This window comes from Oncorhynchus masou, chromosome 13 (genome assembly GCF_036934945.1).
Source record: "Oncorhynchus masou masou isolate Uvic2021 chromosome 13, UVic_Omas_1.1, whole genome shotgun sequence".
NCBI lineage: Eukaryota > Metazoa > Chordata > Actinopteri > Salmoniformes > Salmonidae > Oncorhynchus > Oncorhynchus masou.
Window position 1 is genome coordinate 7,297,818 of NC_088224.1, and position 72,089 is coordinate 7,369,906.

The 72,089-nt window shown below is 46.0% G+C and overlaps 1 protein-coding gene across 1 annotated transcript; it reads left to right on the forward strand.

Moving 5' to 3' along the window:
• Positions 1-9,210: 9,210 nt before the first annotated feature.
• Positions 9,211-31,604, forward strand: khdrbs1b (KH domain containing, RNA binding, signal transduction associated 1b). The gene is made up of 9 exons (XM_064982818.1): positions 9,211-9,531; positions 11,742-11,866; positions 13,107-13,223; positions 17,295-17,441; positions 25,578-25,729; positions 25,949-26,153; positions 29,013-29,125; positions 29,726-29,784; positions 30,082-31,604. The coding sequence occupies exons 1-9, from the start codon at positions 9,435-9,437 to the stop codon at positions 30,186-30,188; spliced, it is 1,122 nt and encodes a 373-aa protein (XP_064838890.1). The 5' UTR covers positions 9,211-9,434; the 3' UTR covers positions 30,189-31,604.
• Positions 31,605-72,089: the final 40,485 nt, after the last annotated feature.

Consider the following 72,089-nt stretch of genomic DNA (forward strand, 5'->3'; position numbering starts at 1 on the left):
ATAAATACTATTATCTAATTTTGATAAGACTGGTCTCTGTCTATTTTATGCAAATAGGAATCTTAGAATTCTTATAAAATAGACTGAGTGATTTAATTAATGTACAATTATAGGAATTATGAAATTACAATGACAATCACTTATTCACTTTTTCACTATATCACTTATTAACTCATTCACTCAATCACTTATTCACATATTCACTCTATCACTCTCACTTATTCACTATATAACTTATTCACTTATTCACTCAATTACTTATTCACTCTATCAATTATTCACTGTATCACTTATTCACATATTCACTCTATCACTCTCACTTATTCACTATATAACTTATTCACTCATTCACTATTCACTTATTCACTCTATCACTTATTCACTATATCACTATTCACTCTATCACTATTCACTCTATCACTTATTCACTATACCACTTATTCACTTATTCACTATCACTTATTCACTATATAACTTATTCAGTTATTCACTCTATCACTTATTCACTATACCACTTATTCCTTTATTCACTATATCACTTATTTACTATATCACTTATTCACTATATAACTTATTCACTCATTCACTATATCACTTATTCACTATATCACTTATTCACTATATAACTTATTCACTATATAACTTATTCACTTATTCACTATATCACTTATTTACTAGATCACTTATTCACTATATGACGTATTCACTTATTCACCATATCACTTATTTACTAGATCACTTATTCACTATATATCTCATTCACTTATTCACTATATCACTTATTTACTAGATCACTTATTCACTATATCACTTATTTACTAGATCACCTATTCACTATACCACTTATTCACTATATATCTCATTCACTTATTCACTATATCACTTATTTACTATATCACTTATTCACTTATTCACTATTTAACTTATTCACTTATTCACTATATTACTTATTTACTATATCACTTATTTACTATATCACTTATTCACTATATAACTTATTCTGTTATTCACTATATCACTTATTTACTAAATCACTTATTTACTATATCACTTATTCACTATATCACTATATCACTTATTCACTTATTCACTTATTCACTTATTTACTATATCACTTATTCACTATATAACGATATCACTTATTCACTTATTCACTTATTCACTTATTTACTATATCACTTATTCACTATATAACGTCTTCACTTATTCACTATATCACTTATTTACTATATCACTTATTCACTTATTCACTATATCACTTATTTACTATATCACTTATTCACTATATCACTTATTCACTTATTTACTATATCACTTATTCACTATATAACTTATTCACTTATTTACTATATCACTTATTCACTATATAACATCGTCACTTATTCACTATATCACTTATTCACTCTATCACTTATTCACTCTATCACTTGTTGACTCTTTTTTTAACAAGTTCTTAGTTTATATGGGGCGGTGCCAACTCATCTTAGGTACAGCAAGGCCCTGTTTTCATGTTCACAGGTGGGCGTGTCCTTAGGGATACCTGAGTAAAACTCTAGTCTCCAAGCAATGGAAAGTTAGGACCCCTGCGAGTTTTTCATACATTAATTCATGATGAACGACGAGTGATTCTTCTTTCTTCCTACGTATTTTGGGAGATCTTAAAAGTGACGCATGCTAACCAGACTTTGTGCTTGCATCAACATCGTTTTTTTACTTGAAAAAAAAACAATTCAGACAACCTTTATGTAAAACCAGGAAAATCTAAAATTATTCTCCCTCTGTCTTCAGTAACAGCTGCCTCTGACTCCTCAGCATCGTTACACAAACCAAAGAACACTCAAATTCAGAGAGGGAGAGACAGAGGGAGGGAGAGAAAGAGACAGAATACCTTACCACTGTGACTGCCCCAAAATTAAGGAAAGCTTTGACTATGTACAGACTCAGTGAGCATAGCCTTGCTATTGAGAAAGGCTGTCGTAGGCAGACCTGGCTCTCAAGAGAAGACAGGCTATGTGCTCACTGCCCACAAAATGAGGTGGAAACTGAGCTGCACTTCCTAATCAACTGCCAAACGTATGACCATATTAGAGACACATATTTCCCTCAGATTACACAGATCCACAAAGAATTCGAAAACAAACCCAATTTGTATAAACTCCCATATTTACTGGGTGAAATACCACAGTGTGACATCACGGCAGCAAGATTTGTGATCTGTTGCCACAAGAAAAGGGCAACCAGTGAATAACAAACACCATTGTAAATACAACCTATATTTATGTAAACATATGTTTTCCATGCCAATATAGCCCCTGAAATTGAAATTGAGAGAGAGAGAGAGATGTGCAAAACAGGAAACAGAAGAAATAGAAGAAAGTAGAGAGAGAAAGAGAGTGAGGTATGCAAAACAGGAGAGAGAGAGAGAGAGATGCAGAGAGACAGATGTAGAGAGAGAGAGAAAACAGAGAGAGAGAGGAGAGAGATGCAGGTGTAGAGAGAGATGGTAGAGAGAGGGGTAGAGAGAGAGAGCAGAGAGAGAGCGAGATGAGAGAGAGAGAGAGATATGCAGAGAGAGAGAGAGGGTAGAGAGAGAGAGAGGGTAGAGAGAGATATTCAGAGAGAGAGGGAGAGAGAGAGATGCAGAGAGAGAGATGCAGAGAGAGAGAGAGGTAGAGAGAGATATGCAGAGAGAGAGGGTAGAGAGAGAGATGCAGAGAGAGAGAGGTAGAGAGAGAGAGATGGTAGAGAGAGATATTCAGAGAGAGAGAGAGATGCAGAGGAGAGATGCGGAGAGAGGGTAGAGAGAGAGATATGCAGTAGAGAGAGAGAGGGGTAGAGAGAGAGATGGTAGAGAGAGATATTCACAGAGAGAGAGGGGTAGAGAGAGATGCAGAGAGAGAGAGAGAGGGGTAGAGAGATATGCAGAGGGTAGAGAGGGAGGGTAGAGAGAGATGGTAGAGAGAGATATTCAGAGAGAGAGGGTGAGAGAGAGAGATGGTAGAGAGAGATATGCAGAGGGTAGAGAGTAGAGAGAGAGGGTAGAGAGAGATATGCAGAGAGAGAGAGGGTAGAGATATGCAGAGAGAGAGAGGAGAGAGGGTAGAGGAGATATGCAGAGAGGGTAGAGAGAGAGAGGGTAGAGAGAGATATGCAGAGAGAGAGAGGGTAGAGAGAGAGAGAGAGAGAGAGGGTAGAGAGAGAGGGGTAGCAGAGAGATGCAGAGGGGGGAGAGAGAGATGCAGAGAGAGAGAGGGGGTAGAGAGAGAGAGAGGGTAGAGAGAGAGAGAGAGGAGTATGCAGAGAGAGGGGGTAGAGAGAGAGGTAGAGAGAGATGCAGAGAGAGAGAGGGTAGAGAGAGATGCAGAGAGAGAGAGGGAGAGATAGAGAGAGAGGGGTAGAGCAGAGAGATGCAGAGAGAGAGAGGGTAGAGAGAGATGCATGCAGAGAGGGTAGAGAGAGAGAGGGTAGAGAGAGATGCAGAGAGAGAGAGAGGGTGAGCAGAGAGAGGGTAGAGAGAGAGAGGGTAGAGAGAGATGGAGAGAGAGATGCAGAGAGAGAGGGTAGAGAGTGCAGAGAGAGATATGAGAGAGATGCAGAGAGAGAGAGGGTAGAGAAAGAGAGGGTAGAGAGAGGGGGTAGAGAGAGCTGCAGAGAGAGAGAGGGTAGAGAGAGGGGGTAGAGAGAGATGCAGAGAGAGAGAGAGGGTAGAGCGAGAGGGTAGAGAGAGCTAGAGAGAGAGATATGCAGAGAGAGAGAGGGTAGAGAGAGATATGCAGAGAGGCAGAGAGAGAGAGGGTAGAGAGAGAGATGCAGAGAGAGAGAGGGTAGAGAGAGATATGCAGAGAGAGAGAGAGGGGGTAGAGAGAGATGCAGAGAGAGAGAGAGGGTAGAGAGAGGGGGTGAGAGAGCTGCAGAGAGAGAGAGAGAGGGTAGAGAGAGAGATAATCGAGGGATAGAAGCTGGGGGGTAGAGAGAGATGCAGAGAGAGAGAGGGTAGAGAGAGATATGCAGAGAGGGTAGAGAGAGATATGCAGAGAGGGTAGAGAGAGAGAGGGTAGAAGAGATATGCAGAGAGAGAGGGGTAGAGGGGAGATAATCGAGGGATAGAAGCTGGGGGTAGTGTGGGTGTTAAAGAACTAAACAGGTGTGACAGAACAGAAAGGTTCCTGTGTCCTCCTGACGATGCTAAACTGAGCCCCTCTCCTGACCCTGGCTAGTGCTCTGCTCTCTGCTCTCTGCTCTCACCGCCTTTTGGTCCTTTAATGGGAGGTGAAGGGGAAGACTGTGCTTAATTCTTTATTTTTCATACAAATTTCAAATTCAAGAACGTTAACTTTTCAAGTCTGCCCTTGTTGACTCCTAGCACCCTTGCTGACTTCTCTGCGAGGACCTAATTTACAGAGTGAAAGGGGATTATTAAGGGCAAGACTGAAGGCGAAGGAGAGATTTATCGGATTTGGGACTGTACCCACCTGCCAAGAAAAAGTCATTCCTCGTTTTATGAGCCAATTGAAATGCAGTTCCATGCAGACCACCCGTGATACACTGAAGACTGGACTAATAAATCATAACCCCTCCCCCCCTTCACGGCACACCATGACATTCTGTAAACAAATCTGTGCACCAAAATGTATTTCAAAATATAGTAAAGCCCCTTTATAATAAAACTCTAATAATTTTACTAGGCAAGTCAGTTAAGAACAAATTCTTATTTTCAATGACAGCCTAGGAACAGTGGGTTAACTGCCTGTTCAGGGGCAGAATGACAGATTTGTAAATTGTCAGCTCGGGGTTTGAACTTCCAACCTTGCAGTTGCTAGTCCACCACTCTAACCACTAGGCTACACTGCCACCCCTCCACTATAACCACTAGACTACCTGCCTCCTCTACACTCTAACCACTAGGCTACACTGCCACCCCTCCACTATAACCACTAGACTACCTGCCTCCTCTACACTCTAACCACTAGGCTACCCTGCCACCTCTACACTCTAACCACTAGACTACCTGCCGCCCCTCCACTCTAACCACTAGGCTACCCTGGTGCCCCTCCACTCTAACCACTAGGCTACGCTGCCGCCCCTCCACTCTAACCACTAGGCTACCTGCCGCCCCTCCACTCTAACCACTAGGCTACCCTGCCACCCCTCCACTCTAACCACTAGGCTACACTGCCGCCCCTCCACTCTAACAACTAGGCTACCTGCCGCCCCTCCACTCTAACCACTAGGCTACCCTGGCGCCCCTCCACTCTAACCACTAAGCTACCCTGCCGCCCCTCCACTCTAACCACTAAGCTACCTGCCGCCCCTACACTCTAACCACTAGGCTACCTGCCGCCCCTACACTCTAACCACTAGGCTACCTGCCGCCCCTACACTCTGACCACTAGGCTACCTGCCGCCCCTACACTCTAACCACTAGGCTACCTGCCGCCCCTACACTCTAACCACTAAGCTACCTGCCGCCCCTACACTCTAACCACTAAGCTACCTGCCGCCCCTACACTCTAACAACTAGGCTACCTGCCGCCCCTACACTCTAACAACTAGGCTACCTGCTGCCCCTACACTCTAACCACTAAGCTACCTGCCGCCCCTACACTCTAACAACTAGGCTACCTGCCGCCCCTACACTCTAACCACTAGGCTACCTGCCGCCCCTACACTCTAACCACTAAGCTACCTGCCGCCCCTACACTCTAACAACTAGGTTACCTGCCGCCCCTACACTCTAACCACTAGGCTACCTGCCGTCCCTGCACTCTAACCACTAGGCTACCTGCCGTCCCTGCACTCTAACCACTAGGCTACCTGCCGCCCCTACACTCTAACCACTAGGCTACCTGCCACCCCTACACTCTAACCACTAGGCTACCCTGCCGCTTCTACACTCTAACCACTAGGCTACCTGCCGCCCCTACAATCTAACCACTAGGCTACCTGCCACCCCATTATACAGCTCCCCAATAGGCCTGTGTTTTATAAACATAATTGGAATGATCTTACAGATCAGATCACAGTTACACATCTCATACGTTGCATTGCCAGAGGTCCACGGACGTGGTCACCAGGAAGGTGAATCATTCTAATTGCTAATTGGTGTTGGAAGTCCCTCCAAGCAGACCTAAAACTACAGGACCTGGTGTCCCTAGACGAGGTCAAAGGACACATGCATGAAGAGGTTGTTGAGACATGTAGCACACACACGCACACACACACACACACACTGTTTGTTTCCTGTAGTATTTGTGCAGTTGTCTTCTGTCTGTCTTGTCCATTTGTCTTACGTTGTTTTGTTTTTTATTGCTGTTGTTTTTAAATCCCACGTCCCCACGGGAGATCTTTTGCCTCTTGCAGGCCGTCATCGTAAATAAGAATTTGTGTTTTAACTGACTAGCCTGGTTAAATAAAGATTGCGTTAAAATAAATGTAACCGGGGAGTAATGACTGTTTTGACCACACAGCGGCAGCATGCATTCTAAAATGCATTTTGTCTGAGGCTTCCTGGTCAGGCCCCCAGTCATACTGTAGCCTACAACACGCTAGGGTTTAAATCCTGAGGGCACCGAGGGTTGTTGGATATTCCCATTACATATCAGATCATTCTGATAGAAGTGTATTAAAAGGCAGAGACAAACTGTGTGGGAAATGAAATCTTGTCAGCTATGTACATCACAGACTAGAGAGAGAGAGAGAGAGAGAGAGAGAGAGAGATAGAGAGAGAGAGAGAGACAGAGAGAGAGAGAGAGAGAGAGACAGAGAGAGAGAGAAAAACACAATTTGTGACCTGTTGCGCAAGAAAAGGGCAACCAGTGAAGAACAAACACCATTGTAAATACAACCCATATTTATGCTTATTTATTTGTAATTTGTTTGTATTATTTGTATTTGTAATGTCTGTATTCCATTTAAACTGTTGTATGTGTAATGTTTACTGTTAATATTTAATAGTTTATTTCACTTTTGTTTATTAGTTAACTCACTTGCCTTGACAATGTTAACATATGTTTCCCATGCTAATAAAGCCCATTGAATTAAATTGAGAGAGAGAGAGAGAGAGAGAGAGAGAGATAGAGAGAGTGAGAGAGAGAGAGAGAGAGTGAGAGAGAGATAGAGAGTGAGAGAGAGCGAGAGAGAGAAAGAGAGAGTGAGAGAGAGAGAGAGAGAGAGAGAGAGAGAGAGAGAGAGAGAGAGAGAGAGAGAGAGAGAGAGAGAGAGAGAGAGAGAGAGAGAAAGAGAGAGAGAGAGAAGAAAATATTTTAAATGTTCTAAATACTGCACATACCTAAACACACCCCAAGGCATTCAAGGCCCTATATAAAATCAATGTTTGACTTGAGCTGAACCAAGGTGCCAGGTCCATCCTGAGGAGCTGCTCTCAGAGTATTCCCTGGACATGACTGTGACATTAGAGTTGACCAGTGGCTTGGAAGTAGAGTTGACCAATGGCTTGGAGGTAGAGTTGACCAATGGCTTGGCAGTAGAGTTGACCAGTGGCTTGGAGGCAGAGTTGACCAGTGGCTTGGAGGCAGAGTTGACCAGTGGCTTGGAGGTAGAGTTGACCAATGGCTTGGAGGTAGAGTTGACCAATGGCTTGGACGTAGTTGACCAGTGGCTTGGCGGTAGAGTTGACCAATGGCTTAGAGGTAGAGTTGACCAGTGGCTTGGAGGTAGAGTTTACCAGTGGCTTGGAGGTAGAGTTGACCAGTGGCTTGGCAGTAGAGTTGACCAGTGGCTTGGAGGTAGAGTTGACCAGTGGCTTGGAGGTAGAGTTGACCAATGGCTTGGAGGTAGAGTTGACCAGTGGCTTGGCGGTAGAGTTTACCAGTGGCTTGGAGGTAGAGTTGACCATTGGCTTGGCAGTAGAGTTGACCAGTGGCTTGGAGGTAGAGTTGACCAGTGGATTGGAGGTAGAGTTGACCAGTGGCTTGGAGGTAGAGTTGACCAGTGGCTTGGCAGTAGAGTTGACCAGTGACGTATATTCATGCTTTCTCCAACAACAACAACAAAAATTCAGTGTTTTTTTTTCATTTTCCTTTAATTCGCAACAAGCTCAATGTTTCTCACCAAAGAATGCATCCGAGCGAACGAGACAGCGCACCTCTCTCTGTATGTGTAGCCCATCTATCTGATGCTGTCTGCTCAAAAAGAGTATGACACTGTTGCTGCCCGTAGCATTGAATGTGAGGGAAGCAAGCAAGCTTTTGGTCTCCCTTGATGAAAAAATAAATATTTAAATAATAGCCAATTAGCATTGAGCTCACCTGAATGTGAATGTGAATGGTCCTGGCGCACACGAAAAAAGTGTAAAGCCAGTTTAAATTTGGCTTCACTCCTACCGCATCTAGAGAAATAGTCTGAAAATGTCAGAAACATTAACTTGTTCGACCATGCTGTAGGTCATGTAACTGTTTGTTACATGCAATATGCTTTCTGGACTTCCCTGGACAGATGTTGCTCTCCGGTTTTCTGATGAAACAAAGGTGTGGTTGAATTTATTCTGCCACTTTTGTCTTCATGTTGTCTCATGGTGTCAGGACAGACGCTGGGAGACAAGAAGCAAGTACAGGGAGTGAACATTTCATGGATAATAGACAAGACACAAACAAGGCCAGCGTATGGCCATGTTTAATCTAATACAGATTCCCGAGTGGCACATGGGGTCTAAGGCACTGCATCTCAGTGCTAGAGGCATCACTACAGACCCTGGTTTGATTCCAGGCTGTATCACAACCAGCTGTGATTGGGAGTCCCATAGGACGGTGCACAATTGGCCCAGCGTCGTACGTGTTAGGGTTTGGCCGGGGTATGCTGTCATTGTAAATAAGAATTTGTTCTTAATAACTCACTGTCCTAGTTAAATAAACGTTAATAAAATATTATCAGTAATATTAATAGTAAGCTAAATGTACAAACAAAAAATATATTAAACAAATATCCTAAAGTATAATCTTTTCGAAAGTACTAATGTTACTGTCCCCACTACAACATAAATACATGTAATTTTGTCCTTGAAACATATAAATAAAGCACTTTCGAAGTCCATTCATTCCTATGGGACTGTGGGACTGTGTTTCAGAGGAGTGCCAATATGGCCGTCGGGTGGGTTTTACAGCCTCTCATTGGCCAATACATAGCATCAGCGATCCATGGTTTATATACATCATTGGCTGCATCGCGCCGAGCTCACTTCCGTGTATTCTTTATTCGACGGACGCATGCTGCCATCTCCATTTTCATAAAGTCAAGGCGCCGCGACAGGACCACTCATCCGCAGTTGTCAGTAGCCGTGCGCTATAGCAGCGAGAGCTCTACATGCGAAGAAGTGGACATTAAACTGGACTATTTATTTTTATTTATCTTTTTCTACCCACTGAAAGCTTGATTTTTAATTGCACATTTTGCATTACGAACTGATTTTAAACTAAAAAATGGAGAATCAAGAAAGCGAGTATCTCCCGGAGCTTCTCGCGGAGAAGGACAGTATGGATGTCTCGTTTACGCACGCTATGAAACTTTTATCTACAGGTAAAAACACATTTTATTGGCAAATGTCCTGCCTCGAGTAAAATGATTGATATTTTAGCCATTGCGATAAGATGTATATTTTGTTTATGTTTTAAATGGTGCGTTTTGAAAACTACGCACCTTGACTAGACGGGACTGCTAACGTGGGTCTGCAAACAGACTCTTTCTTTTCATGGTCTGTGCCTACGACCCGTCATCACACTGCATTTACAGGGTGACACGGTCTAGACACGGTTTAACAACCCGGTTGAATGATAAACGCTGTATTTCACGGTATCGAGTTTGTGGATTTCCATGCGCACATGGTAACCTATCCGAAGTCTCGCCCTATCGCATCCTCAAAGATGCATCTCTATTTCCATAGTGGTCTTTCTGCCCTCAAACCAGAGACCGTGGTGGGACGTTCTGGCGTCTTTGTGTGGCAGATAACTCCCTTATTGTGTGGTCGTTGCCCACAGCAAACAAGCACAAAATACCACGTTTTCTGCCCCCTCGGCAGGTGGTCCATGAACCTTTTGTATTTCTAATGTGGGTGATTGCACAGAGAAAAACAATTCATAGTTGCATGTCGCTTTAAAAACGTTTTTATAAATCGCATATATTACCCTTTGTGATGGTTCATTTTGAGTAGCCTACTATTGAAGCAAAAGGTGTGTGTGTGTGTGAGACGAGCACGTTTTGTTCTGGCTCATGGTTCGACTAGCAAACAACCGCACAAGGGCTGATTTATTGAAGTTTAAGAGAAAACAAACATTTAAAAAATATTTCTGGAATGTATTTTACATTTGCCAAATACATTTAAAAATGCATAAACGCATGTTAATACGCGAGGAACATCTGTCAATGTATTTGTAATTATATATATTTTTTTTACAACTGGGTCAGTTTGATACTGTGTGACGATAGCAGTGTAACAATTTAAGCAGTTTGTCTGCCTAAACACGGAAGTTATTCGGTCAGTTTCGAGATGCTACCATTTGTGGGTTTATTTCTTATTATTTTTGCGTATTTGGCGGGGTGTGTGGGGGGGGGGGGGGCTGGTTTCACAAACACATTTTAATACTAGTCCAGGACCAAATGGCTCAGTGGGGATTCTCCTAGGAAATAACGGTTACTCTGTCCGGGAAACAGGCCCTTTTCAGTTCAGTCAAATGTGTCAATTATTACAGCTGATCTCTATTTTGAAATGCTAAAATCCGGAGAAGCACAGCAATGAGTGGTTTAACATTGCTGAAACGTGGTGTTCCAGCTGGATCTGACACTTTTCCATGGGGAAATTAGTGTTTCCCTCTGTCCTTTCCACCCATGTGTGTTGCGTTATAATCCAGACCTCCTGGAATGGAAATGTAGTACCGTAACCTACCACTTGGTGGAGGCAGTTTATAAATTGTTTAGCCTTTATAACCTTATCAAGACCCTCTGGTGGCTGTCTGTACCTTTTTGAGTTCACAGAATGAAGGAATGATGGCTCATTGTTGCTTGAAATTGAAAAGTGTCCTGGTTTATTGTCTCGTATAATACTGTATACTCAAAACGTTTCAGGTGGGTTGCCACCAGGTCTATTAGTGGGTCACAACGCAAAAACAAAATCTTCTGTATATCTCACTTTGTCCCTCATAGAACATTTGTCCAGTACTGCTAATAATTACCATTGTAAAACGTCTTCTCTTTATAGTGTTAGATAATGGCCAGCTTGTTAGATAATGGCTAGATATGGCCAGCCTGTTAGATAATGGCTAGATAGTGGCCAGCCTGTTAGATAGTGGCTAGCCTGCTAGAGTGCCTTTAGGCTACTGTAGTGGGACAATGCAACATGTCGGTGTGTCACTGGCTGGTCAAAGGATAGTATATAACAATATACATGCCTAGGTGTCGTTGAGTGGTACAGTACCTGTGTGGCATGTCCATGAAGTTTAGATTAGTACAGAAGACACCGCTGCTAGCGACCCTCTGGCTGCTAGCGACCCTCTGGCTGCTCGCGACCCTCTGGCTGCTCGCGACCCTCTGGCTGCTCGCGACCCTCTGGCTGCTCGCGACCCTCTGGCTGCTCGCGACCCTCTGGCTCCTGGCTGTTAGTGTAGTTGACACGTTTGCGTGTGGCATACTGAGACGCTGTCATGACTCGATGCTCTTTCACGTGTGTGACTTCTAACGGTAACTGCATCGTTATAACAAAGTAAGATTTCGTGGTTTTGAATTCTCCCTTGTAGAAATCGAGAGAATCCAGAAAGGTGAACCCAAGAAGGAAGGGGGAGACTCGTATCTGGACCTTTTCACCGTCAAGAATATCAAACTGAAGGAACGCGTGCTCATACCCGTCAAACAGTATCCGAGGGTAAGCCTTCCACCTCTCTTGTCTCCTGACCTTCATTCAGCAGCAGGTGTCTGGGAGCTCTCAGCCATGCTTTAGGGGACTCCAAAGTCAAATGTTATTTGTCACGTGAGACGAATATAAATGTAGACATTACCCGGGAAACGTTTATTTACAAGCCCTTATCCAACAGCTCTTGTTTTTTTTTAAAGAAGAGTTAAGAAACTGCACTGTTGGGTTAAGGCCTTGTAAGGAAGTGTTTCAGGGGGAGGTAACACATGTCACAGTAAAATGTTTCTCCCCAAGGGACAATGATCAGTTGTTTTTAATAGATTTCCTCCACCTTCATTATTTACAGTGGTACTAAACCTCTGTGTTTCCATGGTGATTACATGGCTGGCGAAAGCTTTACAGTGTCACCACAGTGTGTGTGTGTGTCCACAACCCTTCGACCAGTCTGGTGGCTTGTACAAATGCTTCCGTTATAGTTGCTTCATGTTTCAAATACTTTTGTCTAGTTCCTTATACTAGTGAAGGTCTTCCGCATGTTGTATTGGAAAAGGTCATGTGACCCACTCTGAAGCACTGCTTTACACAGCATGGGGTGGCAGGGTAGCCTAGTGGTTAGAGTGTTGGACTAGTAACTGGAAGGTTGCAAGTTCAAACCCCGAGCTGACAAGGTACAAATCTAAATAAATGTACAGAACACACAGCGTCTTTTCAACACTCTAGAAGCCTTATTCACAGTGACCCATCTGCCCCCCCCAAAAAAAAAAAAAAAAAATGCAAATAAATATGGTTGAATCAACGTTTCCATGTCATTTCAACAAAAACATTCAATGTGCTGACGTTGACTCAATTTGGAAAAACTGATTTTAGATTTGAAGAAAGTCATCAAACTAAGGGAATTTAGTATTGCTTTCGGCCCAGTTTTAACTATAAAATCCAATGACGTGAAATGTTTTGTTGATTTCATGCTAGTAAACAACCAAATGTGTTAAAAAAATAAATATATATTTAAACATTTGTTAATGACGTCTGTTCCCAGTGGGATGTGGAAATCTCATTGTTTGGTTATGATTATTTTGTTAATGTCCTGTAATGTTTAAACTGGTTTCATTTGTTGGCTGACCTGGTCTTGTTTGTTCTGTCTCAAGTAACATACCAGCACCTCAGACCTCTGAAACCATATGCTTTTCCACATGCTGTTACACAAGGCATCATGTTCTGTAGTCTAAAGCTGTCTTGTTTGTCCTGTTTCCAGTTCAACTTTGTGGGGAAGATTCTTGGCCCTCAGGGCAACACAATCAAACGCCTTCAGGAAGAGACTGGGGCCAAGATCTCTGTACTTGGCAAAGGTTCCATGAGGGACAAAGCCAAGGTGAGAGAGCTGACATGTATACTTCACACCTGCTATCCACCTGTTACACACACCTGCTATCTACCTATTACACACACACACACGTTATCCACCTGTTACGCACACAGCGGAGGGGCCACAGCTGTCCGACAGAGGAGGGAGGGAGTCTGGCCACAGCTGTCCGACAGAGGAGGGAGGGACAGCTGTCCGACAGAGGAGGGAGGGAGGGAGTCTGGCCACAGCTGTCCGACAGAGGAGGGAGGGAGGAGTCTGGCCACAGCTGTCCGACAGAGGAGGGAGGGAGGGAGGGAGTCTGGCCGCAGCTGTCCGACAGAGGAGGGAGGGAGGTCTGGCCGCAGCTGTCCGACAGAGGAGGAGGGAGGGAGTCTGGCCGCAGCTGTCCGACAGAGGAGGGAGGGAGGGAGTCTGGCCGCAGCTGTCCGACAGAGGAGGGAGGGAGGGAGTCTGGCCGCAGCTGTCCGACAGAGGAGGGAGGGGGAGTCTGGCCGCAGCTGTCCGACAGAGGAGGGAGGGAGGGAGTCCCGCAGCTGTCCGACAGAGGAGGGAGGAGGGAGTCTGGCCGCAGCTGTCCGACAGAGGAGGGAGGGAGGGAGTCTGGCCGCAGCTGTCCGACAGAGGAGGGAGGGAGGGAGTCTGGCCGCAGCTGTCCGACAGAGGAGGGAGGGAGGGAGTCTGGCCGCAGCTGTCCGACAGAGGAGGGAGGGAGGGAGTCTGGCCGCAGCTGTCCGACAGAGGAGGGAGGGAGGGAGTCTGGCCGCAGCTGTCCGACAGAGGAGGGAGGGAGGGAGGCCGCAGCTGTCCGACAGAGGAGGGAGGGAGGGAGTCTGTCTGTCCGACAGAGGAGGGAGGGAGGGAGGGAGTCTGGCCGCAGCTGTCCGACAGAGGAGGGAGGGAGGGGCCGCAGCTGTCCGACAGAGGAGGGAGGGAGGGAGTCTGGCCGCAGCTGTCCGACAGAGGAGGGAGGGAGGGAGTCTGGCCGCAGCTGTCCGACAGAGGGAGGGAGGGAGGAGTCTGGCCGCAGCTGTCCGACAGAGGAGGGAGGGAGGGAGGGAGGGAGTCTGGCCGCAGCTGTCCGACAGAGGGGGGAGGGAGGGAGGGAGTCTGGCCGCAGCTGTCCGACAGAGGAGGGAGGGGGGGAGGGAGTCTGGCCGCAGCTGTCCGACAGAGGAGGGAGGGAGGGAGGGAGTCTGGCCGCAGCTGTCCGACAGAGGAGGGAGGGAGGAGGAGGAGGGAGGGAGGGAGGGAGGGAGGAGTCTGGCCGCAGCTGTCCGACAGAGGAGGAGGAGAGGAGGGAGGGAGTCTGGCCGCAGCTGTCCGACAGAGGGGAGGGAGGGAGGGAGGGACAGAGGAGGGAGGGAGGGAGTCTGGCCGCAGCTGTCCGACAGAGGAGGGAGGGAGGGAGGGGGAGTCTGGCCGCAGCTGTCCGACAGAGGAGGGAGGGAGGGAGTCTGGCCACAGCTGTCCGACAGAGGAGGGAGGGAGGGAGGGAGCTGTCCGGCAGAGGAGGGAGGGAGGGAGTCTGGCCACAGCTGTCCGACAGAGGAGGGAGGGAGGGAGTCTGGCCACAGCTGTCCGACAGAGGAGGGAGGGAGGGAGGGAGTCTGGCCACAGCTGTCCGAGGAGGGAGGGAGTCAGAGGAGGGAGGGAGGGAGTCTGGCCACAGCTGTCCGACAGAGGAGGGGAGGGAGTCTGGCCACAGCTGTCCGACAGAGTCCGACAGAGGAGGGAGGGAGGGAGTCTGGCCACAGCTGTCCGACAGAGGAGGGAGGGAGGGAGTCTGGCCACAGCTGTCCGACAGAGGAGGGAGGGAGGGAGTCTGGCCACAGCTGTCCGACAGAGGAGGGAGGGAGGAGGAGTCTGGCCGCAGCTGTCCGACAGAGGGAGGGAGGGAGGGAGTCTGGCCACAGCTGTCCGACAGAGGAGGGAGTCTGGCCACAGCTGTCCGAGGGAGGGAGGGAGGAGTCTGGCCACAGCTGTCCGACAGAGGAGGGAGGGAGGGAGTCTGGCCACAGCTGTCCGAGGGAGGGGGAGGGAGTCTGGCCACAGCTGTCCGACAGAGGAGGGAGGGAGGGAGTCTGGCCACAGCTGTCCGACAGAGGAGGGAGGGAGGGAGTCTGGCCACAGCTGTCCGACAGAGGAGGGAGGGAGGGAGTCTGGCCACAGCTGTCCGACAGAGGAGGGAGGGAGGGAGTCTGGCCACAGCTGTCCGACAGAGGAGGAGGGGGGAGTCTGGCCAGGTCCGACAGAGGAGTCTGGCCACAGCTGTCCGACAGAGGAGGGAGGGAGGGAGTCTGGCCACAGCTGTCCGACAGAGGAGGGAGGGAGTCTGGCCACAGCTGTCCGACAGAGGAGGGAGGGAGGGAGTCTGGCCACAGCTGTCCTACAGAGGAGGGAGGGAGTCTGGCCACAGCTGTCCTACAGAGGAGGGAGGGAGGGAGTCTGGCCACAGCTGTCCGACAGAGGAGGGAGGGAGGGAGTCTGGCCACAGCTGTCCGACAGAGGAGGGAGGGAGGGAGTCTGGCCACAGCTGTCCGACAGAGGAGGGAGGGAGGGAGTCTGGCCACAGCTGTCCTACAGAGGAGGGAGGGAGTCTGGCCACAGCTGTCCTACAGAGGAGGAGGGAGGGAGTCTGGCCACAGCTGTCCGACAGAGGAGGGAGGGAGGAGGGAGGGAGTCTGGCCACAGCTGTCCGACAGAGGAGGGAGGGAGGGAGTCTGGCCACAGCTGTCCGACAGAGGGAGGGAGGGAGGGAGGGAGTCTGGCCACAGCTGTCCGACAGAGGAGGGAGGGAGGGCCAGCTGTCCGACAGAGGAGGGAGGGAGTCTGGCCACAGCTGTCCGACAGAGGAGGGAGGGAGGGAGTCTGGCCACAGCTGTCCGACAGAGGGAGGGAGGGGCCACAGCTGTCCGACAGGGAGGGAGGGAGGCTGGCCACAGCTGTCCGACAGAGGAGGAGGGAGGGAGGGACAGTCTGGCCACAGCTGTCCGACAGAGGAGGGAGGGGCCAGGTCCGAGGGAGGGAGGAGGGAGTCTGGCCACAGCTGTCCGACAGAGGAGGGAGGGAGGGAGTCTGGCCACAGCTGTCCGAGTCTGGCCACAGCTGTCCGACAGAGGAGGGAGGGAGGGAGTCTGGCCACAGCTGTCCGACAGAGGAGGGAGGGAGGGAGTCTGGCCACAGCTGTCCGACAGAGGAGGGAGGGACAGCTGTCCGACAGAGGAGGGAGGGAGGGAGTCTGGCCACAGCTGTCCGACAGAGGAGGGAGGGAGGGAGTCTGGCCACAGCTGTCCGACAGAGGAGGGAGGGTCTGGCCAGGGAGGGAGGGAGAGTCTGGCCACAGCTGTCCGACAGAGGAGGGAGGGAGGGAGGGAGTCTGGCCACAGCTGTCCGACAGAGGAGGAGGGAGGGAGGGAGCTGTCCGACAGAGGAGGGAGGGAGGGAGTCTGGCCGCAGCTGTCCGACAGAGGAGGGAGGGAGGGAGGGAGGGAGGGAGTCCTGTCCGACAGAGGAGGGAGGGAGGGAGGGCCGCAGCTGTCCGACAGAGGAGGGAGGGAGGGAGGGAGTCTGGCCGCAGCTGTCCGACAGGGAGGGAGGGAGGGAGGAGGGAGGGAGTCTGGCCACAGCTGTCCGACAGAGGAGGGAGGGAGGGAGTCTGGCCACAGCTGTCCGACAGAGGGAGGGAGTCTGGCCACAGCTGTCCGACAGAGGAGGGAGGGAGTCTGGCCACAGCTGTCCTTCAGCACAGGGAGGTGAGGCTGGCCACAGCTGTCCTTTGGTGGAGGGAGGGAGGCTGTCCTTCAGCACAGGGAGGGAGGGAGGCTGGCCACAGCTGTCCTTCTGCACAGGGAGGGAGGCTGGCCACAGCTATATGAAGGGATTGTTTGTTGCACCTGCCTAGCCCTGAAAGTGAGGGTAGATGTGTCTCACCTGGTTCTTTTTTTAAAAGGTTATGAACTGTCCAAGGTCACCTGATAAAGGCCATGTTGTCTAAAATACTGTGTCATAGGTTACATAGACCCGGACCGAGGTGGCTTGTGTTCCTCAACGAGCTCTGGAACGGTCTTGTGTTTACAGGAGGAGGGTCTGAGGAAAGGTGGCGACGCCAAGTACGCACACCTGTCTATGGAGCTGCATGTCTTCATCGAGGTGTTTGCCCCCGTGCCCGAGGCTTACCTACGCATGGCGCACGCCATGGAGGAAGTCAAGAAGTTCCTGTTTCCTGTGAGTGGATTCGACTCTTAAGTCTGGTGGTTCTGTAAGCTGCTGTTTTTTGTTTGTCACCTTTCATTTCCTTGTCCGACCCTGCAGTACACTCTTACACAAATAAATAAACAAATAAAATAAATGTGCGAGTTGAAACCAAATAAGGTCGTTGAGAGCGACGCCACAGGGAACCATTTTTAGGCCCCTACGTAGAACCATAAATGGGATGTTTCTTTTTGAAGAATCATAAAATAAATTTTATATATAATAGCCCTGCTGTAGGGTTTTTAATCTTATTTGCATATTTCCCAGTGTGCCTTTGGAGTAAATTTTAGAGGTACCAGCCTCGACTCACTCCACTGGTGACATGTGTTCGTAGAATTAATTCTTTTTCAGTCCTGGTGCTTCACCAAATGAGATCCTAAGTGAATGTTCTCATTAAACTGACATTATTAAATATTTAGCCTTTTCATTCACCCGCATTCAGAATGACTGCCGGGATTAGGAAGACTAATGTATGAAACTACCTAAATCATATCATCTGGAACAAACATTTCAGAATGATTTTAGAAATAATGTGTTTTTTATTTATATTTGAGTAGCACACGATGAATTTAGCAATCAATTTCCATGCAAAAAAAAAAATAATAGATATTGAAACAAACAATTCCAAATATCTACCTGCAATCGATAATGCTGTGAAATATAATAACGCTGAGTTTTGGTTTAGTTTGACCACTGGTTATTAACATCAACACTGGAGCGTTTTTACACCACTGAGTGTTACTGTAACTGAATTCACACTAGAGAAGTTACACAAAAAAATCAACAATATTTTACACGGACCAATGTGCTATGAAAGGGGACAAATCTCCATACTTCTGAAGAACTGTAGATTCCACGTCAAGAACCTCACACTTAAAAGGTTCTTTATCTGGCAAGAATTTTCGAAGGAACCTTTTTTATCAAGAGCTGAAGTACCATTTAAGAACCTCTTTTTATTTTTTTTTAAGTGTACCATGTCCCGGTTGTGATCAGTTGAGGACACTAGCTAGTATTTTTTTTTTGTATTAAGAAATTACAGATTACTTTTCAGGACACAAATATAATTTTTTTGTGATCATGGTATTGATTGGTCTGTTTCAACAATACACCAAGCAATCACCACGTCAGTAGATGGACGAGCCGACGGTGCCTGTTTACATGGAATTACCCTTTGGCTTATTAGGCTCGCTGCCCTAGCCAATCAGCTTAGGAGGAATTCGGTGACTTTCACAGTGCCAACAGGGTGGCACCCATGTGGCTCTAAATGTCCGTAAACCTCGTGCGTTAAGACGAGGACGACGAGGCGGAGGTGCTGAGCCCAGACACTCATCTAACTGCTTCACCATACGCCGGCATGAGCTGAATTCTTGAAAATCGATTTTTCAATTTTCCACTGAGCAGTGTGGAGCTGCGCTGCCTACGTCCACTTTTCTACCCCGGGACAGGGTGCCTATAGAGTGTGCAGGTTTTTGTTCCAGCTCAGCATGAACACAAGTCCGTGTCTGCAGATGGCCATAGTGTTGTCCATCCCTGTCCTAGGGAGGGGGGTGGGGACGACGACTTGGGACCTAGTGCGAGGTTGTTGGTGAATGGAAAAATGTGGAGTCAGGCGCTGGACACATGAGTAATAATCTGAAATGTACTCAAAATATAAATAATGTTCCAACAAGGAAAAACACAATATTCCAAAGCACAAAAGAACTCATCCGCATGACAAACAATAACGCACAAAACAGAGAGGGAAGCCCCAGGGTTAAATAAGGAACATTAAATAATAGAATGGAAACCAGGTTTATATAAATAAGACAAAACAAATGGAACATGGATCGGTGGTGATTAGAAAGCCGGTGACTTCGAACGCTGCCCGAACAAGGAACGGGACCAACTTCGGCAGAAGTCGTGACGCCTAGAGAATGTGCAGGCGTTTGTTCTGACGTGCACCAATACTAAAGAAAATGTTATTGGTTCACGTCCTAAGTTTTGTATATTATTGAGCAACGGTTTTTCGTATAGAGGTTCGTATAGATCTGCACCCGAGGAGACCTCGAGCTACAGCATTCTAGGGTCCCCAGCTCAACTGGTGGCCCATTCCTGGATCATTGGGGACTGCCATGTGGCCTCGAATGCATTGGAGGGATACAACGTTTGGTAAATTTAATAAAAGTCGGATTTGACTGAATTCTGTGACCAAACTTAGCATCTGTACAGTTTTTACAGCGAATGTTTTATTCGATTTTTTAAAAATTGTTCAATGTAGCCATTGAGCATAGAGTTGTATGATTCGTTAATTGTTTTTTGTTTGACGTACATTCTAAAGTGAAATATTTGAGAACTCGTAATTCTGTTACCGTGGAATTGTTCTAATTGCTATACTAGCCACTCCCTCAGATGTCTGGTTGTTAACGGCAACAATGGCTGACTGTAAAATACTCTTGAGGTTGTGCACTGCAACATGTAACACCATCTCGCTAGCTGTGCTGCCGTACTTCCAGTTATTATGGAGCCCCGTTACGTGATGCCTCGGTATCTACACTTTCTGGGGTTATTAAGGAGCCCCGTTAGGTGATGCCTCGGTATCTACACTTTCTGGGGTTATTAAGGAGCCCCGTTAGGTGATGCCTCGGTATCTACACTTTCTGGGGTTATTAAGGAGCCCCGTTAGGTGATGCCTCGGTATCTACACTTTCTGGGGTTATTAAGGAGCCCCGTTAGGTGATGCCTCGGTATCTACACTTTCTGGGGTTATTAAGGAGCCCCGTTAGGTGATGCCTCGGTATCTACACTTTCTGGGGTTATTATGGATCCACGTTAGGTGATGCCTCGGTATCTACTCTTTCTGGGGTTATTATGGAGCCACGTTAGGTGATGCCTCGGTATCTACTCTTTCTGGGGTTTATTATGAATCCACGTTTGGTGATGCCTCGGTATCTACTCTTTCTGGGGTTATTATGGAGCCACGTTAGGTGATGCCTCGGTATCTACTCTTTCTGGGGTTTATTATGAATCCACGTTTGGTGATGCCTCGGTATCTACTCTTTCTGGGGTTATTATGAATCCACGTTTGGTCCTGCCAAGGCATCATCTATTAAGGCAATTTATTATTATATATTATATTTATTATTATAATTTCTTTTAACATGACATTCATAACAGATTTCACAACACACTTAGTATGACGCACCTTTTTAAACGAGGACCATGCAGTATTTCCATAAACTGTTGTGGTGGGTTACCTACAGTGCTATATAATCGGCAGGACTTGTTTGGAGAGAGGGGGAGGAAGAGAGAGAGAGAGGGGGAGGAAGAGAGAGAGAGGGGGAGGAAGAGAGAGAGAGAGGGGGGGGAAGAGAGAGAGAGAGGGGGGGGAAGGAAGAGAGAGAGGGGGAGGAAGAGAGAGAGAGGGGGGAGGAAGAGAGAGAGAGAGGGGGAGGGGGAGAGAAGAGAAAGAGAGGGAGGGAGGGGGGGGGAGGAAGAAAGAGAGAAAGAGAGGGGAAGGGAGAGAGAGAGAGAGAGGGAGAGAGAGAGGGGGGGAGGGAGAGAGAGGGGGAGGAAGAGAGAGAGAGAGGGGGAGGGAGAGAGAGAGGGGGAGGAGAGAGAGAGAGGGGGAGGAAGAGAGAGAGAGGGGGAGGAAGAGAGAGAGAGGGGGAGGAAGAGAGAGAGAGGGGGAGGAAGAGAGAGAGAAAGAGAGGGAGGGAGGGGGAGGAAGAGAGAGAGAAAGAGGGGAGGGAGGGGGAGGAAGAAAGAGAGAGAAGAGAGGGGGAGGGAGAGAGAGAGAGAGAGGGGGAGGAAGAGAGAGAGAGGGGGGAGGAGGAGAGAGAGAGGGGGAGGAAGAGAGAGAGAGGGGGAGGGAGAGAGAGGGGAGGAAAGAGAGAGAGAGGGGGAGGAAGAGAGAGAGAGGGGGAGGAAGAGCCATGACGTATTTGCAGAACTTAATTTCCCTGGAAAGACGAAGCCTGAATCATGGAGGTTAGACAAGTGTGTTTGGTTCGTATGGGTGAATGTAAACCAAACCAGTGGGATTTTCACCAGACGACTCTGTTTTAGAAGTTATTGTAGTGCTCTGTATTTACAGCCATTTTTTCCCTCTGAAAATAATTCTAGGTTAGTGAGCTTCATTTGTCTGGGGAATGTGTTTTGATATGGCAGTTGCTCTGCAAGGCAGTCTGTTCTTCTCCCTGACCCCCCCCCCCCCCCCCCCAAAAAAAAATCTTTCCATATTTAGTTGGCTTAGGTAGGAACGGTTTAATGTTTAGCAGCATATTAACGGTCTTGTTAAACGAAGGCGACGCCGTGGTGCTCTTGCTGATGGATTAATTATGGAATCATACAAAAGGTTGTTTTCTGCGAGTTGTCACACTAGAGATGAATGGAGCGCAGCCAAGCCTGCCTGCGCTGCATATTATAGTATCACATTTGCGTCCCAAATGACTCCCTATATAGTGCACTACTTTAGACCAGAGCCCTATGGAACCCTGTTCACTACGTAGTGCACTACTTTAGACCAGAGCCCTATGGAACGTTATTCACTATATAGTGCACTACTTTAGACCAGAGCCCTATGGAACCCTGTTCACTACGTAGTGCACTACTTTAGACCAGAGCCCTATGGAACCCTATTCCCTATATAGTGCACTACTTTTGACCTGAGCTCTATGGAGAATAGGGTGCCATTTGGGACAGAGCACTGAATATTTCCTTTTGGCTGTCGGGATCACTAGAGGAGAGTCAGGCTCTCAAAAAGCACCCTATTCCCTATTAAATAGTGCACTACTTTAACCCAGGGGCCCCGACATGGGACCAGATTTATGGAAAGCATTGATGGGGGGTCATGGTTTAGCATCCAGGCTGTATCACATCCGGCTGTGATTGAGAGTCCCATAGGCATACAAATGTCCGGGTTTGTCCATGATAGGCCGTCATTGTAAAATAAGAATTTGTTCTTAACTGACTTGCCTAGTTTACTTAAAGATATAGAAGAATGTATCCACAAAGGGAGAAAGACTGTTTGTTGCTGGTTGTGAATGGTTCTCTACTGCAGGAGTCTGTCATTATGTATCTGTCGGGTCCAACCTCTCTTTACCAGTAGGGTACGTGCACTAGGTATTTTACCTGCTTGCATAAGTAAAGACTAGGGAGACACGCACACACACACACTGTTTTAAGGGCTTTTTGAGACCGGCTCTCATTGCCTTACTCTTATATAGTCATTAGTGGAATGCTTTGTGGCTCAGTATGCTTGTCACGACTCCCCTTGTTCGTTCGGCGGTCGACGTCACTGGCCTTCTAGCCATCGCCGATCCACTTTTCATTTTCCATTTGTTTTGTCTTTGTCTTACATGCCTAGTTTCAATTCCCCAATTACCTGTTCATGATTTAACCCTCTGTTTCCCCATGTTTGTTTGAGTAATGTTTATTTGTATTGCGGTCCGTATTTGTGGTCTTGTATTTTTACGATGTGGATTGTTTTATTATTGAGTAAAATTGCTTCCTTTACTCATATCTGCTGTCCTGCACCTGACTAATCTCACCAGCTACACACAGACACATGACAATACTGAACACAGGGCCGTGGGGTGAGACAGGGATGCAGTTTGAGCCCCACCCTCTTATACATATATAGATCTCATGTAAAGTGTTGGTCCCTGGTTTCATGAGCTGAAATAAAAGATCCCAGAAATGTTCTGTACACACACAGCGCGTTCTCTCGTTTTCCTCCCTGTTAGTGAGCATCCTTTTGTCAAGATAATCCGTCCACCTGACAGGTGTGGCATCTCAACGTGTATCTAGAAGCTGATTTTTAACAACATGATCATTACACAGGTGCACCTTGTCATGCAACACAATGTCACAGACATCTCAAGTTTTGAGGGAGTTGGCATGGTGACTGTTGCCAGATCTGGTCACTGATGTACAGTTGAAGTTGGAAATTTACATACACGTAGGTTGGAGTCATTTAACTCGTTTTTCAACTAGTCCACAAATTTCTTGTTAACAAACTATAGTTTTGGCAAGTCGGTGAGGACATCTACTTTGTTCGTGACACAAGTCATTTTTCCAACAATTGTTCAGACAGATTATTTCACTTATAATTCACTGTATCACAATTCCAGTTGGTCAGAAGTTTACATACACTAAGTTGACTGTGCCTTTAAACAGCTTGGAACATTCCAGAAAATTATGTCACGGCTTTAGAAGCTTCTGATAGGCTAATTGACATCATTTGAATCAATTGGAGGTGTACCTGTGGATGTATTTCAAGGCCTACCTTCAAACTCAGTCCCTCTTTGCTTGACATCATGGGAAAATCAAAAGAAATCAGCCAAGACCTCAGAATTTTTTTTTTTTTTTGTAGACCTCCAAAAGTCTGGTTCATCCTCTGGAACAATTTCCAAATGCCTGAAGGTACCTCGTTCTTTTTTTACAAACGAGTACGCAAGGATAAACCCCAAAGGACCTTTTTTACCTTTATTTAACCAGGCAAGTCAGTTAAGAACAAATTCTTATTTTCAATGACGGCCTAGGAACAGTGGGTTAACTGCCTGTTCAGGGGCAGAACGACAGATTTTGTACCTTGTCGGCTCGGGGAGTTGAACTTGCAACCTTTCGGTTACTAGTCCAATGCTCTAACCACTAGGCTACACTCCTAGAGATGAATGTACGTTGGTGTGAAAAGTGCAAATCAATCCCAGAACAACAGCAAAGGACCATGTGAAGATGCTGGAGGAAACAGGTACAAAAGTATCTATATCCACAGTAAAACGAGTTCTACATCGACATAACCTGAAAGGCCACTCAGCAAGGAAGAAGCCACTGCTCCAAAACCGCCATAAAAAAGACTACAGTTTGCAACTGCACATGGGGACAAAGATCGTACTTTTTGGTTAAATGTCCTCTGATCCGATGAAACAAAAATAGAACTATTTGGCCATAATGACCATCGTTATGTTTGGCTGAAAAACGGGGATGCTTGCAAGCCGAAGAACACCATCCCAAACGTGAAGCATGGGGGTGGCAGCATCATGTTGTGGGGGTGCTTTGCTGCAGGAGGGACTGGTGCACTTCACAAAATAGATGGCATCATGAAGAAGAAACATTATGTGCATATATTGAAGCAACATCTCAAGACATCAGTCAGGAATTTAAAGCATTGCCGCAAATGAGTTTTCCACATGGACAATGACCCCAAGCATACTTCCAAAGTTGTGTCAAAGTGGCCTAAGGACAACAAAGTCAAGGTATTGGAGAGACCATCACAAAGCTCTGAGCTCATCCTATAGAAAATTTGTGGGCAGAACTGAAAAAGCGTGTGCGAACAAGGAGGCCTACAAACCTGACTCAGTGACATGAGCTCTGTCAGGAGGAATGGGACAAAATTCACCCAACTTATTGTGGGAAGCTTGTGGAAGGCTACCTGAAACGTTTGACCCAGGTTAAACAATGTAAAGGCAATGCTACCAAATACTAATTGAGTGTATGTATGTAAACTTCTGACCCACTGGGAATGTGATGAAAAATTAAAGCTGAAATAATTTTCTACTATTATTCTGACATTTCACATTCAAATAAAGTGATGATCCGAACTGACCTAAGACAGGGAAATTTTACCAGGATTAAATATCAGGAATTGTGAAACTGAGTTTTTAAATGTATTTGCTGACGTGTATGTAAACTTCCGTCTTCAACTGTGTTCATTTCTGTACCATAATCCAAACATCATTTTAGAGAAGTTGGCAGTACATCCAACCTGCCTCGCAAACCACGTGTATCCCCGCCAGCTCAGGACCTCCACATCCTGCTTCTTCACCTGTGCGATCGTCTGAGACCAGCATCCAAGATGAAACTGATGCGTATTTCTGTCTGTAATAGAGCCCTTTTGTGGGGAAGCACTCATTCTGATTGGCTGGGCCTTGCTCCCCACTGGGTGGGCCTATGCCCTCCCAGGCCCACCCATGGCTCTGCCCCTACCCAGTTATTTGAAATCCATAGATTAGGGTCTAATGAATTGATTTCCTTATGAACTAACTCAATAAAATTTGACCATGTTGCATTTTATATTTGTTGAGTGTAATGACCTTTTCCCTCCTTCCCGATCCTCCCATCTACCAACAGGATATGATGGATGACATCTGTCAGGAACAGTTCATGGAGATGGGTTATCTGAACGGAGGCCAGGAGCACGGGCCAGGGGCCCCACGAGGCCGAGGAGGACCACCGGGCCCCAGGAGCCGAGGAGGGCCTCCGGGACAACCAGGGGCACCCAGGTAAACAGACTCGGGAAGAAATTAATCAAGGCGGCTGATGAGAAGTTATTGTCTGGTCTGTCTACAGTATGTCTGTTCAAATAACACTTCACCCTCTGTCTCGCTCCTCTTCTCTGTCTGCATTATCTTCACCCTCTGTCTCGCTCCTCTTCTCTGTCTGCATTATCTTCACCCTCTGTCTCGCTTGCTCGCTCTGTCTCTCTTCCTCCATCTTTCCAGGGGTAGGGGTATGCCCCAACGTGGAGGTACCACCAGGGGAGGTCCAGCCAGAGGCGGAGTAGCGAGGGGGGCACCAGCAGGAAGAGGAACCCCTGCCAGAGGGGCAACAGCGCCCCGAGCCAGACTCACTGCCCCTGGTGGGCCTCCAAGAACCCTTCCTCCCCCCCACCAACACGCCCCAGCACCGGAACAATATGAGGAATATGTAAGTTCAAATAGCTTTATTATTCCGTGACATTTTAACTTGTTTTTTTTTTAGGATCTTAAACATCCTCTGAGATGTTTAATATTATCCAGCTGATTTGAGTTTTTATGTTAAAGTGATCCAGTTACATTGTCACAATGCACACATTGCAATTCGGAGAACACGGAGGGCCAAACCGGCATCGTATAACGCTTTGAAGCCTGTAATTAACAATTTAAGAGTCCAATCTGGTTATTTACTTAACCTTTTTAATTTATCCCGGTTAGTTCTCTATTTCACCAGGGAGATCAGATCTAGGTCAAGACAGCAGTAGTAGCTGGAGCCGACTAGTAATGTGTTATTGTAGAGAGCAACAGCGTTGCTCGGTCTACCTTTTCATAAGACATCTGTACAAAGGCAATTTTAATTAATTTAAGAACTACCCCTGGTTTATAATTGGATTCACCTTTTATTTTATTGGGTTTAGGGTTGGTAACTGCCCCTCCCGGGTTTAGGGTTGGTAACGGCCCCTCCTGGGTTTAGGGTTGGTAACGGCCCCTCCTGGGTTTAGGGTTGGTAACGGCCCCTCCTGGGTTTAGGGTCCCGGGTTTAACGGCCCCTCCTGGGTTAGGGTTGGTAACTGCCCCTCCCGGGTTTAGGGTTGGTAACGGCCCCTCCTGGGTTTAGGGTTGGTAACGGCCCCTCCTGGGTTTAGGGTTGGTAACGGCCCCTCCTGGGTTTAGGGTTGGTAACGGCCCCTCCTGGGTTTAGGGTTGGTAACGGCCCCTCCCGGGTTTAGGGTTGGTAACGGCCCCTCCTGGGTTTAGGGTTGGTAACGGGGCTCTCCACAGGGTTTAGGGTCTTCCTTTTTTGGATTAACTCGATCTCACACATCAACTGGTGAGGATGACCTTTTTATTTTGTTCTCTCTCTCTCTGTAACGGACCCCTCCTGTGTTTAGGGCCTTGATGGAGCTAACTGAGCCCCTCCTGGGTTTAGGGTTGGCCAAGGCGTGAGTCACCCATCCCCCATTTAGGGTTGGCAACAAACCACACACCACGCTGGCTGTCACATCCTTGGGTTCACGGTTAACACACACGGTCCCACCCACCGCGGGTTTATGGTTGGCAACCGCGCCATCCTGGGTTTAGGGTTGGTAACGCACGCACACCGTCTCCGGGTTTAGGGTCTCCGCGGTTAACGCAGGGCCATCTCCGTGGCCCCTCCTGGGTTTAGGGTTGGTAACGGCCCATCCTGGGTTTAGGGTTGGTAACTGGAGTCTCCATAATGGAGAACGTTGGGGTTCTGAAACGGAGAAACTTTCCTGGGATTAGGGTCTGGTTTTTAAGTTGGTTAGTTGAGCTAACCTTCGCTATGTTTGAAATCGGATGACATCAGTTATTAAAGCTATTTAATATTTTTTTTGTATTCGTTTGTATATCTTATCTATTAAGTGAGGGCATATTTTATTAATGAAATGTATATTGAACATGACTGCTGGCAGGCTTGGTTTGATGGCTTGGTAGGTTTTTCTGGAAGGCTTGGTTTGATGGCTTGGTAGGTTTTTCTGATAGGCTTGGTTTGATAGCTTGGTAGGTTTTTCTGATAGGCTTGGTTTGATGGCTTGGTAGGTTTTTCTGGAAGGCTTGGTTTGATGGCTTGGTAGGTTTTTCTGATAGGCTTGGTTTGATGGCTTGGTAGGTTTTTCTGATAGGCTTGGTTTGATGGCCCTCCTGGGTTTAGGGTTGGTTTGATGGCTTGGTAGGTTTTTCCTTGGTTTGATGGCTTGGTAGGTTTTTCCCGGGCTTTTTGAGGGTTGGTAACGTTTTTCTCCTGGGGTTTAGGGCTTGGTAACGTTTTTCCTGGGTTTAGGATGGCTTGGTAACGGTTTTCCTGGGCTTTTTGATGGCTTGGTAGGTTTTTCTGATAGGCTTGGTTTGATGGCTTGGTAGGTTTTTCTGATCCTTGGTTTATGGCTTGGTAACTGATAGGCTTGGTTTGATGGCTTGGTAGGTTTTTCTGATAGGCTTGGTTTGATGGCTTGGTAGGTTTTTCTGATAGGCTTAGGTTTGATGGCCCCTCCTGGGTTTTTCTGAGGGTTGGTTTGATGGCTTGGTAGGTTTTTCACAGCAGTTAATGAAAGGTCTTCCTTTTTTGGAACTGATTATGGCTTGGTAGTTTTTCTGATAGGCTTGGTTTGATGGCACATTTTTCAACTGGTGAGGATGACCTTTTTCTGATAGGCATTTTGATTTTGTTTTTCTGGAAGGCTTGGTTTGATGGCTAGGTTTTTCTGAAGGCCCATGGCTTGGTAGGTTTTTCTGGAAGGCTTGGTTTGATGGCTTGGTAGGTTTTTCTCCCCCACCCTAGGCTTGATGTTTGATGGCTTGGTAGGTTTTTCTGGAAGGCAGGTTTGATGGCTTGGTAGTTTTTCAGCCACAGGCGTGAGTCACCCATTTTTCTGATCTTGGTTGGCAACAAACCACACACATACCACGCATTGGCTGTCACATCCTTGGTTTGACGGTTTTTCACACACGGTTTGACCCACCGCACCATCTCCGATAGGCTTGGTTTGATGGCTTGGTAGGTTTTTCTGGACACCGGTTTGATCTCCGCGGTTTTCACGCACACCGCGCCATCTCCGGAAGGCTTGGTTTGATGGCACGTTTTTCTGACACCGCGGTTTGATGGCTTGGTTTTTCAAGGCTACTTAGGTTTTTCTGGAAGGCTTGGTTTGCTGGCATGCAGCAATTTCACTGAGTTACAGTTCATATAAGGAAATCAGTCAACTTACGTTCATTAGGCCCTAGTCTATGGCTGGGTTGTCCTGGGAGGGCATAAACCCACGTTTTCCCCCACAAAAGGGCTTTATTACAGACAGACCCTCGGTTTCATCAGCTGTCCGGCTGGCTGGTCTCAGACGATCCCTCAGGGGAAGAAGCCGGATGTGGAGGTCCTGGCCTGGAGAGGTTACACGTGGGTCTGCGGTTGTGAGGCCAGTTGGACGTACTGCCAAATTCTCTAAAACAACATTGAAGGCGGCTTGTAGTAGAGAAATGAACATTCAATTCTATGGCAACAGCTCTGCTGCACATTCCTGCAGTCAGCGTGCCAATTGCACGCTCCCTCAACTTGAACGATATGTTGGCATTGTGGTGTGTGACAAGTGCACATTTTAGTGGCCTTTTTTATTGTCCCAAGGACAAGGTGTACCTGTGTAATAATCATGCGGTTTAATCAGCTTGTTGATATGTCACACCTGTCAGGTGGATGGATTATCTTGGCAAAGGAGAAATGCTCTCTAAAATGGATATGAACAAATTGGTGCACAACATTTTGAGAGAATTAAGCTTTTTGTGCGACTGGAACATTTCTGGGATATTTTGTTTCAGCTCATGAACCATTGGACCATCACTTTGCATGTTGCATTTATATATTATTTTTTCATTATATATTCGTCTTTTATCAGACTCTCTTATCCATAGCGACTTACAGTAGTGAGTGAAGACATTTTCATACTTATTTTCGTACTTGGTTAGCTTGTTCTGCTTCTAATTTGAAATGTTCTTTCTCGTCTGTTCTGCTCTTAGAGAGCCAGAGTACTACGACTACGGACATGGAGAAACACAGGAAGCATACGAACCCTATGGTAAGACATCAATAGTCCACTCTCGAGCCAAACCTCTCGTCCCAGCGCTCACCCTTTATGGGATATCATTTTACTGTCTTGATTATTGTTTTCTGTAATTGGTAAATGACATGAATAATGCTGGTGGCAACATGCCTCGCAATACATCCTTGTTGAAATGCTTGGGAAACAGAATGGGTTTCAAATGGAAAATTGTGTTGGTTAGAGATTTCTACTTGTCATCCAAGCTCATTTTGTAATGACATTTTACGTTTGTCTGTTCTGTCCGTCTCTGTCGTGTGTGTTTCACCCTTCTAGCCCAGGACGACTGGAACGGGACCCAGAGAGTGGCGCCGGGGGGAAAGGCCCCCACTGCCAGAGCGACTAAGGGCCCTTACCGAGAACACCCCTATAGACAATACTAAACTCATCACCGTGCCAACGCCTAGCGACCAACGCTACCGCCGTTAACGCGTTGCACCCGACAACCAACCATCAACCTGTCGACCACGGCAGCTCTTGCTCTAAGCAACCCTCGACAAAAGTAATTGTCCGTTTTTTGTTTTTTTGGTTTGGAATTTTCTACACTGGACTTTTATGAGCTGAAAATCAGGATCATAACTGATCGAAGCTGATTTGATATTTAATTCAGACAGTAAAACGTTTTTTTGTTTTTTTTGATGGGGGTTGACGTTTTAGTTCTGTTTCTCTCTCTGACCCTCTTGTCTCCCTCTTGGCTTTTCTTTTGCACTGTTGACCTTTTTTAAGGGTTTTTTTTATTTTTAATGTTTGGATTTAAACTCACTTCTAGTGGAGTTAGATGACTTATCCACTTGTTGTCGTCTTTTAAAGGGACATTTCAAAAACGCTCTACTTCATATTCATTATCTCCAGTTCAACATCAACATATGCGAACATGGTACGTTTCTACGTTTTTGTAGTTTAAAAAAATAGAACTGTTTCCGATGACGACGTCGGTGTGCAACTAATTGGTTGATGTTATTGGAAGCAGTTATCTTCTTATTTTCACAAGTATTGATGTTGGTTCTGGAGATGATGAATATGAAGTAGAACCATTCATTATTTTGTTTAAAAAACTATTACTTTGAGAGACAGTTGCAGATTCCCATTGAGGCTACATTTCAAAGATTTTTATTTTTGTTATTTTTTTAAATATAGCCAAGTAAAAGAAATGTAAACACTGTTTTCAATTATGTAATATAGACCAAACATAAAAACGCCAAGTCAAAGGAAACAGGAAAAACAAAACAAATGTTAATGGAATTTGATTTAGTAATCCCATTTGTTTTAAATAGTTTTTAATTAAAAGTTGTCAATGTAGACTTTTTTTATATAATTAAATTTTGTCATTGTACATTTAGAGTTTTTAAATATAGGCCTGATATACCCTGTTGAGATGGACTGTCCTCACATACTACTTTTTTATTTTTTATTAAAGTTGGTTCAACTTTAAAGTTCATTTTTATTATGTCTCTACAGTCAATGTCTTTTTTTATAAGTAGAATACGGCCTTAGATCGGCCTCATGTCATGATAAATAATATCACGTGTCAGTACAGGATCTGATTGGTTGAATCTGATTCTATAAAACTGCATGTAAAAAAAATCTCCACATGAAAGGGGGATCCTGCAGCTTTTCAATCTGAGCTCATGTACATACTTTAAAGCGTCCAAATTGCACATCCACTATTCTGCCACTGGTATATGCATTAAAATGCATTATGCTCTATGTGTTTGCCTAAATAGGTAACTACTAAATCTGTCCAAAAGATGTTTTTTGCAGCAATTTGTCAATAAAGACTAGTTTGTTTTTCTATGAAACTTCCCGTAACTTGGTTTATTTCTATTTCCTGTCCAAGTCAAATTTTGAAATGTCATTTTTAAATAGCATTTAACAGCCTGGCAGCTAGTTGGAGGTGTTTTTCTTGTTATTTCTCTTCAAAAACACATTTTAAATTTTTTTTTTTAAATGAATTGTATTGTAGTCTGAGGACGTTAACGTATACTAAATGATGTCTTGATTGATTTTTTTTTTATTATTATTTAAAAACAGCACAACTTATTCTTTCTCTCTTTCTATACTTTTTTTTAAAAAGGAACCAGAGGTAAAACCTGTAAAATAACCTGGATAGCTTCCTAATGTGTTTAAAGCTCTAAAGCATTGAGTGCCTTGGGTATGTATGACGACTTTTTCAATCCATCTTACCTGTGGTCGTAGAACAACTTCAATGAGAAATGGCATTGCTAGACACTTGTGAGTAAATTGAACTGAACTCCGACCATTTGAAGTCCTAGGTTTCAGGGTTTGACCTCGACGTTCATGTCATGTGTAGTGTCCGACGCGGTGGCTTCTTTTAGGAAAGAGAGTAATGGCAGTGCAAAGGAGAGGATGGTTTAAACTGTAATCGTTCCACGATAAAGGTAACCCTAACCCAAAAGGAGTCATTTTGATAGTGTGTTTACGCAGTGAATTAAATTGCTGGTAAATGCGTGCAAATTTAGTAAAAGAAGAATTCTAGTCATGCAAAATTTAAAAAGACCAAAAGTACAAAAAATAATGTAACTTCAAATATTATTGCAGTTGTAAGATTTTAATTTACTAAAACAACATTGCTGTGTACTTTGCAAAATATCCTATAATAGTTTTTTTTATTCGTTTTTATTAATGCTAAAATGAAAATCTGCAAAGCCGAAACTCTTAATATCTTCTGACCCAGTTGAGCTCGTGCTACTTTTTCTTTGGTAACGTGTTTGTAAATGTTGCATATTACTGTACTGGTGAACATGTTGTGACTTCTTGTTGAAAGTAATGGACAAAAAGCTTGAGTTGCACAACTACAACTACTCTCTAGACTTTGCATGATTTTTAATTTTAATTTTTTTTTAACTGAACTATCCACTTGTGTTTTTTCATTGGTTATTGATTTAATATCTCTTCCATCAGGTCCAGCTATTAGTCAGTGAAGAACCAATCAGAGGTCAGCTTACTGGAGAGATGAAACCATGCGTACCTCAGGTAGGAATTTGTATTTTTTGCTTAAGGGGGTTTCGCAACCATGTTTGCCAATAAACCATCAGAGTAGAATTGCTGATCTAAGATCAGTTGTACCTTTTAAAAACATGAATGTGATTTTATACGGATGTGTATTTTTGGAGCTAACTCATTCCTCAAGGCATGTTGAATATATCAATGCAGATTGGTTTTGGTTCTCCCTCCTCAAAGTGTGTTGAATATACCAATGCAGATTGGTTTTGGTTCTCCTTCCTCAGTGTGTTGAATATACCAATGCAGATTGGTTTTGGTTCTCCTTCCTCAGTGTGTTGAATATATCAATGCCGATTGGTTCTTGTAAAAATGATTGCTAAGGTGATTAATTATGTTTTCTGTGTCCCCCCTCTGCAGTGAGGTGGTGTAGCAAGGTCCTACAGGACCGAGTCCCGTTAGGCTTCACAGTGAAGGACCGACCCAGTGGAGAGCACCAATCCTGGGGGGAGGGCAGGCTGCCAAGAGGACCAGAGAACAGAAGGAGCCTACTAGGGAGCGAGGAGGGTGCCTTGGCACCGGTGGAACAAGAGGGGTGGATTCAAGCTACAGGCTCTGTATGAGGGGGAAAATAGTCTGGCTCAAATGACAGGAATGTGGACTCTGACGCTAGCCGCGAGACTCTGACGCTAGCCGCGAGACTCTGACGCTAGCCGCGAGACTCTGACGCTAGCCGCGAGGCTCTGACGCTAGCCGCGAGGCTCTGACGCTAGCCGCGAGGCTCTGACGCTAGCCGCGAGGCTCTGACGCTAGCCGCGAGGCTCTGACGCTAGCCGCGAGGCTCTGACGCTAGCCGTGACACTAGTCGTGAGACTGACGCTAGCCGTGAGACTATGCTAGAAGGCTTTCTATTTTAGGTCTGTCTGTGTTTAACTGTGGCGTTGTCATATCGCGCTGCTTTATGTATTGTATATAACTTGTTTTGCTTTTCTAATGTGAACCAACAAACGTTTCTAGTAAGTGAATCTATATTGTTCTGAAAATACCCACCCAGGCCGTAAGGAGCTGTGAAATTGAACGTCTTATGGGTTTTTTTGTTGAGGGGTTGAGCACATTTGTACTCTCTGCAAGGCAAACTGTATTTACTATCACCCTCATAGACACTGGTTAATGCAGTCTACAGAATGTTCATTATACTCTTTAACAAATACAGCCAGTGTCCATGTCTTTGTTTCTGTGTCTTCATGGTGAATTATGTTCTGTATCTGTTCTGCTTGAGTCCTCTGCTGCCCGCCACATCGTTCACACACACACACACACACACACACACACACACACCCTGGCATAACCCAGTCTATTTTGCTCTGAGGAGATGAAATGCTAATGTGAAATGCATTTGCATGTACTTTTCCCCCTAAATGTGCAAAGCTTTCGCAACAAATGTTGGCTTGCTCACCTCAGTTTAACGTCCAAGTATCATAATGCTGTGAGGGGAGTGCCAGCATCTGCTCCTCCCTCCCAACTCCCCCCCCCCCGACTCCCGCATCTCTCCTCCCCCTGTCTCTCCTCCCCCCCGACTCATCCCCGTCTCTCCTCCCCCTGTCTCTCCTCCCCCCCGACTCATCCCCGTCTCTCCTCCCCCCCGACTCATCCCCGTCTCTCCTCCCCCCCGACTCATCCCCGTCTCTCCTCCCCCCGACTCATCCCCGTCTCTCCTCCCCCCGACTCATCCCCGTCTCTCCCCTCCCCCCGACTCATCCCCGTCTCTCCTCCCCCCCCCGACTCATCCCCGTCTCTCCTCCCCCCCCGACTCATCCCCGTCTCTCCTCCCCCCGACTCATCCCCGTCTCTCCCTCCCCCCGACTCATCCCCGTCTCTCCTCCCCCCGACTCATCCCCGTCTCTCCTCCCCCTGTCACTCCTCCCCCCGACTCATCCCTGTCTCTCCTCCCCCCGACTCATCCCTGTCTCTCCTCCCCCCGACTCATCCCTGTCTCTCCTCCCCCCGACTCATCCCTGTCTCTCCTCCCCCCGACTCATCCCTGTCTCTCCTCCCCCCGACGCATCCCCGTCTCTCCCCCGTCCCCCCCCCCGACGCATCCCCGTCTCTCCTCCCCCCCGACGCATCCCCGTCTCTCCTCCCCCCCGACTCATCCCCGTCTCTCCCCCCCCCCGACTCATCCCCGTCTCTCCTCCCCCCGACTCATCCCCGTCTCTCCCCCCATCCCCGTCTCTCCTCCCCCCGACTCATCCCCGTCTCTCCTCATCCCCGTCTCTCCCCCCCCCCGACTCATCCCCGTCTCTCCTCCCCCCCGACTCATCCCCTTCTCACCTCCTCCTCCCTGTCTCCCCCTCCCTCCCCCCCTGCTGTGGGTTGGAGCATTTTCCGTCTTCTCACCCCCTGGTTGTCAGCTAGTAGTGGCACGGCCCCCCTGTTTTCACACTCGGATGGGTGATAATAATGGTGGGGGGGGGTTGGAACTAGAGGTGTCTGTGTGGGAAGAGATGGAGACCAGTGGGACTGGGTGAAAGACATTAACTTCAGACGGTATGTAAAAGGGAGTGGATGTGATGGTGTGGGGCCAGGTCCACAAGTTGCTCCAAATTGTCACATTTCTAAGGGTAAAAATAATAGAGTTTTTACCACAGGGATAGAACACGCAACCTGATCCAGTGTCAAATGGCCGTCTGCCACCGTTTGTCAAACACCCATTTGTCACTGTGTGCAAAACCCAAGCCAACTTTATTGTAGTAGCGCTCACTGTTGCCCCTAGTGACCAGTTTTGAATGCATTTCCTGACCTCCACCAGACATGGATAGACATCCAATTTCGAAGTCACTCTTGAGCGATCTGTCTGAGCTCTGTCAGGGTGGAATAGTCCAAGTCTGTCTGGGTGGAATAGTCCAAGTCTGTCTGGGTGGAATAGTCCAAGTCTGTCTGGGTGGAATAGTCCAAGTCTGTCTGGGTGGAATAGTCCAAGTCTGTCTGGGTGGAATAGTCCAAGTCTGTCTGGGTGGAATAGTCCAAGTCTGTCTGGGCTGGGCATCTGGCTGTGTGGAGGCCCCGCTCTGAAAGCGCTTCATTGCTGCAGCATAATTTCAATGAAAGTCACATTTGCGTAAAACAATGCAACAAAAAAAAACTGTCTGGGTGGAATAGTCCATTATTATAAGCCAGTCTGGGGGTGATTAATGACACTTGTTTCTACTATTAGGAGAAACACTTGGATTATATTAATATCGATATGAAATATATATATATAAATAATAAATGTGAATTATTATTTGGCTGTATGGATTAATTTACTTTTTTGGGAGGCCTTTTTTTGTCAACAATGTGGCCTCATTAACCTGGGCCAGTCAACCCCCCCCCCCCCTCTATGTCCTTTGCAACTTTGGAACTTCCTGCAGATTTTGCAGGGGGGGGGCTCAAGCGAGGAAATGGGTATGTATTTTTATTATGCTCAGCTCACGAGGCCCCTTCATGATGTGAGGCCTGAGGCAATTGCCTGTCTTGCATAATGGTAAGTTCGCCACTGGGGTTGGCGATAAAATGGTGCAATTTATTCCATTATTCCACATTCACAGCTTGATATTGCACTGAGGATGAGGACGATGAAGATGTTTCAAAGTCACATCTGTTCAGCTCCTCTTCCTCATGCCTTTTTACTCTAGATAAAAACCTACCCTGATCTAAGCTCGGCGAACCTATTCAAATCCTAACCTAATAATCCTCGAGGGAGGAAATCACAAAACTGGCCTTAGATCAGGGACTAGATCAGACACCTCATTCTACTCTCTGTTTTAAAAGTTAGCAACAACCTCACCAGAAACTAAAAGCAGCACGACTTCCACCCAAAGTTATACGTGATAGAGCAGCGTTTAGATAGTTGTCTTAATGATGTATTGTATAGAACAGGAAAGAAACAGCACCTTGCCAAGCTACATCTATCAATCACAAACACCATAATGACCTTATCGCTCTTCGCTGTCTCAACGCGACGAGAGAATGCCCTTAAGCCAATAGTCATCTTTTCATTAGGTAAGTCAAATGGAGGTGGAGTCATCTCTACAGTATTCACATGGTCATCTCTCTACAGTATTCACATGGTCATCTCTCTACAGTATTCACATGGTCATCTCTCTACAGCATTCACATGGTCATCTCTACAGTATTCACATGGTCATCTCTCTACAGTATTCACATGGTCATCTCTCTACAGTATTCACATGGTCATCTCTCTACAGTATTCACATGGTCATCTCTCTACAGTATTCACATGGTCATCTCTACAGTATTCACATGGTCATCTCTCTACAGTATTCACATGGTCATCTCTCTACAGTATTCACATGGTCATCTCTACAGTATTCACATGGTCATCTCTCTACAGTATTCACATATTCATCTCTACAGTATTCCCATAGTCATCTCTCTACAGTATTCACATAGTCATCTCTCTACAGTATTTACAGAATGTCATCTCTACAGTATTCACACAGTCATCTCTACAGTATTCACATAGTCATCTCTCTACAGAATGTCATCTCAACAGTATTCACACAGTCATCTCTACAGTATACACACACACACAGTGCCTTGCAGAAGTAATCACCCCCCTTGGCATTTTTCCTATTTTGTTGCATCACAAACTAATTTAAATAGATATTTGGGGGGGGGATTCCATGTAATGGACATACACAAAATAGTCCAAATTGGTGAGGTGAAATGAAAAAAATAACTTGTTTCAAAAAAAAAAAATGTAAAAGTGGTGTGTACATATGTATTCTTCTCTTTGCTATGAAAAAAAGCCATTGCTTAAAGAAAAAAAATAAGCAAACATTTGCTGTTCGCCAAAAGGCATATGGGAGACTCCCCAAACATATGGAAGAACGTACTCTGGTTAGATTAGACAAAAATCAAGTTTTTGTCCCGTAAAGGAAAACGCTATGTGTGGCGCAAACCCAACAACTCTCATCACCCCGAGAAAACCATCCCCACAGTGATGCATGGTGGTGGCAGCATCATGCTGTGGGGATGTTTATCATCAGCAGGGACTGGGAAACTGGTCAAAATTGAAGAAATTGTGGATGCCGCTAAATACGGGGAAATCTGTTTCAGTCTCCCAGAGATTTGAGACTGGAACGGAGGTTCACCTTCCAGCAGGACAATGACCCTAAGCATACTGCTAAAGCAACACTCAAGTGGCTTAAGGGGAAACATTTAAATGTCTTGGAATGGCCCAGTCAAATCCCAGACCTCAATCCAATTGAGAATCTGTGGTATGACTTAAAGATTGCTGTACACCAAAGGAACCCATCCAACTTGAAGGAGCTGAAGCCAGTTTTGCCTTGAAGTGGCTCATAGTAGAAGTGCTGATCTCGGGCAATCATTGCCTTTTAGATCTCAACCAATAGGATTGCATGATAGAGGGGGTCTGCTCCTGTCTGCACTCATAATATTCATAAACCCTTTGGATCCAGGCCTTATCAATGCTGATAGCCCAGTCTGGTAGTAGCCTAGTAGTAGTCTAGTATCCTGGTAGTAGTCTATTTGTAGCCTAATAGTCTAGAGGTCTAGTAGTAGCATAGTCTAGTAGTTGCCTAGCAGTAGCATAGTAGTAGTCTAGTAGTAGCCTGGTAGTAGCATAGTAGTAGTCTAGTAGTAGTCTAGCAGTGCAGTCGTAGTCTAGTATCCTAATAGTCTAGGAGTAGTCTAGTAGTAGTCTAGTAGTAGTAGTCTAGTTTTAGCCTAGTAGTCTAGTAGTAGTCTAGTTTAGTCTAGTTGTAGTCTAGTTTTAGCCCAGTAGTCTAGTTGTAGTCTAGTTTTAGCCTAGTAGTCTAGTAGTAGTCTAGTAGTAGTTTAGTAGCCTTGTTGTTGTCTAGTAGTAGTTTAGTAGTCTAGTAGTTTTCTAGTAGTAGTACAGTAGTTGTCTAGTAGTAGTTTAGTAGTAGTTTAGTAGTACAGTAGTAGTCTAGTTATTGTCTTGTAGTAGTAGTTTAGTAGTCGTCTAGTAGCCTTGTCGTTGTCTAGTAGTAGTACAGTAGTAGTCTAGTGGCCTTGTTGTTGTCTAGTAGTAGTCTAGTAGTAGCCTAGATTTAGCTTAATAGTCTAGTAGTAGTTTAGTTGTAGTCTAGTTGTAGTCTTGTATTAGTTTAGTAGCCTTGTAGTCTAGTAGTAGTACAGTAGTAGTCTAGTAGTAGTTTAGTAGCCTTGTTGTTGTCTAGTAGTAGTACAGTAGTAGTTTAGTAGCCTTGTTGTAGTTTAGTAGTAGTCTAGTTGTAGTTTAGTAGTAGTCTAGTAGTAGTCTAGTAGCCTTGTTGTTGTCTAGTAGTAGTCTAGTAGTAGCCTAGATTTAGCTTAATAGTCTAGTAGTAGTTTAGTTGTAGTCTAGTTGTAGTCTTGTAGTAGTTTAGTAGCCTTGTTGTAGTCTAGTAGTAGTTTAGTAGTAGTTTAGTAGCCTTGTTGTTGTCTAGTAGTAGTACAGTAGTAGTTTAGTAGCCTTGTTGTTGTCTAGTAGTAGTATAGTTGTAGTTTAGTAGTAGTCTAGTAGTAGTCTAGTAGCCTTGTTGTTGTCTAGTAGTAGTCTAGTAGTAGCCTAGTTTTAGCTTAATAGTCTAGTAGTAGTTTAGTTGTAGTCTAGTTGTAGTCTTGTAGTAGTTTAGTAGCCTTGTTGTAGTCTAGTAGTAGTACAGTAGTAGTCTAGTAGTAGTTTAGTAGCCTTGTTGTTGTCTAGTAGTAGTACAGTAGTAGTTTAGTAGCCTTGTTGTAGTTTAGTAGTAGTCTAGTTGTAGTTTAGTAGTAGTCTAGTAGTAGTCTAGTAGCCTTGTTGTTGTCTAGTAGTAGTCTAGTAGTAGTTTAGTAGTAGTCTAGTAGTAGTTTAGTAGTAGTCTACTAGTTGTACAGTAGTAGTCTAGTTGTTGTCTAGTAGTAGTCTAGTTGCCTTGTTGTTGTCTAGTTTTTGTCTAGTCATAGTCTAGTAGCCTTGTTGTTGTCTAGTAGTAGTACAGTAGTAGTTTCGTAGCCTTGTTGTTGTCTAGTAGTAGTCTAGTAGTAGTCTAGTAGCCTTGTTGTCTAGTAGTAGTCTAGTAGCCTTGTTGTTGTCTAGTAGTAGTCTAGTAGCCTTGTTGTTGTCTAGTAGTAGTCTAGTAGCCTTGTTGTTGTCTAGTAGTAGTCTAGTAGTAGTCTAGTAGTAGTCTAGTAGCCTTGTTGTTGTCTAGTAGTAGTACAGTAGTAGTCGCGTAGCCTTGTTGTTGTCTAGTAGTAGTACAGTAGTATTTTAGTAGCCTTGTTGTTGTCTAGTAGTAGTATAGTAGTAGTCTAGTAGCCTTGTTGTTGTCTAGTAGTAGTACAGTAGTAGTTTCGTAGCCTTGTTGTTGTCTAGTAGTAGTCTAGTAGTAGTCTAGTAGCCTTGTTGTCTAGTAGTAGTCTAGTAGTAGTACAGTAGTAGTTTAGTAGCCTTGTTGTTGTCTAGTAGTAGTCTAGTAGCCTTGTTGTCTAGTAGTAGTCTAGTAGCCTTGTTGTTGTCTAGTAGTAGTCTAGTAGTAGTCTAGTAGCCTTGTTGTTGTCTAGTAGTAGTCTAGTAGCCTTGTTGTTGTCTAGTAGTAGTACAGTAGTAGTCTAGTAGCCTTGTTGTTGTCTAGTAGTAGTCTAGTAGCCTTGTTGTTGTCTAGTAGTAGTACAGTAGTAGTCTAGTAGCCTTGTTGTTGTCTAGTAGTAGTCTAGTAGCCTTGTTGTTGTCTAGTAGTAGTCTAGTAGCCTTGTTGTTGTCTAGTAGTAGTTTAGTAGCCTTGTTGTTGTCTGGTTGAGATATGTGAAGACAGACTCTTATTCAGAACAAATAAAACAAGGTGCTAAATATAATGACAAGATGCAAATTTAACATACATAACATTTAAGTCATTTAGCAGACGCTCTTATCCAGAGCGATTTATCATTTTCTATTGGTAAGGAAAATAATCTATTTTATCTTTGCATTTTAATATACATATTGTATAATTAGAAATAAGCATATTTTTTTATTATTTATTTAATTTCCATGAACATTGCAAAAATAAATTCCTCCTTTTCTGGCCATGATGTTCATATTCCCCAAGTAGCCATACAACAAATTAGCATGCGCATCTCATTTAATTGGGCCTATTAGAGAGGCTATAAGAATTTACATTTTTGCTCTATGCATCCGACGGGCAGAACAGTTGAAAACAGACAGTAGAATTGAACAGGTGAACAGTTTCCTTTGCAGTGATGTGTAGGAGGTTACTGTAAGTACTGTAGTACAATGTTTAATCGTTCAGGTGCAGTGCAGCATATTTAGTTTCGGTATAAAAGTGAATGCAAAAACATTAATGCGTTCAAACCATCTGTTTACACCTTTTGTTTTCAGAAACGGTCAGATACAGCAAGAGGAAACATTATGCCAAGTTGGCCATTGCTATTTCCTTTAAGCTAGATATTGTCTTGACCTTTATAAGGGCGCTATTGTCACAATGAAAGGTGAATGATGGGTGTTTTTCAGTTCTAATGCTTGTTCAGGGAGCACAGTAATACCACAGGTCTGATTTAAAATGGGATACGTGGTATGTCTTTTCAGAAATAGTGCAAGTAGATATTTTGTTGTAAATGTATGCAACGATTATAAATGAGGTACCTGCTGTTGATGGACCCAAGGCTAGCCTAAAGCCCAGAGCCATGTTAGAGACCCAAGGCTAGCCTAAAGCCCAGAGCCATGTTAGACTATAGGATAGCCTAAAGCCATGTTAGAGACTCTAGGATAGCCTAAAGCCCAGAGCCATGTTAGACTATAGGATAGCCCAGAGCCATGTTAGACACTCTAGGATAGCCTAAAGCCCAGAGCCATGTTAGACTATAGGATAGCCTAAAGCCCAGAGCCATGTTAGACTATAGGATAGCCTAAAGCCCAGAGCCATGTTAGACTATAGGATAGCCTAAAGCCCAGAGCCATGTTAGACTATAGGATAGCCTAAAGCCCAGAGCCATGTTAGACTATAGGCTAAAGCCCAGAGTCATGTTAGACTCTAGGCTAAAGCCCAGAGCCATGTTAGACTCTAGGATAGCCTAAAGCCCAGAGCCATGTTAGAGACTCTAGGATAGCCTAAAGCCCAGAGCCATGTTAGAGACTCTAGGATAGCCTAAAGCCCAGAGCCATGTTAGAGACTCTAGGATAGCCCAGAGCCAAGAGCCATGTTAGACTCTAGGATAGCCTAAAGCCCAGAGCCATGTTAGACTATAGGATAGCCTAAAGCCCAGAGCCATGTTAGACTATAGGATAGCCTAAAGCCCAGAGCCATGTTAGACTCTAGGATAGCCTAAAGCCCAGAGCCATGTTAGACTATAGGATAGCCTAAAGCCCAGAGCCATGTTAGAGACTCTAGGATAGCCCAGAGCCATGTTAGACTCTAGGATAGCCCAGAGCCATGTTAGACTCTAGGATAGCCCAGAGCCATGTTAGACTCTAGGATAGCCTAAAGCCCAGAGCCATGTTAGACTATAGGATAGCCTAAAGCCCAGAGCCATGTTAGAGACCCAAGGATAGCCTAAAGCCCAGAGTCATGTTAGACTCTAGGATAGCCTAAAGCCCAGAGCCATGTTAGAGACTCTAGGATAGCCTAAAGCCCAGAGCCATGTTAGACTCTAGGCTAGCCTAAAGCCCAGAGCCATGTTAGAGGATCTAGGATGTTAGTCCAGAGCCATGTTAGAGACTCTAGGATAGCCCAGAGCCATGTTAGAGACTCTAGGATAGCCCAGAGCCATGTTAGACTCTAGGATAGCCCAGAGTCATGAACCATGTTAGACTCTAGGATAGCCCAGAGTCATGTTAGAGACTCTAGGATAGCCCAGAGTCATGTTAGAGACTCTAGGATAGCCCAGAGCCATGTTAGAGACTCTAGGATAGCCCAGAGCCATGTTAGACTCTAGGATAGCCCAGAGCCATGTTAGAGACTCTAGGATAGCCCAGAGTCATGTTAGACTCTAGGATAGCCCAGAGCCATGAACCATGGTATACTCTAGGATAGCCCAGAGTCATGTTAGACTCTAGGATAGCCCAGAGCCATGTTAGAGACTCTAGGATAGCCCAGAGTCATGTTAGAGACTCTAGGATAGCCCAGAGCCATGAACCATGGTAGACTCTAGGATAGCCCAGAGTCATGTTAGACTCTAGGATAGCCCAGAGCCATGAACCATGGTAGACTCTAGGATAGCCCAGAGTCATGTTAGACTCTAGGATAGCCCAGAGCCATGTTAGAGACTCTAGGATAGCCCAGAGTCATGTTAGACTCTAGGATAGCCCAGAGCCATGAACCATGGTAGACTCTAGGATAGCCCAGAGTAATGTTAGACTCTAGGATAGCCCAGAGCCATGTTAGAGACTCTAGGATAGCCCAGAGTCATGTTAGACTCTAGGATAGCCTAAAGCCAAGAGCCATGTTAGACTCTAGGATAGCCCAGAGTCATGTTAGACTCTAGGATAGCCCAGAGTCATGTTAGACTCTAGGATAGCCTAAAGCCCAGAGCCATGTTAGAGACTCTAGGATAGCCCAGAGCCATGTTAGACTCTAGGATAGCCCAGAGTCATGTTAGAGACTCTAGGATAGCCCAGAGCCATGTTAGACTCTAGGATAGCCCAGAGTCATGAACCATGTTAGACTCTAGGATAGCCCAGAGTCATGTTAGAGACTCTAGGATAGCCCAGAGTCATGTTAGACTCTAGGATAGCCCAGAGTCATGTTAGACTCTAGGATAGCCCAGAGCCATGAACCATGGTAGACTCTAGGATAGCCCAGAGTCATGGTAGACTCTAGGATAGCCCAGAGTCATGTTAGACTCTAGGATAGCCCAGAGTCATGTTAGACTCTAGGATAGCCCAGAGTCATGTTAGACTCTAGGATAGCCCAGAGTCATGTTAGAGACTCTAGGATAGCCCAGAGCCATGTTAGACTCTAGGATAGCCCAGAGCCATGTTAGACTCTAGGATAGCCCAGAGCCATGTTAGACTCTAGGATAGCCCAGAGTCATGTTAGACTCTAGGATAGCCCAGAGCCATGTTAGACTCTAGGATAGCCCAGAGCCATGTTAGACTCTAGGATAGCCCAGAGCCATGTTAGACTCTAGGATAGCCCAGAGCCATGTTAGACTCTAGGATAGCCCAGAGCCATGTTAGACTCTAGGATAGCCCAGAGTCATGAACCATGTTAGACTCTAGGATAGCCCAGAGTCATGTTAGAGACTCTAGGATAGCCCAGAGTCATGTTAGAGACTCTAGGATAGCCCAGAGCCATGTTAGACTCTAGGATAGCCCAGAGTCATGTTAGACTCTAGGGAGCCCAGAGCCATGTTAGACTCTAGGATAGCCCAGAGTCATGTTAGACTCTAGGATAGCCCAGAGCCATGTTAGACTCTAGGATAGCCCAGAGCCATGTTAGACTCTAGGATAGCCCAGAGCCATGTTAGACTCTAGGATAGCCCAGAGCCATGTTAGACTCTAGGATAGCCCAGAGCCATGTTAGACTCTAGGATAGCCCAGAGCCATGTTAGACTCTAGGATAGCCCAGAGCCATGTTAGACTCTAGGATAGCCCAGAGCCATGTTAGACTCTAGGATAGCCCAGAGCCATGTTAGACTCTAGGATAGCCCAGAGCCATGTTAGACTCTAGGATAGCCCAGAGCCATGTTAGACTCTAGGATAGCCCAGAGCCATGAACCATGTTAGACTCTAGGATAGCCCAGAGCCATGTTAGACTCTAGGATAGCCCAGAGCCATGTTAGACTCTAGGATAGCCCAGAGCCATGTTAGACTCTAGGATAGCCCAGAGCCATGTTAGACTCTAGGATAGCCCAGAGCCATGAACCATGTTAGACTCTAGGATAGCCCAGAGCCATGTTAGACTCTAGGATAGCCCAGAGCCATGTTAGACTCTAGGATAGCCCAGAGCCATGAACCATGTTAGACTCTAGGATAGCCCAGAGTCATGAACCATGTTAGACTCTAGGATAGCCCAGAGTCATGTTAGACTCTAGGATAGCCCAGAGTCATGTTAGACTCTAGGATAGCCCAGAGTCATGTTAGACTCTAGGATAGCCCAGAGTCATGTAAGGGATTTCACCCCGTAGTGGACAAAAATGAATGGCAAGTTATTGGCATTGGCCAAACCATGCACACATTGGCCAATACCACCCAAAGCGGCGTTGATTCATGCAAAGTTTACTGCTATTGCCATATGGGTATTGCCAGTTGTAACACTTCAAAAATCCAACAGGTGGCGATTGCACTCCACCATGGTTTTTCATATTGGTATTGGACTCCAAGTCAACATCCAAAAGCCAAATTTTGAAAAAACGAATTTTTTGAAAAAAACGTATCACCCCTTAAAAAAGTGCTTTCTGGACCGTTTTTCGAAATTCTTTCGCTTTTTTTGACAATTACACATGTATAAGAACTGTATGAAAATACTTTTGTCCAATTTTATTAACATAATTTTTTTAATTTTTTTACTTGCGCATATTGCATATGTTTTGTCCATTTGCAATATGATTTCATAGGAAGTCAGAAGTCAAAAGTCAAAAATTCTTAAATTTCATAAAAAAATTCACACACCCCTAAAAAAGTGCTTTCTGGACCGTTTTTCGAAATTTTTTCGCATTTTGTGTCAGTTACACACGTATAAGAACTGTATCAACATACTTTAGTCATATTTTATTATCATAATTTTTTTTTTTTACTTGCGCATATTGCATGTGTTTTGTCCATCTGCAATATGATTTCATAGGAAGTCAGAAGTCAAGTCAAAAATTATTAAATTTCATAAAAAACTTCACACACCCCTAAAAAAGTGCTTTCTGGACCGTTTTTCGAAATTTTTTCGAATTTTGTGTCAGTTACACACGTATAAGAACTGTATCAACATACTTTAGTCATATTTTATTATTATAATGTTTTTGTTTTTTTTTGCTTGTGCATAAGGCATATGTTTTGTGGGGGCCAAATGTCATAAGAAATTTGACATGCTCAAAAATCCTTCAGAAATGCAAAATTGACTGGCCTGATGAACTCGGGATGGCCGGGCAGTGATTGTTGTTCCTTTCAATCACTCGTGGTGTTGATTTCATCATGTCCATTTGTTTATGTTTTCTCACTTTTGCAAAGTCACTGTGCATTTGCCATATGGTTAACTGGGCATTCACCATCACCAATTTGTCATGCCATAAAAATCATGCAGGAATGCCAAATTGACTGGCCCGATGAACTCGGGATGGCTGGGCAGTGATACTGGTACCTCTCCATGGCTCGTTTGGGTTGATTTCAGAATGTCGCTTTTGGTGATGGTACCTCACTGTTAAAACATATTGCAAATGTTCCTTACTTTTGCAAAGTCACTAAAAATTCTTGCAGGAATGCCAAATTGACTGGCCCGATGACCTCGGGATGGCTGGGCAGTGATTCTGGTACCTCTCCATCGCTCGTTTGGGTTGATTTCAGAATGTCGCTTTTGGTGATGGTACCTCACTGTTAAAACATATTGCAAATGTTCCTTACTTTTGCAAAGTCACTGAAAATTTTTGCAGGAATGCCAAATTGACTGGCCCGATGACCTCGGGATGGCTGGGCAGTGATACTGGTACCTCTCCATGGCTCGTTTGGGTTGATTTCAGAATGTCGCTTTTGGTGATGGTACCTCACTGTTAAAACATATTGCAAATGTTCCTTACTTTTGCAATCACTGAAAATTTTTGCAGGAATGCCAAATTGACTGGCCCGATGAAGTCGGGATGGCTTGGCAGTGATTCTGGTACCTCTCCATCGCTCGTTAGGGTTGATTCCAGAATGTCCATTTGGTGATTTTTCTCACTCTTTCAAAGTCACTGTGCATTTGCCATATGGTTAACTGGGCAGTCACCATCACCAATTTGTCATGCTATAAAAATCATGCAGGAATGCCAAATTGACTGGCCCGATGACCTCGGGATGGCTGGGCAGTGATACTGGTACCTCTCCATGGCTCGTTTGGGTTGATTTCAGAATGTCGCTTTTGGTGATGGTACCTCACTGTTAAAACATATTGCAAATGTTCCTTACTTTTTCAAAGTCACTGAAAATTTTTGCAGGAATGCCAAATTGACTGGCCCGATGACCTCGGGATGGCTGGGCAGTGATACTGGTACCTCTCCATGGCTCGTTTGGGTTGATTTCAGAATGTCGCTTTTGGTGATGGTACCTCACCGCTTAAACATATTGCAAATGTTCCTTACTTTTGCAAAGTCACAAAATTTTTTTGCAGGAATGCCAAATTGACTGGCCCGATGACCTCGGAATGGCTGGGCAGTGATACTGGTACCTCTCCATCGCTCGTTTGGGCTGATTTCAGAATGTCCATTTGGTGATTTTTCTCACTCTTTCAAAGTCACTGTGCATTTGCCATATGGTTAACTGGGCAGTCACCATCACCAATTTGTCATGCTATAAAAATCATGCAGGAATGCCAAATTGACTGGCCCGATGACCTCAGGATGGCTGGGCAGTGATACTGGTACCTCTCCATGGCTCGTTTGGGTTGATTTCAGAATGTCGCTTTTGGTGATGGTACCTCACTGTTAAAACATATTGCAAATGTTCCTTACTTTTGCAAAGTCACTAAAAATTCTTGCAGGAATGCCAAATTGACTGGCCCGATGACCTCGGGATGGCTGGGCAGTGATACTGGTACCTCTCCATCGCTCGTTTGGGCTGATTTCAGAATGTCCATTTGGTGATTTTTCTCACTCTTTCAAAGTCACTGTGCATTTGCCATATGGTTAACTGGGCAGTCACCATCACCAATTTGTCATGCTATAAAAATCATGCAGGAATGCCAAATTGACTGGCCCGATGACCTCGGGATGGCTGGGCAGTGATACTGGTACCTCTCCATGGCTCGTTTGGGTTGATTTCAGAATGTCCATTTGGTCATGTTTTCTCACTTTTGCAAAGTCACTGTGCATTTGCCATATGGTTAACTGGGCAGTCACCATCACCAATTTGTCATGCTATAAAAATCATGCAGGAATGCCAAATTGACTGGCCCGATGACCTCAGGATGGCTGGGCAGTGATTTTGGTACCTCTCCATGGCTCGTTTGGGTTGATTTCAGAATGTCGCTTTTGGTGATGGTACCTCACTGTTAAAACATATTGCAAATGTTCCTTACTTTTGCAAAGTCACTGAAAATTTTTGCAGGAATGCCAAATTGACTGGCCCGATGACCTCGGGATGTCTGGGCAGTGATTATGGTACCTCTCCATCGCTCGTTAGGGTCGATTCCAGAATGTCCATTTGGTGATTTTTCTCACTCTTTCAAAGTCACTGTGCATTTGCCATATGGTTAACTGGGCAGTCACCATCACCAATTTGTCATGCTATAAAAATCATGCAGGAATGCCAAATTGACTGGCCCGATGACCTCAGGATGGCTGGGCAGTGATACTGGTACCTCTCCATCGCTCGTTTGGGTTGATTTCAGAATGTCGCTTTTGGTGATGGTACCTCACCGCTTAAACATATTGCTAATGGACAAGAGTCACCTGCAAGTCACTGTCCATCAGTCAATTTGATATCATTCAAAGCTAACTATTGGAGGCACTGTCAGTCTCTACGCACCCCAATGATACGTCCCTCCATCCATGTTGTGTATCTGTGTGATTTAGTTTTCCTTTGAATTTTTATGGGAAAAATGACTGATTTACAGTTCATGGGGGTTGCCTAATCATATATATGAAGTTTTGGAAAGATCTGATATTTTTAACCCCTCCAAACAGCCCATGAGAGACCAATTATGGCACTTCCGGTTGGCACAGGAAGCTGTAACTCAACATACATCCTCATTGGGGTATTCCATTAGAGAATCCTGAGTTTTAAGTCTTTACCATGAAAACTGACTGATTTACACAGGGTTCAATGCACTATGTCCATCAAATTGCAGGCAGTGTATGGGTATACACTTTTAGGGCGATTTGGACCACTTCCGGTTGGTCCAGGAAGCTTAGAATCGACACAGGTAGACCTTATAGTGGTCTGATGGACTGGTACCAAAGACAGGTTCATACAACATTCATAACCCATATAGACTCCAGGTTGTATTTAGTGGAGCAACCAATATAATCCTATGGGGAGAGAAGTCAATGAACACTGTTTTTATGTAAACACCTTCTTTTGACTGTGAAGGGTTAATGTCACACGGTCAAGGATAGGCTTGGACAGATCAGGAGGACCTTAGGAACAGTCCTGTGGTTGAATTGTCTTTCTAAACCTAACGGTTCCGCCGCTGTCACCCAAAATCAAATGACGTACTGGTGAAGGCTTCATATAGGGCCTATTTTTCTCATGGTCGCCGCGCTCAGACCGAGCGAGCTACGGTCAAGTGGGGCACCTCGTTGGACTCGGCACAGTCTGGACACTATGGTCATGCCATTGTTTGTGTTGATTTCATCATGTCCATTTGGTCATGTTTTCTCACTTTTGCAAAGTCACTGTGCATTTGCCATATGGTTAACTGGGCAGTCACCATCACCAATTTGTCATGCCATAAAAATCATGCAGGAATGCCAAATTGACTGGCCCGATGACATAGGGATGTCTGGGCAGTGATACTGGTACCTCTCCATCGCTCGTTTGGGTTGATTTCAGAATGTCGCTTTTGGTGATGGTACCTCACTGTTAAAACATATTGCAAATGTTCCTTACTTTTGCAAAGTCACTGAAAATTTGTGCAGGAATGCCAAATTGACTGGCCCGATGACCTCGGGATGGCTGGGCAGTGATACTGGTACCTCTCCATGGCTCGTTTGGGTTGATTTCAGAATGTCGCTTTTGGTGATGGTACCTCACTGTTAAAACATATTGCAAATGTTCCTTACTTTTGCAAAGTCACTGAAAATTTTTGCAGGAATGCCAAATTGACTGGCCCGATGACCTCGGGATGGCTGGGCAGTGATACTGGTACCTCTCCATGGCTCGTTTGGGTTGATTTCAGAATGTCGCTTTTGGTGATGGTCCCTCACTGTTAAAACATATTGCAAATGTTCCTTACTTTTGCAAAGTCACTGAAAATTTTTGCAGGAATGCCAAATTGACTGGCCCGATGAACTCGGGATGGCTTGGCAGTGATTCTGGTACCTCTCCATCACTCGTTTGGGTTGATTCCAGAATGTCCATTTGGTGATTTTTCTCACTCTTTCAAAGTCACTGTGCATTTGCCATATGGTTAACTGGGCAGTCACCATCACCAATTTGTCATGCCATAAAAATCATGTAGGAATGCCAAATTGACTGGCCCGATGACATAGGGATGGCTGGGCAGTTATTCTGGTACCTCTCCATGGCTCGTTTGGGTTGATTTCAGAATGTCGCTTTTGGTGATGGTACCTCACTGTTAAAACATATTGCAAATGTTCCTTACTTTTGCAAAGTCACTGAAAATTTGTGCAGGAATGCCAAATTGACTGGCCCGATGAACTCGGGATGGCTTGGCAGTGATTCTGGTACCTCTCCATCACTCGTTAGGGTCGATTCCAGAATGTCCATTTGGTGATTTTTCTCACTTTTGCAAAGTCACTGTGCATTTGCCATATGGTTAACTGGGCAGTCACCATCACCAATTTGTCATGCCATAAAAATCATGCAGGAATGCCAAATTGACTGGCCCGATGACATAGGGATGTCTGGGCAGTGATACTGGTACCTCTCCATCGCTCGTTTGGGTTGATTTCAGAATGTCGCTTTTGGTGATGGTACCTCACTGTTAAAACATATTGCAAATGTTCCTTACTTTTGCAAAGTCACTGAAAATTTGTGCAGGAATGCCAAATTGACTGGCCCGATGACCTCGGGATGGCTGGGCAGTGATACTGGTACCTCTCCATGGCTCGTTTGGGTTGATTTCAGAATGTCGCTTTTGGTGATGGTACCTCACTGTTAAAACATATTGCAAATGTTCCTTACTTTTGCAAAGTCACTGAAAATTTTTGCAGGAATGCCAAATTGACTGGCCCGATGACCTCGGGATGGCTGGGCAGTGATACTGGTACCTCTCCATGGCTCGTTTGGGTTGATTTCAGAATGTCGCTTTTGGTGATGGTCCCTCACTGTTAAAACATATTGCAAATGTTCCTTACTTTTGCAAAGTCACTGAAAATTTTTGCAGGAATGCCAAATTGACTGGCCCGATGAACTCGGGATGGCTTGGCAGTGATTCTGGTACCTCTCCATCACTCGTTTGGGTTGATTCCAGAATGTCCATTTGGTGATTTTTCTCACTCTTTCAAAGTCACTGTGCATTTGCCATATGGTTAACTGGGCAGTCACCATCACCAATTTGTCATGCCATAAAAATCATGTAGGAATGCCAAATTGACTGGCCCGATGACATAGGGATGGCTGGGCAGTTATTCTGGTACCTCTCCATGGCTCGTTTGGGTTGATTTCAGAATGTCGCTTTTGGTGATGGTACCTCACTGTTAAAACATATTGCAAATGTTCCTTACTTTTGCAAAGTCACTGAAAATTTGTGCAGGAATGCCAAATTGACTGGCCCGATGAACTCGGGATGGCTTGGCAGTGATTCTGGTACCTCTCCATCACTCGTTAGGGTTGATTTCAGAATGTCGCTTTTGGTGATGGTACCTCACCGCTTAAACATATTGCTAATGGACAAGAGTCACCTGCAAGTCACCGTCCATCAGTCAATTTGATATCATTCTGACACCAAACTGATACAAACTGACACCAAACCCACTTTTCCCAACTCATTTAGGAGCCAAGTATAACATACTTCAGAGCTGGCCCAAAATTCACAAGGCCTTCGGTACAAAACATTAAAAAACCATAAAACACATAGTTACTTTCTAGCTGCGGGGCCAGTTCGGACATTATGTGTAGTCCTATGTGAGGCGACCCCGAATCCCGAGTTTCGGCCCGATAGGTCATTTGGTGTCCGAGTAAAAGCCTAATTGGTGCTGAAAATCCACTTTTTTCAATGCCTTGCTACGGGGTCCTTGAATGAGCTATCGGACCGAGATGTTGGGTTCTGTCTCTATGGGCCGAGACGGTCACAATGCACCTAGTCTTGTGTCTCTGGGACATTTCTAAATGTCGCCATTTTCGTAATGGTCAAAATGAATTGAAGTCATTGCAAATGTTCGACGCTGTTTCTCGGTCCGAGAACCTCCTAGAGCGCCGTAACTCACCACGCACTATCTACCTGAGGTCTAGAACAGGATTCTAAAGTTTCGGAACTCTAGGTCTGACGGTTCTTTTTTAGCTCGAACAAAGCTAACTATTGGAGGCACTGTCAGTCTCTACACACCCCAATACGTCCCTCCATCCAAGTTGTGTATCTGTGTGATTTATTTTTCCTTTGAATTTTTATGGGAAAAATGACTGATTTACAGTTCATGGGGGTTGTCTAATCACACATATGAAGTTTTGGACAGATCTGATTTTTTTAACCCTTCCAAACAGCCCCTGAGACACCAATTATGGCACTTCCGGTTGGCACAGGAAGCTATAAATACACACATGTCTTGACTGACATAGAAACCTAGGGAATCCTGAGTTTTAAGTCTTTAAGTTGAGAATTGACTGATCTACACAGGGTTGAATAATGCAGAGGCCTCGGCACCTTTCGAGGTGATGTACATCCAAATACCTTTTGGGTCAATTTAACCACTTCCGATTGCTCCAGGAAGCTTAGAATCGACACAGGTAGACCTCATAGTGGTCTGATGGAATGTCATAGAAGACAGGTTCATACAGCATTCATAACCCATAAAGACCCCAGGTTGTATTTAGGGGAGCAGGCAATGTATTCCTATGGGGAGAGAAGTCAATGCACACTGTTTTTTTGTAAACACCTTCTTTTAACTGTGAAAGGTTAATGCCACACAGTCAAGGTTAGGCTTGCACAGATCAGGAGGACCTTAGGAACAGTCCTGTGTTTGAATTGTCCTTCTAAACCTAACGGTTCCGCCGCTGTCACCCAAAATCAAATAACATTGTGGTGCAGGCTTCATTGTGGGCCTATTTTTCTCATGGTCGCTGCGCTCAGACCGAGCGAGCTACGGTCAAGCGGGGCACCTCGTTGGACTCGGCACGGCCTTGGGATTATGTTTATGCCATTGCCTGCTCTCTGTGTCTTTAAACACCACGCTTTGTCACTCCATCCTTGCTGTGTGTGTGTGTGAGAGCTTTTCTTTGACATCTGTTGGGAAAAATGACTGATTTACAGTTCATGGGGGTTGTCTAATCACACATATGAAGTTTTGGACAGATCTGATTTTTTTAACCCTTCCAAACAGCCCCTGAGTCACCAATTATGGCACTTCCGGTTGGCACAGGAAGCTATAAATACACACATGTCTTGACTGACATAGAAACCTAGGGAATCCTGAGTTTTAAGTCTTTAAGTTGAGAATTGACTGATCTACACAGGGTTGAAAAATGCAGAGGCCTCGGCACCTTTCGAGGTGATGTACATCCAAATACCTTTTGGGTCAATCTAACCACTTCCGGTTGCTCCAGGAAGCTTAGAATCGACACAGGTAGACCTCATAGTGGTCTGATGGAATGTCATAGAAGACAGGTTCATACAGCATTCATAACCCATAAAGACCCCAGGTTGTATTTAGGGGAGCAGGCAATGTATTCCTATGGGGAGAGAAGTCAATGCACACTGTTTTTTTGTAAACACCTTCTTTTAACTGTGAAAGGTTAATGCCACACAGTCAAGGTTAGGCTTGCACAGATCGGGAGGACCTTAGGAACAGTCCTGTGTTTGAATTGTCCTTCTAAACCTAACGGTTCCGCCGCTGTCACCCAAAATCCAATGACATTGTGGTGCAGGCATCATTGTGGGCCTATTTTTCTCATGGTCGCTGCGCTCAGACCGAGCGAGCTACGGTCAAGAGGGGCACCTCGTTGGACTCGGCACGGCCTTGGGATTATGTTTATGCCATTGCCTGCTCTCTGTGTCTTTAAACACCACGCTTTGTCACTCCATCCTTGCTGTGTGTGTGTGTGAGAGCTTTTCTTTGACATCTGTTGGGAAAAATGACTGATTTACAGTTCATGGGGGTTGTCTAATCACACATATGAAGTTTTGGACAGATCTGATTTTTTAACCCTTCCAAACAGCCCCTGAGTCACCAATTATGGCACTTCCGGTTGGCACAGGAAGCTATAAATACACACATGTCTTGACTGACATAGAAACCTAGGGAATCCTGAGTTTTAAGTCTTTAAGTTGAGAATTGACTGATCTACACAGGGTTGAAAAATGCAGAGGCCTCGGCACCTTTCGAGGTGATGTACATCCAAATACCTTTTGGGTCAATCTAACCACTTCCGGTTGCTCCAGGAAGCTTAGAATCGACACAGGTAGACCTCATAGTGGTCTGATGGAATGTCATAGAAGACAGGTTCATACAGCATTCATAACCCATAAAGACCCCAGGTTGTATTTAGGGGAGCAGGCAATGTATTCCTATGGGGAGAGAAGTCAATGCACACTGTTTTTTTGTAAACACCTTCTTTTAACTGTGAAAGGTTAATGCCACACAGTCAAGGTTAGGCTTGCACAGATCGGGAGGACCTTAGGAACAGTCCTGTGTTTGAATTGTCCTTCTAAACCTAACGGTTCCGCCGCTGTCACCCAAAATCCAATGACATTGTGGTGCAGGCATCATTGTGGGCCTATTTTTCTCATGGTCGCTGCGCTCAGACCGAGCGAGCTACGGTCAAGAGGGGCACCTCGTTGGACTCGGCACGGCCTTGGGATTATGTTTATGCCATTGCCTGCTCTCTGTGTCTTTAAACACCACGCTTTGTCACTCCATCCTTGCTGTGTGTGTGTGTGAGAGCTTTTCTTTGACATCTGTTGGGAAAAATGACTGATTTACAGTTCATGGGGGTTGTCTAATCACACATATGAAGTTTTGGACAGATCTGATTTTTTTAACCCTTCCAAACAGCCCCTGAGTCACCAATTATGGCACTTCCGGTTGGCACAGGAAGCTGTAACTCAACATACATCCTCATTGGGCTATTCCATTAGAGAATCCTGAGTTTTAAGTCTTTACCATGAAAACTGACTGATTTACACAGGGTTCAATGCAATATGTCCATCAAATTGCAGGCAGTGTATGGGTATACACTTTTAGGGCGATTTGAACCACTTCCGGTTGGTCCAGGAAGCTTAGAATCGACACAGGTAGACCTTATAGTGGTCTGATGGACTGGTACCAAAGACAGGTTCATACAACATTCATAACCCATATAGACTCCAGGTTGTATTTAGTGGAGCAGCCAATATATTCCTATGGGGAGAGAAGTCAATGAACACTGTTTTTATGTAAACACCTTCTTTTGACTGTGAAGGGTTAATGTCACACGGTCAAGGATAGGCTTGGACAGATCAGGAGGACCTTAGGAACAGTCCTGTGGTTGAATTGTCTTTCTAAACCTAACGGTTCCGCCGCTGTCACCCAAAATCAAATGACGTACTGGTGAAGGCTTAATATTGGGCCTATTTTTCTCATGGTCGCCGCGCTCAGACCGAGCGAGCTACGGTCAAGCGGGCGCCTCGTTGGACTCGGCACAGTCTGGACTCTATGGTGATGCCATTGTTTGTGTTGATTTCAGAATGTCCATTTGGTCATGTTTTCTCACTTTTGCAAAGTCACTGTGCATTTGCCATATGGTTAACTGGGCAGTCACCATCACCAATTTGTCATGCCATAAAAATCATGCAGGAATGCCAAAATGACTGGCCCGATGACATAGGGATGGCTGGGCAGTGATTTTGGTACCTCTCCATCGCTCGTTTGGGTTGATTTCAGAATGTCGCTTTTGGTGATGGTACCTCACCGCTTAAACATATTGCAAATGTTCCTTACTTTTGCAAAGTCACAAAAAATTCTTGCAGGAATGCCAAATTGACTGGCCCGATGACCTCGGGATGGCTGGGCAGTGATACTGGTACCTCTCCATCGCTCGTTTGGGCTGATTTCAGAATGTCCATTTGGTGATTTTTCTCACTCTTTCAAAGTCACTGTGCATTTGCCATATGGTTAACTGGGCAGTCACCATCACCAATTTGTCATGCTATAAAAATCATGCAGGAATGCCAAATTGACTGGCCCGATGACCTCAGGATGGCTGGGCAGTGATACTGGTACCTCTCCATCGCTCGTTTGGGTTGATTTCAGAATGTCGCTTTTGGTGATGGTACCTCACTGTTAAAACATATTGCAAATGTTCCTTACTTTTGCAAAGTCACTGAAAATTTGTGCAGGAATGCCAAATTGACTGGCCCGATGACCTCAGGATGGCTGGGCAGTGATACTGGTACCTCTCCATGGCTCGTTTGGGTTGATTTCAGAATGTCGCTTTTGGTGATGGTACCTCACTGTTAAAACATATTGCAAATGTTCCTTACTTTTGCAAAGTCACTGAAAATTTTTGCAGGAATGCCAAATTGACTGGCCAGATGACCTCGGGATGGCTGGGCAGTGATACTGGTACCTCTCCATGGCTCGTTTGGGTTGATTTCAGAATGTCGCTTTTGGTGATGGTACCTCACTGTTAAAACATATTGCAAATGTTCCTTACTTTTGCAAAGTCACTGAAAATTTTTGCAGGAATGCCAAATTGACTGGCCCGATGACCTCGGGATGGCTGGGCAGTGATACTGGTACCTCTCCATGGCTCGTTTGGGTTGATTTCAGAATGTCGCTTTTGGTGATGGTACCTCACTGTTAAAACATATTGCAAATGTTCCTTACTTTTGCAAAGTCACTGAAAATTTGTGCAGGAATGCCAAATTGACTGGCCCGATGAACTCGGGATGGCTTGGCAGTGATTCTGGTACCTCTCCATCACTCGTTAGGGTTGATTTCAGAATGTCCATTTGGTCATGTTTTCTCACTTTTGCAAAGTCACTGTGCATTTGCCATATGGTTAACTGGGCAGTCACCATCACCAATTTGTCATGCCATAAAAATCATGCAGGAATGCCAAATTGACTGGCCCGATGACATAGGGATGTCTGGGCAGTGATACTGGTACCTCTCCATCGCTCGTTTGGGTTGATTTCAAAATGTCGCTTTTGGTGATGGTACCTCACCGCTTAAACATATTGCTAATGGACAAGAGTCACCTGCAAGTCACCGTCCATCAGTCAATTTGATATCATTCTGACACCAAACTGATACAAACTGACACCAAACCCACTTTTCCCAACTCATTTAGGAGCCAAGTATAACATACTTCAGAGCTGGCCCAAAATTCACAAGGCCTTCGGTACAAAACATTAAAAAACCATAAAACACATAGTTACTTTCTAGCTGCGGGGCCAGTTCGGACATTATGTGTAGTCCTATGTGAGGCGACCCCGAATCCCGAGTTTCGGCTCGATAGGTCATTTGGTGTCCGAGTAAAAGCCTAATTGGTGCTGAAAATCCACTTTTTTCCATGCCTTGCTACGGGGTCCTTGAATGAGCTATCGGACCGAGATGTTGGGTTCTGTCTCTATGGGCCGAGACGGTCACAATGCACCTAGTCTTGTGTCTCTGGGACATTTCTAAATGTCGCCATTTTCGTAATGGTCAAATGAATTGAAGTCATTGCAAATGTTCGACGCTGTTTCTCGGTCCGAGAACCTCCTAGAGCGCCGTAACTCACCACGCACTATCTACCTGAGGTCTAGAACAGGATTCTAAAGTTTCGGAACTCTAGGTCTGACGGTTCTTTTTTAGCTCGAACAAAGCTAACTATTGGAGGCACTGTCAGTCTCTACACACCCCAATATGTCCCTCCATCCAAGTTGTGTATCTGTGTGATTTATTTTTCCTTTGAATTTTTATGGGAAAAATGACTGATTTACAGTTCATGGGGGTTGTCTAATCACACATATGAAGTTTTGGACAGATCTGATTTTTTTAACCCTTCCAAACAGCCCCTGAGACACCAATTATGGCACTTCCGGTTGGCACAGGAAGCTATAAATACACACATGTCTTGACTGACATAGAAACCTAGGGAATCCTGAGTTTTAAGTCTTTAAGTTGAGAATTGACTGATCTACACAGGGTTGAAAAATGCAGAGGCCTCGGCACCTTTCGAGGTGATGTACATCCAAATACCTTTTGGGTCAATCTAACCACTTCCGGTTGCTCCAGGAAGCTTAGAATCGACACAGGTAGACCTCATAGTGGTCTGATGGAATGTCATAGAAGACAGGTTCATACAGCATTCATAACCCATAAAGACCCCAGGTTGTATTTAGGGGAGCAGGCAATGTATTCCTATGGGGAGAGAAGTCAATGCACACTGTTTTTTTGTAAACACCTTCTTTTAACTGTGAAAGGTTAATGCCACACAGTCAAGGTTAGGCTTGCACAGATCGGGAGGACCTTAGGAACAGTCCTGTGTTTGAATTGTCCTTCTAAACCTAACGGTTCCGCCGCTGTCACCCAAAATCCAATGACATTGTGGTGCAGGCATCATTGTGGGCCTATTTTTCTCATGGTCGCTGCGCTCAGACCGAGCGAGCTACGGTCAAGAGGGGCACCTCGTTGGACTCGGCACGGCCTTGGGATTATGTTTATGCCATTGCCTGCTCTCTGTGTCTTTAAACACCACGCTTTGTCACTCCATCCTTGCTGTGTGTGTGTGTGAGAGCTTTTCTTTGACATCTGTTGGGAAAAATGACTGATTTACAGTTCATGGGGGTTGTCTAATCACACATATGAAGTTTTGGACAGATCTGATTTTTTTAACCCTTCCAAACAGCCCCTGAGTCACCAATTATGGCACTTCCGGTTGGCACAGGAAGCTATAAATACACACATGTCTTGACTGACATAGAAACCTAGGGAATCCTGAGTTTTAAGTCTTTAAGTTGAGAATTGACTGATCTACACAGGGTTGAATAATGCAGAGGCCTCGGCACCTTTCGAGGTGATGTACATCCAAATACCTTTTGGGTCAATCTAACCACTTCCGGTTGCTCCAGGAAGCTTAGAATCGACACAGGTAGACCTCATAGTGGTCTGATGGAATGTCATAGAAGACAGGTTCATACAGCATTCATAACCCATAAAGACCCCAGGTTGTATTTAGGGGAGCAGGCAATGTATTCCTATGGGGAGAGAAGTCAATGCACACTGTTTTTTTGTAAACACCTTCTTTTAACTGTGAAAGGTTAATGCCACACAGTCAAGGTTAGGCTTGCACAGATCGGGAGGACCTTAGGAACAGTCCTGTGTTTGAATTGTCCTTCTAAACCTAACGGTTCCGCCGCTGTCACCCAAAATCAAATGACATTGTGGTGCAGGCTTCATTGTGGGCCTATTTTTCTCATGGTCGCTGCGCTCAGACCGAGCGAGCTACGGTCAAGAGGGGCACCTCGTTGGACTCGGCCCTGCCTTGGGATTATGTTTATGCCATTGCCTGCTCTCTGTGTCTTTAAACACCACGCTTTGTCACTCCATCCTTGCTGTGTGTGTGTGTGTGAGAGCTTTTCTTTGACATCTGTTGGGAAAAATGACTGATTTACAGTTCATGGGGGTTGTCTAATCACACATATGAAGTTTTGGACAGATCTGATTTTTTTAACCCTTCCAAACAGCCCCTGAGACGCCAATTATGGCACTTCCGGTTGGCACAGGAAGCTATAAATAAACTCATATCCTCATTGGGGTATGCCTTTACAGAATCCTGAGTTTTAAGTCTTTACGTTAAGAACTGAGTTATTTACGGAGGGTTTAGTGAGTGTGTGTTATTTCAGAAAATCATAGAAAATCACAGAAATGTCGCAGAGCTCCGCAGCACATTTTAAAAATACTCGTATGAACACCCTGCAACTGGATCTGTAACCGTTGAAAAAAAAAACACCTATATCTGAACATCACGATCTGGTCAACGTACGATTTCTCGTAAATGACGATAGATAAATGGCCGATTTTTTTTTTATTGACACCGGAGGCTCCTTGACTTTGACGTGAAGTGAAAAAATCTTTTCTCTATTTTCATTTTGGACCTTTAATCCCAGAAATATGGCCATAACTCAAAAACCGTTGAGGCCTAGACGCCATCTTGTTCGGGGCCATCTTCCCATAATGCCAAACCTACGCCCACCAAGTTTCGGCTTCGAAATATTTTCGGTTTCCGAGATATGGCACGTCGTGATTCGTGATGTTTTGTCCAATAGCAATATGATTGCTTATGCCCTCTTGTGGGATATTTCGGCATTGCGCAAAAATGGGCTAAAATTTGTTTATTTTATTAAACGAAAACCGAATGTCCGACAAAGTTCATTTGATGACTTCCCGGTAGGTCTGGCCCTACCGCTCGGCCCGACGCCGTCCCGAATTTCTAAAATGTTTTCGGACGTCTAGTAAGGGACCGTACAGTTCCAATAGGGACTTTCTCACTAACTATACGGTGATTGTCGAAATGTTCCCTTAAGGTATGTTAGACTCTAGGATAGCCCAGAGTCATGTTAGACTCTAGGATAGCCCAGAGCCATGTTAGACTCTAGGATAGCCCAGAGCCATGTTAGACTCTAGGATAGCCCAGAGCCATGTTAGACTCTAGGATAGCCCAGTCATGTTCGACTCTAGGATAGCCCAGAGCCATGTTAGACTCTAGGATAGCCCAGAGCCATGTTAGACTCTAGGATAGCCCAGAGCCATGTTAGACTCTAGGATAGCCCAGAGCCATGTTAGACTCTAGGATAGCCCAGAGCCATGTTAGACTCTAGGATAGCCCAGAGCCATGAACCATGTTAGACTCTAGGATAGCCCAGAGCCATGTTAGACTCTAGGATAGCCCAGAGCCATGTTAGACTCTAGGATAGCCCAGAGCCATGTTAGACTCTAGGATAGCCCAGAGCCATGTTAGACTCTAGGATAGCCCAGAGCCATGTTAGACTCTAGGATAGCCCAGAGCCATGTTAGACTCTAGGATAGCCCAGAGCCATGTTAGACTCTAGGATAGCCCAGTCATGTTCGACTCTAGGATAGCCCAGAGCCATGTTAGACTCTAGGATAGCCCAGAGCCATGTTAGACTCTAGGATAGGCCAGAGCCATGTTAGACTCTAGGATAGCCCAGAGCCATGAACCATGTTAGAGACACTAGGATAGCCCAGAGTCATTTTAGAAACTAGGATAGCCCTGAACTATGTTAGATACTAGGATAGCCCAGACCACTAACCATGTTAGAGATACTAGGATAGCCCAGACCACTAACCATGTCAGATACTAGGATTGCCCAGACCACTAACCATGTCAGAGATACTAGGATAGCCCAGACCAATAACCATGTTAGAGATACTAGGATAGTCCAGACCACTGACCATGTCAGAGATACTAGGATAGCCCAGAGCCCTGTTAGATACTAGGATAGCCCAGACCACTAACCATGTTAGAGATACTAGGATAGCCCAGACCACTAACCATGTCAGAGATACTAGGATAGCCCAGACCACTAACCATGTTAGAGATACTAGGATAGCCCAGACCACTAACCATGTTAGAGATACTAGGATAGTCCAGACCACTAACCATGTTAGAGATACTAGGATAGCCCAGAGCCCTGTTAGATACTAGGATAGCCCAGACCACTAACCATGTTAGAGAAACTAGGATAGCCCAGAGCCATGTTAGACTCTAGGATAGCCCAGAGCCATGAACCATGTTAGACTCTAGGATAGCCCAGAGCCATGTTAGACTCTAGGATAGCCCAGAGCCATGTTAGACTCTAGGATAGCCCAGAGCCATGTTAGACTCTAGGATAGCCCAGAGCCATGTTAGACTCTAGGATAGCCCAGAGCCATGTTAGCCTCTAGGATATCCCAGAGCCATGTTAGACTCTAGGATAGCCCAGAGCCATGAACCTTGTTAGACTCTAGGATAGCCCAGAGCCATGTTAGACTCTAGGATAGCCCAGAGCCATGTTAGACTCTAGGATAGCCCACCGCCATGTTAGGCTCTAGGATAGCCCAGAGCCATGTTATACTCTAGGATAGCCCAGAGCCATGTTAGACTCTAGGATAGCCCAGAGCCATGTTAGACTCTAGGATAGCCCAGAGCCATGTTAGGCTCTAGGATAGCCCAGAGCCATGAACCATGTTAGACTCTAGGATAGCCCAGAGCCATGTTAAACTCTAGGATAGCCCAGAGCCATGTTAGACTCTAGGATAGCCCAGAGTCATGTTAGACTCTAGGATAGCCCAGTCATGTTCGACTCTAGGATAGCCCAGAGCCATGTTAGACTCTAGGATAGCCCAGAGCCATGAACCATGTTAGAGACACTAGGATAGCCCAGAGTCATTTTAGAAACTAGGATAGCCCTGAACTATGTTAGATACTAGGATAGCCCAGACCACTAACCATGTTAGAGATACTAGGATAGCCCAGACCACTAACCATGTCAGATACTAGGATAGCCCAGACCACTAACCATGTTAGAGATACTAGGATAGCCCAGACCACTAACCATGTTAGAGATACTAGGATAGCCCAGAGCCCTGTTAGATACTAGGATAGCCCAGACCACTAACCATGTCAGAGATACTAGGATAGCCCAGACCACTAACCATGTTAGAGATACTAGGATAGCCCAGACCACTAACCATGTCAGAGATACTAGGATAGCCCAGACCACTAACCATGTTAGAGATACTAGGATAGCCCAGAGCCCTGTTAGATACTAGGATAGCCCAGACCACTAACCATGTTAGAGATACTAGGATAGCCCAGAGCCCTGTTAGATACTAGGATAGCCCAGACCACTAACCATGTTAGAGATACTAGGATAGCCCAGAGCCTTGAACCATGTCAGAGATAGTAGGATAGTCCAGACCACTAACCATGTTAGAGATACTAGGATATCCCAGACCACTAACCATGTCAGAGATACTAGGATAGTCCAGACCACTAACCATGTCAGAGATACTAGGATAGCCCAGACCACTAACCATGTTAGAGATACTAGGATAGCCCAGACCACTAACCATGTCAGAGATACTAGGATAGTCCAGACCACTAACCATATCAGATACTAGGATAGCCCAGACCACTAACCATGTCAGATTCTAGGATAGCCCAGACCACTAACCATGTTAGAGATACTAGGATAACCCAGACCACTAACCATGTTAGAGATACTAGGATAGTCCAGACCACTAACCATGTCAGAGATAATAGGATAGCCCAGACCACTAACCATGTCAGAGATACTAGGATAGCCCAGACCACTAACCATGTCAGAGATCCTAGGATAGCCCAGACCACTAACCATGTCAGAGATACTAGGATAGTCCAGACCACTAACCATGTCAGAGAAACTAGGATAGTCCAGACCACTAACCATGTTAGAGATACTAGGATAGCCCAGAGCCTTGAACCATGTCAGAGATACTAGGATAGCCAGACCATTAACCATGTTAGAGACACTAGGATAGCCCAGAGCCCTGTTAGATACTAGGATAGCCCAGAGCCCTGTTAGATACTAGGATAGTCCAGAGCCCTGTTAGATACTAGGATAGCCAGACCATTAACCATGTTAGAGATACTAGGATAGCCCAGAGCCTTGAAACATGTCAGAGATACTAGGATAGTCCAGACCACTAACCATGTTAGAGATACTAGGATAGCCCAGACCACTAACCATGTTAGAGATACTAGGATAGCCCAGACCACTAACCATGTCAGAGATACTAGAATAGTCCAGACCACTAACCATGTCAGAGATACTAGGATAGCCCAGACCAATAACCATGTTAGAGATACTAGGATAGTCCAGACCACTAACCATGTCAGAGATACTAGGATAGCCCAGACCACTAACCATGTCAGAGATACTAGGTTAGTCCAGAGACCTGTTAGATACTAGGATAGACCAGACCACTAACCATGTTAGAGATACTAGGGTAGTCCAGAGCCCTGTCAGATACTAGTATAGCCCAGACCACTAACCATGTTAGAGATACTAGGATAGCCCAGACCACTAACCATGTCAGAGATACTAGTATAGTCCAGAGCACTAACCATGTCAGAGATACTAGGATAGCCTAGACCACTAACCATGTTAGAGATACTAGGATAGCCCAGAGCCCTGTTAGATACTAGGATAGTCCAGACCACTAACCATGTCAGAGATACTAGGATAGCCCAGACCACTAACCATGTCAGAGATACTAGGATAGTCCAGACCACTAACCATGTCAGAGATACTAGGATAGCCCAGACCACTAACCATGTTAGAGATACTAGGATAGTCCAGACCACTAACCATGTTAGAGATACTAGGATAGCCCAGAGCCCTGTTAGATACTAGGATAGCCCAGACCACTAACCATGTCAGAGATACTAGGATAGCCCAGACCACTAACCATATCAGATACTAGGATAGCCCAGACCACTAACCATGTCAGATACTAGGATAGCCCAGACCACTAACCATGTTAGAGATACTAGGATAGCCCAGACCACTAACCATGTCAGATACTAGGATAGCCCAGACCACTAACCATGTCAGATACTAGGATAGCCCAGACCACTAACCATGTCAGAGATACTAGGATAGCCCAGACCACTAACCATGTTAGAGATACTAGGATAGCCCAGACCACTAACCATGTTAGATACTAGGATAGCCCAGACCACTAACCATGTCAGATACTAGGATAGCCCAGACCACTAACCATGTTAGATACTAGGATAGCCCAGACCACTAACCATGTTAGATACTAGGATAGTCCATACCACTAACCATGTCAGAGATACCAGGATAGTCCAGACCACTAACCATGTCAGAGATACTAGGATAGCCCAGAGCACTATCCATGTCAGATACTAGGATAGCCCAGACCACTAACCATGTTAGAGATACTAGGATAGTCCAGACCACTAACCATGTCAGAGATACTAGGATAGCCCAGACCACTAACCATGTTAGAGATACTAGGATAGTCCAGACAACTAACCATGTCAGAGATACTAGGATAGCCCAGAGCCCTCTTAGATACTAGGATAGACCAGACCACTAACCATGTCAGATACTAAGATAGCCCAGACCACTAACCATGTCAGATACTAGGATAGCCCAGACCACTAACCATGTTAGAGATACTAGGATAGCCCAGACCACTAACCATGTCAGATACTAGGATAGCCCAGACCACTAACCATGTCAGATACTAGGATAGTCCAGACCACTAACCATGTCAGAGATACTAGGATAGCCCAGACCACTAACCATGTTAGAGATACTAGGATAGCCCAGACCACTAACCATGTCAGAGATACTAGGATAGCCCAGACCACTAACCATATCAGATACTAGGATAGCCCAGACCACTAACCATGTCAGATTCTAGGATAGCCCAGACCACTAACCATGTTAGATACTAGGATAGCCCAGACCACTAACCATGTTGGATACTAGGATAGTCCAGACCACTAACCATGTTAGAGATACTAGGATAGTCCAGACCACTAACCATGTTAGAGATACTATGATAGTCCAGACCACTAACCATGTCAGAGATACTAGGATAGCCCAGACCACTAACCATGTTAGAGATACTAGGATAGCCCAGACCACTAACCATGTTAGACTCTAGGATAGCCCAGAGCCATGTTAGACTCTAGGATAGCCCAGACCACTAACCATGTCAGATACTAAGATAGCCCAGACCACTAACCATGTCAGATACTAGGATAGCCCAGACCACTAACCATGTTAGAGATACTAGGATAGCCCAGACCACTAACCATGTCAGAGATACTAGGATAGTCCAGAGCCCTGTTAGATACTAGGATAGCCCAGACCACTAACCATGTTAGAGACACTAGGATAGCCCAGAGCCCTGTTAGATACTAGGATAGCCCAGACCACTAACCATGTCAGAGATACTAGGATAGCCCAGAGCCCTGTTAGATACTAGGATAGCCCAGACCACTAACCATGTTAGAGATACTAGGATAGCCCAGACCACTAACCATGTCAGAGATACTAGGATAGCCCAGACCACTAACCATGTTAGAGACACTAGGATAGCCCAGACCACTAACCATGTTAGAGACACTAGGATAGCCCAGACCACTAACCATGTTAGAGATACTAGGATAGCCCAGACCACTAACCATGTTAGAGATACTAGGATAGCCCAGACCACTAACCATGTTAGAGATACTAGGATAGTCCAGACCACTAACCATGTTAGAGATACTAGGATAGCCCAGAGCCCTGTTAGATACTAGGATAGCCCAGACCACTAACCATGTTAGAGATACTAGGATAGTCCAGACCACTAACCATGTTAGAGATACTAGGATAGCCCAGACCACTAACCATGTCAGAGATACTAGGATAGCCCAGACCACTAACCATGTCAGAGATACTAGGATAGCCCAGACCACTAACCATGTCAGAGATACTAGGATAGCCCAGACCACTAACCATGTTAGAGATACTAGGATAGCCCAGACCACTAACCATGTCAGAGATACTAGGATAGCCCAGACCACTAACCATGTTAGAGATACTAGGATAGTCCAGACCACTAACCATGTCAGAGATACTAGGATAGCCCAGACCACTAACCATGTCAGATACTAGGATAGCCCAGACCACCAACCATGTTAGAGATACTAGGATAGTCCAGAGCCCTGTTAGATACTAGGATAGTCCAGAGCCCTGTTAGATACTAGGATAGCCTAGACCACTAACCATGTTAGAGATACTAGGATATCCCAGAGCCCTGTTAGATAGTAGGATAGCCTAGACCACTAACCATGTCAGATACTAGGATAGTCCAGAGCCCTGGTAGATAGTAGGATAGCCCAGACCACTAACCATGTCAGATACTAGGATAGTCCAGAGCCCTGTTAGATACTAGGATAGCCCAGAGCCATGTAAGATACTAGGATAGCCCAGAACCATGTTAGACATTTGGATAGCTTTAGAAAAGAGACATAATTTGATTGACAGCATGGCATACACTCAAAATAGCAACCTTCCTTTCCTCATTCCTAGCCTTTGACTAGAACAAGGAAGAAAGCCGAGCGGTAGAACGTCAAATTAATGGAGCCACTTCACTGTACGAGGGTTAACCTGTTGATGTGATGAATGGCAATAGTGTGATGTGATGAATGGCAATAACACTCTCTAGAATGTGTGATTTACCTCTTTGTTTGGGCGGAAAGCCAGGGCTTACTCTGCATACATAGGCTAGGTTCGCTCCTAGCAGAACTTGGCTAGGCAAAATGAACATCTGTGGTCGCTTGAAAATGAGAATAAATCAGGCATATTACTTTGTCCCAGAAGACACTGTAGTCAGTCCACTTCCTTAAAATAGTCTGAATTTATCTAACAGAACTCAAGATATCTGTAAGTAATTTAGACTCGTAAAATAATACATAAATAAAAATATATAATAAAAACATCTGAGATTGTTTAGTGCAGTATTTCTCAAGTGAAAACGATCAGCATGAAAACTAGTCACCTGTCGTTGAATGACAACAGATATTTAGTTGAATAAACACTACTGTTGACCAATCACAGAAGAGAAAGGACGTATAGAACTTCCACAACGCGCAAGAAAATATTTTGTGTGTTCGAACAGCCGAAAACAACCGAACACCAAAACGGATCAGATCTAAATCACGCTCTGTTCAACTATTTCACTAGTTCGGCTTCTCGCCATCTGACGAAAATAACGCAGTGGTGAAGAGTAGTGAGTAGAGGTTGAGCTGGCCCCCCTGAGGTTAGGGGTAGTTCCTGGTAGTGAGGTTGAGGGTAGGGGTAGTTCCTGGTAGTGAAGTTGAGGGTAGGGGTAGTTCCTGGTAGTGGGGTTGAGGGTAGGGGTAGTTCCTGGTAGTGGGGTTGAGGGTAGGGGTAGTTCCTGGTAGTGAAGTTGAGGGTAGGGGTAGTTCCTGGTAGTGAGGTTGAGGGTAGGGGTAGTTCCTGGTAGTGAGGTTGAGGGTAGGGGTAGTTCCTGGTAGTGAGGTTGAGGGTAGGGGTAGTTCCTGGTAGTGAAGTTGAGGGGAGGGGTAGTTCCTGGTAGTGAAGTTGAGGGGAGGGGTAGTTCCTGGTAGTGAAGTTGAGGGGAGGCGTAGTTCCTGGTAGTGAGGTTGAGGGGAGGGGTAGGGGTAGTTCCTGGTAGTGGGGTTGAGGGGAGGGGTGAGAGGTAGGGGTAGTTCCTGGTAGTGAAGTTGAGGGGAGGGGTAGTTCCTGGTAGTGAAGTTGAGGGGAGGGGTAGTTCCTGGTAGTGGGGTTGAGGGTAGGGGTAGTTCCTGGTAGTGAGGTTGAGGGTAGGGGTAGTTCCTGGTAGTGGGGTTGAGGGTAGGGGTAGTTCCTGGTAGTGAGGTTGAGGTTAGGGGTAGTTCCTGGTAGTGAGGTTGAGGGTAGGGGTAGTTCCTGGTAGTGAAGTTGAGGGTAGGGGTAGTTCCTGGTAGTGAGGTTGAGGGTAGGGGTAGTTCCTGGTAGTGAGGTTGAGGGTAGGGGTAGTTCCTGGTAGTGAGGTTGAGGGTAGGGGTAGTTCCTGGTAGTGAAGTTGAGGGTAGGGGTAGTTCCTGGTAGTGAGGTTGAGGGTAGGGGTAGTTCCTGGTAGTGAGGTTGAGGGTAGGGGTAGTTCCTGGTAGTGGGGTTGAGGGTAGGGGTAGTTCCTGGTAGTGGGGTTGAGGGTAGGGGTAGTTCCTGGTAGTGAGGTTGAGGGTAGGGGTAGTTCCTGGTAGTGAGGTTGAGGGTATGGGTAGTTCCTGGTAGTGAGGTTGAGGGTAGGGGTAGTTCCTGGTAGTGAGGTTGAGGGTAGGGGTAGTTCCTGGTAGTGAGGTTGAGGGTAGGGGTAGTTCCTGGTTGTGAGGTTGAGGGTAGGGGTAGTTCCTGGTAGTGAGGTTGAGGGTAGGGGTAGTTCCTGGTAGTGAGGTTGAGGGGAGGGGTAGTTCCTGGTAGTGAGGTTGAGGGTAGGGGTAGTTCCTGGTAGTGAGGTTGAGGGGAGGGGTAGTTCCTGGTAGTGAGGTTGAGGGTAGGGGTAGTTCCTGGTAGTGAGGTTGAGGGGAGGGGTAGTTCCTGGTAGTGAGGTTGAGGGTAGGGGTAGTTCCTGGTAGTGAGGTTGAGGGTAGGGGTAGTTCCTGGTAGTGAGGTTGAGGGTAGGGGTAGTTCCTGGTAGTGAGGTTGAGGGGGAGGGGTAGTTCCTGGTAGTGAGGTTGAGGGTAGGGGTAGTTCCTGGTAGTGAGGTTGAGGGTAGGGGTAGTTCCTGGTAGTGAGGTTGAGGGTAGGGGTAGTTCCTGGTAGTGAGGTTGAGGGTAGGGGTAGTTCCTGGTAGTGAGGTTGAGGGTAGGGGTAGTTCCTGGTAGTGAGGTTGAGGGTAGGGGTAGTTCCTGGTAGTGAGGTTGAGGGTAGGGGTAGTTCCTGGTAGTGAGGTTGAGGGTAGGGGTAGTTCCTGGTAGTGAGGTATAGTGTGTGATCTTCAATGTGACAGGAGGGATCCCCTTTTGTTTGCCGTGTGTGTGTGTGTGTGTGTGTGTGTTAGTAGGTGTGTGTGTGTGTGTGTTAGGAGGTGTGTGTGTGTGTGTGTGTGTGTGTGTTAGTAGGTGTGTGTGTGTGTGTGTTAGGAGGTGTGTGTGTGTTTGGAGGTGAGAGAGAGAGATGTAGAGAGAGAGATGTAGACAGACAGAGAGAGAGAGAGATGTAGACAGAGAGAGAGAGATGTAGACAGAGAGAGAGATGTAGACAGAGATGTAGACAGAGATGTAGACAGAGATGTAGACAGAGAGATGTAGACAGAGAGAGAGATGTAGACAGAGAGAGATGTAGGTAGAGAGAGATGTAGGTAGAGAGAGATGTAGACAGAGAGAGATATGTAGAGAGAGATGTAGACAGAGAGAGATGTAGAGAGTAGATGAGAGAGAGATGTAGAGAGGAATACTTTGATGTAGAGAGGAAGACACAGACACACACACACACACACACACACACACACACACACACACACACACACACACACACACATAAGAACAACTTTCTCTTTACCAGGTTCTCATCAGTCGTATCAATCTCACACACACACACACACCCACCCACACACCCCCCTCCTCCCCTCCTCCTCCTCTCCCCTCCTCTCCGATCCCATCATCCCACATCCCACCCCCCTCCTCCCCTCCTCCTCTCCTCTTCTCTACACACCCACACACACACACACACACACACATCCCACACACACACCCTCCTCCCTCCCCCTCCTCTCCTCTCCTCTCCTCTCCTCTCCCCCTCCTCTCCTCTCCGACCCACCCCCCTCCTCTCCTCTCCGACCCACACACACACACACCCCCCTTCTCCTCTCCAATCCCATCCCCCTCCTCCTCTCCGATCCCATCCCTCCTCTCCTCTCCGACCCCCCTCCTCCTCTCCTCTCCGATCCCATCCCCCCCTCCTCTCCCCTCCTCTCGATCCCATCCCCCTCCTCTCCCCTCCTCTCCTCTCCCCTCCTCTCCTCTCCCCTCCTCTCCGATCCCAGACACAGAGATGTAGAGAGAGAGATGTAGAGAGAGGATGTAGACAGAGACAGAGAGAGATGGAGACACAGAGAGATGTAGAGAGGAATACTTTGTTCTCATCAGTCAATCTCACACCCACACACACACACACACACACACACACACACACACACACACACACACACACACACACACACACACACACACACACACACAGACACACACACACACACACACACAGACAGACACAGACACAGACACAGACACACACACACAGACACAGACACACACACCCGTCAAGGTGATCCTAGATAAGGAATGTATAAGAACAACTGTTCTCTTGACAGAGCTGAAGGAAGCATGAGAGAGAGAGACTCCTTCCACACAGCCTCCTCTCCCACAGCAGCTGCTCACCTCTCCTCCCCTCCTCCTCCTCTCCTCTCCGATCCCACCCCCCCTCCTCCCTTCCTCCTCCTCTCCTCTCCTCTCCCTCTCCTCTCCTCTCCCTCTCCCTCCCCTCCCATCCCCTCCTCCTCCCCTCCTCCTCCTCTCCTCTCTGATCCCATCCCCCTTCCTCCCCTCCTCCTCCTCCTCCTCTCCTCTTCTCTCCTCTCCGATCCCATCCCCCCTCCTCCCCTCCTCCTCTCCTCTTCTCTCCCACCCCCCTCCTCCCCTCCTCTCCCCTCTTCTCCCCTCCCTCTCCTCTCCCTCTCCTCTCCCTCTCTCCCCTCCTCTTCTCTCCGATCCCATCCCCCCTCACCTCTCCCCTCCTCTCCTCTCCCCTCCTCTCCGATCCCACCCTCTCCTCTCCCCTCCCTCTCCTCCCTCTCCTCTCCTCTCCCCTCCCATCATATAAGAACAACTGTTCTCTTTACCAGAGCTGAAGGAAGCATGAGAGAGAGAGAGACTCCTTCCATAACCCAGCCTCGCTACACAGCAGCTGCTCACCTCCCTCCCTCTCCCCTCCTCCTCCTCTCCTCTCCGATCCCATCCCCCCTCCTCCCCCCCTCCTCCTCCCCTCCTCTCCTCTCCTCTCCATCCCCCTCCCTCTCTCCCCATCCCCCCTCCCTCCTCCCCTCCCTCTCCTCTCCTCTCCTCTCTGATCCCATCCCCCCTTCCTCCCCCTCCTCCTCCTCCTCCTCCTCTCCTCTCCCCTCCCTCCTCCGATCCCATCCCCCTCCTCTCTCCCCCCTCCCCTCCTCCTCCCATCCTCTCCGGATCCCCTCCTCTCCCTCCCCCCCCTCCTCCCTCTCCCTCCTCTCCCTCCCTCCCCTCCTCCCCCTCCCCTCCTCCCTCTCCTCTCCGATCCCATCCTCCCCCCCTCTCCCCTCCTCTCCCATCCGATCCCATCCCTCCTCCTCCCCCCCCTCTCCTCTCCCCTCCTCTCCGATCCCATCCCTCCTCCTCCCCTCCTCTCCTCTCTCCTCTCCGATCCCTCATCCCATCCCCCCTCCTCCCCTCCTCCCATCCTCCCTCTCCCCCATCCCTCCTCCCCCCTCCTCCCTCCTCCTCCCTCTCCCCTCTCTCCTCTCCGATCCCATCCCCTCCTCCCCTCCCCTCCCTCCTCCCATCCTCTCCCCCATCCCTCCTCCCCCTCCCTCCTCCCCTCCTCCTCCGATCCCATCCCTCCCCCCCTCTCCTCCCATCCCCCCTCCTCCCCCTCCGATCCCATCCCCCTCTCCTCTCTCCCATCCCCCCTCTCCTCTCCGATCCCCCCTCCTCCCCCCCTCTCCCCCTCTCCCCCATCCCCCTCCTCTCCCCTCCCCCCTCT

Excerpts from the sequence above, each read along its gene's own strand:
- khdrbs1b (XM_064982818.1), top strand. The coding sequence starts at position 9,435 with ATGGAGAATCAAGAAAGCGAGTATCTCCCGGAGCTTCTCGCGGAGAAG. Across the intron at positions 17,442-25,577 it reads TCAAGAAGTTCCTGTTTCCT|GATATGATGGATGACATCTG; the intron begins GTGAGTGGATTC and ends ATCTACCAACAG. Across the intron at positions 29,126-29,725 it reads TTACACGTGGGTCTGCGGTT|AGAGCCAGAGTACTACGACT; the intron begins GTGAGGCCAGTT and ends TTCTGCTCTTAG.